Source organism: Bombyx mori, chromosome 22 (genome assembly GCF_030269925.1).
Source record: "Bombyx mori chromosome 22, ASM3026992v2".
Classification (NCBI taxonomy): domain Eukaryota; kingdom Metazoa; phylum Arthropoda; class Insecta; order Lepidoptera; family Bombycidae; genus Bombyx; species Bombyx mori.
The window spans coordinates 6,903,699-6,966,860 of record NC_085128.1 but is presented as its reverse complement, the minus strand read 5'-3'; the positions used below and the strand labels follow the sequence as shown (position 1 = coordinate 6,966,860).

Sequence of the window (63,162 nt, the reverse complement as noted above, 5' to 3'; positions counted from 1 at the left end):
TATCGTGCGAAGAGCCAGATTTTGCTGGACCTGTAACCTCGCCCGCATACCCTGCGGGATGAGGTGATACCAGGCCTCAGCTGCGTACGTGATACGGGAACGGACATACGTCTTATAAATGCCGAGCTTAGTCCTGACCGGCAACCTAGAGGCCAACACCGGCCGGAGGAGGAATCTCGCACAGCGAGCGGCCGCCAACGCCTTATTGGCGTGGGCGGTCATCCTCAAACTCCGGTCGATATCGACCCCCAAGTACCGGACGCTGGATCTAAACTCGACATTAGCGCCACGGAGACTGAGCTGTCCCGGGACGACTGTTGTGCGGACCGGACCGAAGAGGATAGCCGCAGTCTTCCCCACGTTGACCGCGACCCTCCATCGGTCCAGCCACTGGGGCAGTAAGTCCAAAAGCCTCTGCATCCTCAGAATGGCCGCAGAGGGGACGTTGGATGACGAGAAGTAGGCGCTGTCGTCGGCAAACAGCGCCAACTTCACGTCTACTTCCCACGCTTGGAGGTTACCCTCGAGCGTGGGAATGTCGTTGGTGTAGAGAGCGTAGAGGAATGGAGCCAGGACGCTTCCCTGAGGAACTCCGGCCGTGACTGGGCGCACCGACGACTTGGCGCCCTCGACCGCGACAAAGAAGGATCTTCCCTCCAGGTACGACCCCAGCAGTCGCACGTAGGCGTGCTGGAGGTCCGTGTTCTGCACCAGCTTGTGGATCAGTCCCGCATGCCAGACACGGTCGAAGGCTTTCTCGATATCGAGAAAGACTGCGGCCGTGTACTGGCGCGCGTTGGACCGATCCGCCAAGTGATGCATGACGCGGACCAATTGCAGCGTTGTCGAGTGACCGCTGCGAAACCCGAACTGCTCGGGTCTGGGAAGGATGTGCGGCGACACCCTTCTCAGCAGCAGCCTCTCGAACAACTTGCCCACATGCGACAGCAAGGTGATCGGACGGTAACTGGAGGGATTTCTCCTATCCTTGCCGGGTTTGGGCAAGGCGATAACCTTGCCCAATTTCCAAATTCCCGGGAAGTGTCCTGTGGACAGAATGGAATTGAACAGCCGTGTCATATATGACACGACCGTTTCAGGGAAGTGGAAGAATGCGAGGGAGGGAATACCGTCCTCACCCGGCGCCTTGCGCCTCTTCATCCGCTTGATGGAGAGGCGCAATTCACTGGGAGTGATGAAAGCATCAACTCCCAACGGAGGCACCGGGGAGGAGAGTAGGTTCACTACGCTCTCTTCCACCGATTGGTGGAATGCGGCCTCTGAGGGTGCAGAGTCATTCGGAACGAACTGCCGCTCCAGCATTGCGGCCAGGACATCGGCGCGGGCCTGAGCCGAGAAGCATCGGTTGCCCCTCTCGTCCACGAGTGGACAAGTCGGGGCAGGCCGATTTGAGAGCTGGCGGCAAAGTCGGTGGAGGGACACAGAAGAGGGGTCCTCACGGGCCTCCTCAATCCGTTCCTCCCACGCGTAGCCCCGGAAGGAGCTAATCTTCGCCGCCAACTCCGCTTCCAACTCATTAAGCTCGCGCTTGATCCTGGGACAACGAGTTGTCGCCCAGAGCCTCCTCAGGCCCCTCTTCCGGCGAATGATCGCCTTCAGATGGGCCGGGAGTCTACCTCTGGGCCCGCCGCTGGGCACAAGAGTCGTCGCCTGGTCGATCGCTCCCCTGATGGAGTCGACAAGGCGGACTGCCGCATCGTCGACCCCATCAGGGGTATTGGGGTCCTGAATCACGGGAAGGTCGACTAGTCGTCTCTTAAAGAGCTCCCAGTCGACCTTCGGTCGTAGGGGCGAAGTCGCAACCCGGGTAAGCCCCATTCCCAGTGTCACCAGGATAGGGAGATGGGGAGTACCCAGGTCGTACAGTGCCTCGATCGTTACGGGGCACCGTAGCCCCTTATGAACACACACGTCCAGCACATCGGGCTGATATCGCGCGGCGGTAGGGACGTGCGTGGGTTCATCAGGGCCGACCACAGAGTAGTCGCCCCTATCGGCATCTTCTAACAGCCGCCTGCCCACTGCTGTGTTAAGTCGGGAGCCCCACGCGACGTGCTTCGCGTTGAGGTCCCCGACCAGCAGAGCTGGGCGGCTGTCGTAATTCAGGGCCCGTCTTATATCCTCAGGGTGAAACTCAGGCCCCGGGGGTCTATACGCGGCATAAATCCGCATATCCCCCCCCGAGGTGTGTACCCTCACACCGACCGATCGTGTCGATGAGAAGGACAGCAAATCCAACTGATCATGCACCACGTCCCGCCTGACGAGGGCCGCAGTGCCCCTGAACGGCCGCCCGGCAGGGGTAAGCTCGTCACGTCGATACATGAAATAGTTGGGAATCCTGAACTCAACCTGAGGACTTAACATGGTCTCCCCCAGCAGTAAAACCTCAGGGTTGTACTCCCGGGCGAGGACCAATAGCTCGTTTTTCCGGGATCTTATCCCGTCGGGGTTCCAATAGATAACGCGAAGCTCTTGGCTAGCCATTGAGCCTCGCTATCAGCTGGTAGAACCCCGACAGGATAGCCCTGACAGGGCTAGCGCCCGAGGCGATCTCGCGGATCACTCCGGAGATCACCTCGGCCAAGTTCTCCCAGAGCGCCAGCAGCCATGCAGCAAAGCCGGCAGGCTGGGAGGCCTGTCGACCGCTGCGGCGCTCGCGCTGAGGGCGGGGGGGAGGGGGGGCTGAGATGTGCCCGAGATGGCTGGTTGGGCCTGAGGCAGTGGGGTCGTTTCCGGTATTGAAGCCGGTTGCGAAGGGTCGATGGGGGGGTTTATATCAACCTCCATTACTAAATTTGTTGACGGGGGAGCCGATGCAGTAGGAGCGTTCGCTACTGCGTCCCGTTGCGCTCTCTTCTTTAGTTTTTTTGTTTGTTTTTTAAGCCTGTTTTTATTTGTTTTAGGACCTGGTAATTGGGGGGTTTGTACTCCAGCACGGGCTGGAGCGCTGCGTTGTGAGAGGGGCGGTCTGCTTGCAGCGTTTAGACCACGAGGGGTAGGAATGGGCATACCCCGCCGCGGAGCGTTGGCTTCAGCCATCAGCGTTGCCGCTGATGGATTGGCCTCCACTGACACGGCAGGGTGGATGGATAAGGACGGGGGAGGGGGTTGGGGTTGGGAAGATTTCCCTTTCCCTTTCCCCTTCCCCTTCGGAATGGGAGCTACAGAAGGAGGAGCTGTGTTCCCGGATCGAGGCACCAACGGCGCAGGAGGAGGGACGGTTACTCCCATCATCCTGGCCCTCTTGCGGTAGACCGCGCACCGCCTGTCGACGGCAGCGTGATCTTTCCCGCAATTGGCGCAGGAGAATGGGCCGTCCCTCGGCCTCGGGCAGTCCGCTACGACATGCTCCCCGGCACATCGAACGCAGCGGACCGCTCGGTGACAATTATTGGAGGCGTGCCCGAAGGCCTGGCAGCGATGACACTGCGCAGGCCCGCGGGTTGGTCGCCATCTCTCAATCGTCACCCCCGGCAAGTACAGCAGTTCATTGACTGCGTACAGGCGGGCGAGGTCGTCCTTCGAGAGGTGGTCCAAGGCTACGTGAAACACGCAGCCCGGGCGCCCTCTCTGGGACCTGATGCACCTGGCGTGACGAGCCGGAAACCCCAGCTCCTTCAGGGCATCGGTTACTTCTGCCGCGTCAGTATCGGCAGGGAGGCCCCGGACAGCCACCTTAGTCGGAATCTCCCCTGTCAGGGCATAGCAGTACCATTTTATGGTACCATCCCTGGCAGAGGCCTCCGACAGGTAGGCCTGGACCGCCCTGTATTCCTCTACCGACGTCGGCAGGAATCTAAAGCCGGCGCCGAAGGGTCGCACCGAGGGGGCGCGACCGAGGCGCTCCCTAATGGCCGCCATGTGGCGGGACCAATTAGGGAGGGCCTCCACCATTATTGGCGGATGTCGGCGCAGCTCCTCTTGGGCACGACCCTTCGGCCTCGGGGGAGGGACATGAGAGGATTGGGATGTCCTCTGGGTGGAAGGAATACTCGGCCTAGCTGCCATGGCAGCATAGGAGGTAGAGGGAATGGGGTTAGGCTTAGGGGCGTGATGTGGTCTGGTGGACTCTAGGTCCATATACCTGGTAGAGTCCAGGTTACCCGCCGTGCCGCTTAGGGCGGGGGCACCTCGGGTAGAGTCCACCGGGATTGGGGACAAGATTGGGGAAGGAGAATGAGGAGGGGTTCTTAATTGCCTAGGAGCAGTCCCTGTCCTGGCGGGAGCCCTAGGCTTGGGTACGGGTTGATCTGGGATTGGACTCCCAGAGGGGGAAGCAGATCTAGATGAGGAAGGAGTTACAGACTCAGTAGAGGAGTGGTCTGTGGATGTGGTCACGCTTTCTTCTCCCTCCGACCTGGAGGAAGGGCCTATTCGCGGGCGCTTGTCTTGGTCACCCGATGAGCCTCGGTCAGACTCGGACCTGGCCTTCTTCCGCGGCCGAGAGGCCCCAGAGGGATCGGTCGACGGAGGAAAGATACTTTCCACCGGACCGATCCTCGGGGCCCCCTCGGCCGCAGCCGAAGACCCGGACGAATTGTCCAACCGAGGACCCATCGGGGCCATACGGATAGCAGGTATCGGTCTGGTACGTAAATCGGGCATCGCCTGACGTCCCCTATGAGACGGGCCGGGTGTGCTGGTATTTGGGGGTGAGTTCCCCCTCGACATGATCTTGCTGGTTTTTTATGGCTATGAGGTCATTGGTACCCCGTCTCAACGGTTGACTAAATGTTACTACCCTACTAGTTCACTGGTTCACTGGTTCCCCGGCCGACCAGCAATTACAGTCACTACTTACTACTTGACTATTACGGAACTATATTTAATAAAAAGAAACTAATTAGTCAAAGTCAGTACTAAAAGAAATTTACTAACGTAATAAATGTAAAATAAAAGAATTAAGTCAAAATAACAATAAACTACTACTACAGGGATCAATAATCAATTCAGCTTCAGCTGAAATCCCGTCAGCGACAGCAGAGCCGGTAGGTTCTTACTCCGGATTCTACTATTAACTGTATATAACTAATAAAAATTAAACTATAATTCCCTATAATTAATTAAAGAGTTTATGTAAGGTACTTACCCGTTATACTTGAGTCCCTTAACCAGTAAGACAATTACTGGTAGGGGAATCATGAACTCCAACCTATTATTAACTAATACTATAAAATAGAATGGAAATAAAATAAGAATAACAGTTATCAAGAATTTTAAACTAACTAATGAAATAAAGAAAACAAATAAACAAATGTGACGGGAACACCCCTCCAGACCCTACTATCGCTAACACAACTGAAGGAATGAAAAAGAATAATAAAAGTTAACTCAATCAATGTAACATAAATGGGTGACCACTTATGATAGTCGGCCGGAAGGCCAGAATAACAGAATTACGATGATTGTAATATTTGGTAAAATAAAATAAAATATAACACTTAAAGTGGGTAGAAATGAAAAAAGAATTTAATATTATATATAAAAAGAAACTACAGCAGCGCCACTAGTTTTAATTAATAACGGGTAGGTTAATATTTAATATGAAATAAAATGAATTAATTACTATTGTATTGTTAGAATTTAAATTTAAATTTACTACGTAATCAAGATAAAATAAACCAAAAGGACACTAACGCTACGACTAACTTAAACTAACTATCGGTAGGGGGTTCCAACGTCAATAACCCTGGACTACTTGGTAGTCCATTGGACCAGCTTATCGGGTTTAGCGACCGCCCCGCCTAGCCCCGAAGGGTAGGAGAGGACTGGGAATGACACAGGAGGGCCAGACTCGGTGGCGCTAACGTTCGCCGGTTTTATATTCAAATAAAACGGTAACGCAGCTTACACAGGCTGGTCGACACCTACCCGTATTAAACTAATCGTTTAAGGAAAGAAGTGTCGATCCACTTACCTGTTCCCGGGTCCTTCGTCTCACTGTTCGGGGCGTTTCCGCTCCGAGACAGCAACTCCAGATTAAACACGCACACACTTGGGCACACACAATTGTACAGCACTAAACAATCGGGGCCTCGTAGCACTGGTGTCCCGGGCATATCAATGATTCAGATCATCTTACTAAATTTATCGATCAACAATTTTAAATCTGTCCCATCACTATGGTTTGATGCATTATAAGTTTGTCCTTGAAATATCCAATCACAGCACACTTGACACGTCCCCGCCACTCATGCTTACCTTAACATTTGGTGAAGTCGAATTGAAACAAATGTTATATAATGCGGTATCTATTGGGGGTTATCTGCATGACCTACGAGTGAAAATTTCGGGAATTAACGAAGTGACACAACATTTCTATTTAAAAATGTATTTATTGCTTTTCGAAGTATTCTCTGCGAAATTTGACACATTTTTCCATACGATGGAACCAATCATTGAAGCAACCATTTCATTCGGAAGTTGGGGTCTCCAAAATGGCCGTTTTGTAGGCGTCCACAGCTTCTTCAGGTGATGAAAATCTCTGTCCACGCAATTTATTCTTTATTTTAGGGAAAGTATAGAATTCATTAGGGCTTAGGTCGGGGCTGTACGGCGGATGGTCTAATAATTCTATGTTTTCTTGCTCTAAAAACTCTTTTGTTCTGTGCGCGGTGTGAGAACTCGCATTGTCGTGATGGAGGATGATGCGGCGGTTGCAGTTCTCTTTACGGAGTTCAGAAACGACCTGTGGCAAACAAATGCTAGCATACCATTCTACATTAACCGTTCTTTGTCCCTCAAGAGGAATAGTCGTAACATGGCCGGTTTTGGAGACAAACGTGGCCACCATTTTTTTTGCAACACTCCGTGAACGAACAATTTTTGTTGGCTTTAACTCATTTTCGAACACCCAAACTCGTGACTGGTTTTTTGTTTCGGGTTCGTACGCGTATATCCAGGATTCGTCACCTGATACAATGTTGTATACAGCATTTGAGGATCCTGCGTGGAATCTTTCGAGAGTTCTGACGCACCAAGTAACGCGAGCCGCTTTTTGCTCTTCACAGAGCGAATGCGGTATCCATCGGGAAAACAACTTTTTTACACCTAATTGTTCATGCAAGATTATTTGTATTTGACTCATGCCAATGTCTAAAGTTTCCTGAATTTCGCGGTATGTCACATGTCGATCTTCCTCAATCAGCTTACGCACAGCATCATCGTTTTCTTGGGTGACTGCAGTTTTTGGACGACCTTGACGGGGATCATCACTGAGCTTGACACGTCCACGTTGAAACTCAGCAAACCAGCGATAAATTGTGGTTTTGGATGGCGCCTCATCACCAAATGCAGAAATCATCCGGTCAACACACTGTTTTTGTGTTAAACCACTTCAAAAGTCATAATAAATCATCGCTCTTGAATTTTCTTGAGTCAATTCCATTTTCTCAACGACTAAACAAGTTTGACAAAACCTCGTGACAAGACCGAGAATCTTTTTTTAAATAAATAAATGGTATTCGATTTTTAAAACCAAGGAGTTTTCAATTAAAAAGATTTTAATATGACAGGAACAGTGGAAATATTCCATTCCCGATACTTTTAGTGCAGCCTAGTATGCAAGTGTAGTGTTCGCTCACGCGGCCCGCACTCACTTAAAATCCTTCCAAATTATTCAATCCTGTTTTTGCAGGATAGCCGTTGGAGCCTCGTGGTTCGTCAGGAACGTCGACCTCCACGACGACCTGGACTTAGAGTCCATCAGTAAGTATCTACAGTCGGCGTCGATGCGCCACTTCGATAAAGCGGTACGACACGAGAACCCTCTCATCGTGGCCGCCGGTAACTACATTCCCGATCCTGCGGACAGAATGGAAAGCAGTCGACGTCGCCCAAAACACGTCATCTCAGATCCTCCCGATCCACTAACGGTGCTTTTAGGTACTTCAAGCACCGGTCACCGTTCTCATCGAACCCGTCGCTTGCGACGAAGGGCTCGACGAGTAAATTAACTCTCAGACACAGCCCACTGAGTTTCTCGCCGGATCTTCTCAGTGGGTCGCGTTTCCGATCCGGTGGTAGATTCTGCGAAGCACGGCTCTTGCTAGGGTTCGTGTTAGCATCGTCGTCAGGCTTGAGCCCCGTGAGCTCACCTACTAGCCACGGTTACGCTGGAATAGCCGCTCCAGGCTACCAGCTTAGGTAGGAAAAAGAAAAGGGTTATCTGTGGTCTTTATTAATTTTTTTTTATAGTGTAGCCTTGGCTAAAATTGTGATTATAGAAGTATAAAATAAAATCATAATAGTGTACAAACTTATTATACAATTCCAATTAATTATAGTCGAATTTCGACTACTGCGGGACCTCTAGTATTAATAATTTGGCGAGATCAAAAGCAGATGAGACCGCGGAACAATGTGCTTAGTGCGCGTTTAATATCGTTCTCGATAGCGTAACAGTTAATTCATTAAGTAGTTGGAACAGCGCCCCTAGCGGCAAACGTAGGCAAACGCTCCAAATTTATACACATTTGAATTAACTTTTACTCTATCGAGAACGTTAAAAAACTTGCACTAAGCTCACTGATCTGGTTATATTACTGAGACATAGCATCGATGTTTCGTTGTGTTTCGGTCACAGTTTGTCCTACATTTGAAATACAACTACAACTGAAACGCATAAATGCTAAAAGATTCCAAGTACCTGGCTAATGATAAAGTTAATTTAACCTGTGGATGCATTTTAATATCTTCAGTCTACAGTGCATTATTATAACTAGACGATGACCGAGCTTTGCTCTGTTTTTTTTTTTTTTTTTTTGATAACGCCCTCTTGTTGGTTCTTTAAAGCAGTTAGTTACTCTCAATTAAGAAAAATAGTATTTTTATTCGCCAATAGATGTCGGGAAGAGTCATAAAGTTCATTATCGATAAAGTTGATTATTGGAAACACGAACAAAACAACATATTCTGAAAATAAATTGTAGCTAGATCGATTTATCGCCCCCGAAATCCCCTGTATACTAAATTTTATAAAAATCGTTGGAGCCGTTTCCGAGATTTAGATTGTACTTTACTTGTATATATATATAAACAAAAATTGCTCGTTTAAAGGTATAAGATGAATTGTGAGTAAAAAATTCGGTTATACAATAAATGACACAATTCACACGCAGACAAGTTATTTTGCTTTGATACAATTGTGGGGATTTTAGCGACTAAACTTTTGATTTCAGAATCCTGTTTAGTTGTAAATGTCAATTTTTTTGTTCAGCAAATTCATTGTAAATTCATAAAAATGTGTTAATCTTTATAAATACCTAGCAAGGACAAAATAAACAATATGCTTACGATAAAAAATAAACAATATAGTGAATTTCTCGATGAAACTAACTATAAAATTGACTATTTACGTACTATTTACAATAATTACATAATTATGTATAACTATTTACAAATAAAAGGCTTTTCATATGCTTATTAAATTTGTACTTGAAACCATAACACGTTTTAATAAATTTGGTTTTTGTTTATTTGATTTGAAGTAGTTATTTATCGAGCGTTTCGTTTTTTTATTACAAATTGACCTTTTTTTTTGGCTTTTTTTATAAAATGTTTTATCTCCATGCAGAAAAAAAAATACAAAAAGTTACATAAATCATTATTCGAATTCGTTTATTATTCAAATCATATGAAAAATAAATATAAAAACTTAAGAATGAATATCCTTGTTGATAAAATTGATATGCATTTAATTTATAGTGTAGTAATAAAATGTGAGTTTACGCAATGCTTACATTTGTTGGCGTTGCATATCCTCTGTTTTTCACATTTGTGATGGTATAATTGAATTGGATGAATGTACAGCGGATACATCGGTCACGGGGAGCAGGCCTTGATTCTACTAGACCCGAGCCGAATTCACAACGTTAAGCTACGCAATAGATTTTCAAACATTGCTTATTGCATAGACGATATAATGGTACATACACTGCACACAATACATATTATTTCATTTTATTATCGCTTAAATAGCTTATGTTGTTAGCTTAACATACTTTAGAAAAATATGTATATAGTGGCGTACCTAATCGATGACAATAAAGTTATGAATATGAAATGTTTTCGATTCAAGTATTGTACAATAAAAAAAATTTTTTTTTTGAAGATTTATAATTTTTTTTTTATTTCCTAGGTATGTAGACGAGCTCACGGCCCATCTGCTGTTAAGTGGTTACTGGAACCCATAGACATCTACAACGTAAATGCGCCACACACCTTGAGATATATGTTCTAAGGTCTCAGTAAAGTTACGACGGCTGCCCCACCCTTCAAACCGAAACGCATTACTGCTTCACGGCAGAAATAGGTGGGGTGGTGGTACCTACCCGTGCGGACTCACAAGAGGTCCTACCACCAATAAATATAAAAATTCTAATTCTATAATCGATAATCGGTAATTAATTGGTATATAAATCGGTATAAATACGGTAGGCAGTGGCTTGGCTCTGCCCCTGGCATTGCTGAAGTCCATGGGCGACGGTAATCATTCATCATCAGGTGGGCCATATGCTCGTCTGCCTACAAGGACAATAAAAAAGATAAAAAAAATCAAATAAAGGTCACCTCTCATTTATTAAGTATCGAGATAGATATGGCGTCTAGATTTTCAAAATCTGTATCAAATCTGTATTTGTCTAATACCGAATCGTACCCCTTCTGAAATCTTAGCTGAGATGAGTGCATTTTATTATTTACCAAAGTTGTTCTATATATAAAAGTGATTGCGAGACCTCGTATTGCTTTAGTCTGTGCTTGTGGTCCCGCCGAACCGGTCGTAGACTGACCCTGCCTGTATTCTTCATTGTACACTCTTTCATAAGTAAGTTTTTTTTAATCAATACAATATTTTTTTGTAATTTACTTTTCGTTTTATTGTTGACATTTGATAGCAAAAATTTATTCGCTGAATAGAAAATTTATATTAATGTTTCCGATTACTTCCATCTCAAGATTTGACATTTTTTAAATAATAAATAATAGTTAAAAAAAACTAACAAAATACGCTTTAGAGAAAACCCAACTAACATATAGTTTTTTTTTTAATTTGAAATAAAAAGTGTAAAAAAAAATTATTTTATTGTAAAAAAAGCGTGGGGTGCATGGTATCAGTAGTTATAAATATTTTATGAACAGATATGAGTAGAAGGGTTATTTTGATAATATACTGAATACCCCACGTTTTCTTACAATAAAAATTTTTTAGTTGGATTTTCTATAAAAGCGTATTTTGTTAGTTTTTTTAAACTATTATTTCTTTTTCATTTTTTAGTTGAATTTCAATTTTTTTCTTTCTTTATTCTTTGTTGTACACACAGTTAATATTACAGTAATTGCGATAAGATATAAAAATGGCGAGCTTAACTCAACAATTTAATTTTCTACCAGCTAACCGTTCTTATCCAAGGAAAGCTTTAAATGAGTGGGTAGAAGAATACAATCTAATCAATTTACAATTTACAATCTAAACAATAACAATAATAAAAATAAAAACACTAATACATAATATATCAGACTACATATATGTATACATACACACATAAATAACGTAAACATATACATACACGTACATATATAATGAAATACATAAAATAAATACAAATAAGTAATACTAAATTGATAGATAGTGCTCCTTTAATGCCTTCCTGAATACTTCAAGCGAGGGACTAGCACGGATTGAGTTTCTCATTATTATTTTTTAAATATTGAATTGTCATCGGTTCTTAATAAGTATACCAAATTTCGAGTTAATCCAACGGTCTGAAGGGGGTCAAAATCATGTTCAAAGAAACCATTACTAACATACATACGTCTGAAGCTAAAAAGCGTATTAAAAATACACTTATTTTACTGATGTTTGTAGAGAGTAAAATATATTAATATGTAATAATAAGTGCATGATATAAGAAGTGAATCATATAATAACGCAATTAACAGATAACTTAATATTATAAAATATTCTGATAGCGGAAACAATGACAAATAAACAATTCTAGGTTAAAAAAACCATTTAACAGTCAATGTTAAAATTATTAACCTTGATTTTAATTAAAATGAATTCACAAATAATCATCGATATATTATGTATTCTAGCGGATATACAATGCATCGAAATAATGTAACAGGACGATTGTACTTGTAAATATAACGGAAGTGAATAGTTAAACCGGTTAGATTCATGTATTTGTATTGCTCTTATATAAAGTAAAATTGCAACTTACGACATTTGTGGGTAAATATATCAATCTGAATAACAAGAGTTATTGTTCGTAGGTCCATCTATATATTTTCCGATTTTATTCAGTAAGAAAAACACATAGTTTGTGCTTTCAATATTTTTTGGATTTTCTTTTACTGTTAGCTACGAAAGCGTTAATTATATCGGGAGCCCGCGCAGTTAGGTATGATAATGATGCCCGTTGTACCGCATGAGTGATTTACCAGCTGTTCTACCATACACTTGAGATTTCAACCTCACATCTTAAATCAGGTTGTGTCATTCAGTAGTTCCGGTAACTATTTAACGCTAGGGGGACAATGACTGCATCTACAAATAAATCGAAATAATAATAAAAAGTATGTACAAGAATTTTTTTCAGCTGTAGCAAATAAACAAAAGCATTACTAAGCGAAGCCTGTTTTTGTCATGTCTAGACTTCAGAGAACTTAAGAAATTCTTGTGTACCTAAACATGAATTACAATGTTTTTGACGTTTGTCATTTGTTAACTGCAAATAACGTCCTTATCGCTTGAAGACGAACTTTACGTGTTGATTTCCCGTAATCGAGAAATATCATTGGGTATTATTTGCACAAACACTGTCACTATCAAATCAAAGCAAATATTTGACCTTGGTAGGTTGTCGCAAAAACTAGTGACTTGCTAGTTTTGCTACATTCTCTTCACTTGCGTTACGTTGTATTCATTAAAATCATTCGGAAGTAATTTGAAAATCCGGTTGGAGCATCATAATTAGCTTGCCGTCACAACAATCGCACGTCAATGTACATTATGATAATCAACAAAAGCAAATGCACGTCTTTTAGTCATATTTACGTAACTTCGTCATAGTTCTCATGATGCCTGAATGCATAACCGGCTTGATCTACTCCGATAAGTTAGAAATGGTTGAAGTGCTTAACTTGTCGTTTCTCAATCAGATCATCGCTATCAACAAAAACGTGAAGCAGTTATTATTGTGCGATGCTCTGCTTCACAATTGTGGTATTGTTCTGTCATTATCATATTACCACATTTTACCTTTGAAATATTATGATGCACAGTATTTGGTGAAATAGTATCATAATCAATTGTTATTCACTTGTGACTGTTTAACAAAACTTATGCTCTTAAAATCTATCATATGTAGTGGGTATGTATTTGCGTAACAATATATTTTGGAATTTGTTACGAGTAACAAGAAATCGGTAAATAAAATATTTATTTTCGAAAATTAGCTTATATTGAGGGAGAACTATTTACTTATTGCCAAAGCTATCGCGCCATAAGGTTTTTAATTAAAGACAATTTGGACCCGTTCTTATTATTCAAAGGCCTTTAAAATCAAGCGCATCTTTTGTAAATTTTGAACAATTATTTTCTTTATATAATTTAAAAAAAATATTATGGGCTGGTAACGAGACCTTTATGTCAAGTCTTACTTCTTATATTCTGTTATATTAAAAAAGATATGAAGCGAAATGAGATGAACTTGATTCATTTCAAACTTTAATCAATTGCGATTAAATCAAAAGAAACGAAACGAGATGGAATGGGATGGAATAAAGTCTCGGTAAAATGGTAGTTATTTAATGAAACTTTTTCACTAGACTCTTTTGAAGAACCCGAGAAGTTACGTCCGGCGGCTTTGATTCATTCTCCCACACTTGTGCACTTTCACAGATGAAAAACAATCAATAAACTACCGTTATCATAACTATATATTTAAACCTAGAGAAACACAAAATTGATAAATAAAACCAATTCAGTTAAATTTTCTTGTCGTGTTCCCGCCAAAAGGACCACAATTATTTTAAACAAGGAATATATGAACGAATACGAATGTTTGTTGCAGACGATGAAACTACTGGCGTTTGCCATTGCTTTAGTAGTGGCATCATGTGAAGCTGCTACTCCACAGCTACGATTTGCTTGGAAAGAAGTAGATTACGAATGGAACACACCGGCTGAACGTGAGAATGCCATCAAAAGTGGTGACTTTGTACCAGCGAATAATTTGCCTTTGGGCTTAGGGCGATGGAAAAACAAATTGTTTGTAACGGTGCCCAAGTGGAAGAATGGTGTCGCTTCTTCGTTGAATTATGTTGATTTGAATGGTACCTCAGATCAACTTCTAAAGCCGTATCCATCGCTAAAAGACAACTTCATTCCGGATTCAGCAAAGGATTTGCCATCAAATAAAACTATTATTTCAGTGTTTAGAATTTACATTGACCCTTGTGACAGACTTTGGGTTATGGATACTGGTCTTGCTGATATTTGGGGTAAGTAAACATTTATTATTTTAATTTTCTTGAACTATGTCCAGCTGTGGACGTCTGTGGGTTCATAAGAATAAGAGTAATCGATCGTAATGCTATATTAATATAAATGATATAATGTTCATATTTAAAGAAAACCCAAACAACGAATATCCATAAACTTACAGATCTTAATTCGATAATACGTCATAGGTTTTTTTTAGGCCAGTCAACAATTCATGTTCGATGAAAGATCATTGCCATTTTGAAATTAAACATTGCTCTTTCATAATCGTATCAAAGCATACAAATTTATTTTTATTGCTTAGATGGGTGGGCGAGCTCACAGCTCACCTGGTGTTAAGTGGTTACTGGAGCCCATAGACATTTACAACGTAAATGCGCCACCCACCTTGAGATATAAGTTATAAGGTCTCAGTATAGTTACAACGGCTGCCCCACCCTTCAAGCCGAAACGCATTACTGCTTCACGGCAGAAATAGGCGCGGTGGTGGTACCTATACGTGCGGACTCACATGAGGTCCTACCACTAGTAACTATATCACGTTCAAAGTTTGAGAGCAATCCGAGCTTACATGTAATTCATACAATAAACATACGTAGGTATATACTCTGAGAACAAAACTTCCGTATTTCGTATCGCGAATCGTATGAAGTCTAAATTTTTGTAGAAAGTAAATGTAGGTACTTGTGCATATTATATACTAAGAGCTTCAGAGTTATCTTTAGAATATACTTTTAGTTGACTTGGAGATCCTCGAAAGCCACTTATTTTATAAATAGCGACAGAATCATGTGAATCTTTGCTAATGTATTCACGACCCCGATGAAAATCTTTGTAAAATCGTTTTTATGGAATAGGGATTAAAATACATAATAAACTTTCAACATTTGCATTTACCGTTATCCTTCTTGCAATTTATGGTTCCTAACAAGTTGAATTCCATTACTGTAAGATTAGCATGACAACAAGTTCAAATTACCGTTATTTCTATACGGATTATTGTAAATCGCAGCATTTGAACGTAGAAATCCAGTTTTATGTGAAAGGTATTAAACCTTTGGTTGTATTTCTAGGTGGTATTGTTAATAGTCACAAAGTAATGCTTGAAATATGTAGATTTTAATACACGCCCGTGTCTGGCTTTAGATTTTTGTTTTGTGGTACATTTTGATGTGGCATAAGCAATACTAACCTCAATTATTCTTTAATACCTGTTGCCTTTGGGATATGAGGTTCAAGTCTCCCTTGCCTTCTGTTTTACAAAGATAGGCTTCTCCTCAGTTTGACACTCTTGTTAATATCGTATATATAAGTATAAATTCATTTTCGGATACTAGTACATAGTTCTAGCGACGCATCAATATTATTTTGTTTCCAACCACTAATTAAACATCTTATTTATGTTAATAAAAATTGTGTTATTTAGTTAAATAATAAATAAATAAGAACAAATTAAATTGAATTAAAATATGAAAATAAATCTTTTTCTGCCTGAACGAGGTGTTATGCGTGCTTGAATCAATACTGGCGCCCGGTGGTTATTTGTATTTGCACTTGGTAGGAAAAAAAGTATTTGTATGTTTCATACTGGTATCATATTTGTAGGTTCTTATTGGTGGTAGGAACTCTTGTGAGTTTACTAGTGGTAGGACCTCTTGTGAGTCCGCACGGGTAAGTACCACCACCCCGCCTATTTCTGCCGTGTAACAGTAATGCGTTTCGGTTTGAAGGGTGAGGCAGCCGTTGTTACTATACTGAGACCTTAGAACTTATGTCTCAAGGTGGGAGGCGTATTAACGTTGTAGATGTCTATAGGCTCCAGTAACCACTTAACACCAGGTGGGCTGTGAGCTCGTCCAACCATCTAAGCAATAAAAAAAATCATGCTATTACTAATCCGGGTAGCTTAATAGCCTCTTAAGATACCAGCGATTAGATACGAAAAACAAAGATGCTGTTATTTTGATACATATCATAATCTATTAATCATTTAATCCTGTCTAATTTATATTATCCAATATAAATATTTAAAATAATCTTAATTACAGTAAGTAATTGTTGGGTCTTCTTGTCTAATAAAGGGTGTTTCTCATTTTTATTATTACAAAAAAATAAAATAAATGTAAATTATTTCTATATGAACGTACAATTAGTTACATTTGCTTTTATTCGTTAATTAATAGCAAAAAAATAAAATTGTAAATAAATGTTAAGATTAGCTTTAGATTCATAAACTTATCTTTATGAATGTAATTAATTTATGCATTTTGATAATTTTTGGTTCTATTATTTTTAAGGTGCAGGAAATCAAATTGTCAGACCATCTATCGTGATATTCGATTTGAAAACTGATCAACTGCTTCATAGATACTTCTTTAAGCTAGAGGACATGAAAGAGGATTCATTCTTTGCTAATATCGTAAGTATATATTGACCTTAATCTCAATATAAAATGTATGTATTATAACTATGAGATGAATTATTTGAGATGATTCCATCATCTCGTTTTTACTATCGCACCGCCTGCCACCGGAGTAGAGTTCATCCATACTACATGGAGCCACTGCGTTCATCCACAGTGCGTTTCTAGAGGTCTTTTTTGCCACGTACCATCCGGCTATGGAATGAACTCCCCTCCACGGTGTTTCCCGAGCGCTATGACATATCCTTCTTCAAACGAGGCTTGTGGAGTATTAAACGGTAAGCAGCGGCTTGGCTCTGCCCCTGGCATTGCTGAAGTCCGTGGGCGACGGTAACCACTCACCATTAGGTGGACCGTGTGCTCGTCTGCCTACAAGGGCAATAAAAAAAAAGTTAATATGTTCGGAAAGCAAAAATAGGGACACTCTCTTTCTGCGCCTATTCAGAAACGATAAATAAATAAGCAATGTTGCTTATATACCCCATTAAGTTACAAGATAAACGATTATAGTGTTAATAAAGGAGTTTATCTCATAAAATTCACACTTTAAAATAACGAGTTACAAACCAATGACAAAGTAAGTTTTTGCTCAATACAGAATTGCGTTTTACGTTTTCCTTTATAACAAACAAGCACCCTTGAACTTGGACTTCAATGACGCCATGACGTATCGTTCTAAAGAAAACGAGTTGCATCTATTGAAAGAATTGATTACCTTATTTTAGGTTCGTTCGAATAAATGCAAATAAATGAATGAATATCATGATGACTTTTATTATTTTAAATGTATGATTGTTTTTGTTAAGGTTGATAACTGAACGGTCTTATGACCACCCACTTGAATGGTCCTCTTCACAATGCTACAATGTCAAGTCTCCCTCTTAGTCTATGTCTCGTCATTGTAGGTCGTATGTCCTGCCAAAGAGGTTGGTTGCACGCCACAATAATAACAGATGACGCTCACGGTTCTGCCGATGCTTTGTTGTATAACGGCTATCTCACTCTTCAAGCCGAAACGATTGACTAATGTAATTAATGCAAAAAAAAACAGCACAGTAGTACATATCCGTGAAAAAACAAAACGCTCCTTCAGTAGTAGTACTAACTTAGTCAGATGCCTATTCTATTTCTAGTCTATTTACTAAAATGCATTCCGTATTTGTAGGTCGTCGATGTCGATCAAAACACTTGTGATGACGCGTTTGCGTATATCCCGGATCTAGGGGGCTATGGTGTGGTAGTGTACAGTTTAAAACAAAACGACTCTTGGAGAGTGGCTCATCATTTCTTCCACTTCGAACCGCTGGCTGGGTCGTATCGTGTGGGCGGCGTGGAATTCCACTGGACTGATGGAGTATTTGCATTAGCGCTATCTGAACCTCGAGAGAACGGGTAAGTGTGAACGATTTATAGTCAGGACTGCCTTTACATTAGTAAATGATGAAGTTAGATAAGCTGTATCGACATTCATGAGTTTTCATTTATAATATGTATTAGCGAGTGAACGTATTTTAATGTCTAACCCTGTTTGTTTTAAAAGAAAATGCAGTAATCATGCAATATAAATACTGTATCAATTGTTTGATAAAAAGTCATTTAAATCGTTTGAATGTATTTCATAGAACTATCTATCTTTTTATCCTTTTGTATATGGCGCAGAGTGTACAAGCCATTCGATTATGAAAATATGTTCAACTTTCAAAGTAAATTTCAAAGCTTAAATTTTGTAAATCTATTTAATTACTTGTGGTAAGGCGTATTGTAAGCACGAGCGGGCAGGTACAATCATCCCTCCTACCACCTGCCGCGGAGCAGGTACGTATTCCAGCTTAAAGTGCTGTCCAGCCGTTATAAAATATAATTGAGACTTCGATCTCATGTCTCAAGGTGTGTGGTGGTATTCAGTTGTGATGTCTGTGGGCTCCCATCAAATATTTAACAACAGGTGAATCGTAACATCTTTCACCCGCGCATGAAAAAAAAAGAAGGAAAATGCGGTAATGAAAATACAAATTTTCCATTACGTTTTTAGTCATCGCCTTATCCTTGTGTACAGGAATTAATTAGCTCTAGGTTCATTTATATTACTCCAATTTGTACAAAAAAATTTATGTTTACTAAATTATTATATCGTAGTCAGATAAAACAATACACCATTTTTTCTATAATTTTACCACACGTATGTATACGCACAGATCATACATACCTTATGAGCAATCAAATTTAATCAAAATCAGCAGTTTTTCAAACGCAACTAAGAACCAACTAGACCAGAAAAATATCATTTATATCGTATTTTCTAGTAAATAGTTTTGATATACAGACTCATCTCTATCATCTCTTACAATAATGTGTAGTGTTTCTAAGAATTCGATAAATGATAGATAAATGATAGCTGAAAATATTCTTTTGACGCATGACTTTATTTTACTCTGTTACTTTTGATCAACTTCCATTAGATCCAATTAATTTTCCAATTTATCGGAAGTTAAATACATGAAATAAATTTATGCTTAGTGAGATGTTACGTAACTACTTAGTATTTTTTTTACACCTTTGCAAAAGCCGAGAATAAGTGAACGTTTCACACGCTCATTCGGGCCTTGATTTATACACGTCGACTTTAATTAAGTCACGTTTCAATCACATATTAAGGTCCTAACACACTATTTAAACTCCATCTGCAATAGAATGAATTGATACATAAAATAAAGCTAGTTAAAAATAAATGAATAATAACGTTAAACTTAATCGACATAATTCTAGAACAAGCAATAAAAAACGTAAGCATTAAAAATGATTTCATATTTTACTGGAAAAGTTTAGAGCAAATTAATTTTTAAATTTCGAATTCTTTTAGTTTCTTCTTTTTAGAGTATTCAAATTGTAAGAAAAACAACACCATTACGATTTCGTCAACTGTATCTGTTTATTAAATCCGTTTACTATAGAATAGAATGTGCACGTTATGTTTGCATGTATGTATATGTACGTATATATACTATGTAGATTACAATTATGTGTGCTCAATGCTTTTGTATGCAAAGCTGTCCAAGTTAAGACAAATCCAAACTTAAGTTATTGGACATAAAAATCAAATACATATTGTATTCGATTCGAATGTTGTAAATCATAAAAGTATATTATTAAATATTAAGAAATATTAATACTTCATAATAATCTTCTATTCTTGTCTATGATTATTGTCTTGAATTTTTATTGAATTGCAGACGCTTAAACTTTCGTAATAGCTTCATACTAGCTTATGACAATGACCTGAAAACAAAAGCATGCTCGTACCGAGGTCGAAACTTGCGTCGAGCTGAAAATGCGAAACAATGACAAAATTAACCGTAGCGTTTACAATTATAATAAGGTTTAAAGGCTTTAAAAACAAAAAGTCGAGAATAGAGCGTAAAAGTAGTATTGATCTAATTTTGTTTAGTTATGTTTACTTCATTAGAATTATTTCATTTAATGCATTTTTACAGTATAACGTAAAAGAAAATAGTCATAGGATTGAAATTAATTCGTTGTTATAGTTGGTTGATCTTTTAAAAATGGTTTCAAAGGGCTTAGCATCACGCTATCTCTTTCACCCGGCCCTCTTTATGGTTTCATAGTTAAGCAATGTACATTTTTGTTGAACATCGCTTAGCAGATTTGAGAGAAAATCATTGTGATCTAAACGATAAGATGCCCGGCGAATACGTACAACAATGCAATGGTGTTCGAATCTCGTAGTCGGATACCAATTTTTCTAATGAAATAAATACTAAAATAAGTACTAAAGTGCCCTTGTAATCTGTATCCTTATTGTCGTGTTTCTTCCAACAGCTGTGTGTACAAAATATATTAAATAAAATAAATAAAATAAAATAAACAAATGTTTACTATTGATTACTGCGGTGAACCAACAATGTCGTGGAATACAAATCAAAACCCTTAAAATTACAATTTGCGTAATTACAGGTGGTAGGAAGTCTTGTGAATCCGCACAGCTAGGTACCGCCACCCTGCCTATTTCTGCCGTGAAGCAGTGATGTGTTTCGGTTTTTTTTATTGCCCTTGCCCTTAAAAACTACGACTTCAGAACTTATCTCTCAAGGTCGGTGGTGGTATTTATCCTGTTAATGTATATAGGCTTCGATAACCACTTAACACCAGGTGGGCCGTGAGCCCGTTCATGCAGATGCTAAGCAATAAAAAAAATGCTGAATGGCATTTAAGCGTCATTCCACTTAGGGTTGTGAATAATGTTGTTCTTATAGGTAATGATTGTAACATAAGGTCATTGAAGCTATTGCGTTAATATTTATTATTCTTATTACAGATTCCGAACAATGTTCTTCCATGCATTCTCAAGCACCAAAGAGTTTTGCGTTTCTACGGAGCTTCTACGCAATTACACACATATTGACAAACAAGAAGCGTTCCACGATTTCAAGGTACTCAATGCCTTTCGGTTTGATTGCATAATGTTTTAGTAAATGTATCGAGACTGACCAGATTGTAAATGTTTGCCATTAATAGGAATAGTTCACAAAGACAATCGCATTAGTAATAACTCTATAGGCACATAGATTGTACTATCTTTTTCTTTTTTTTTCTCCACCTTATCCCACTAGGTGGGATCGGCAGAGCTAATTTTTCTCTACCATTCTCTTCGATCAACCGTCATCTCAACACGCAGTCCTCTCTCTCTCTCATATCGTCATTCACACACTCCATTCATATCTTCTTTGGTCGACCTCTTCCCCCTCTACCTTGCACTACCATTTCCATACACCTCCTAGTCACATGCATCTTCTCTCTACGCATCACATGTCCATACCACGCTAACCGTCCGCTCTTTAATTTGTTGATTACCGGAGCTACTTTCACACTTCCTCTGATATACTTACTCATTCTACAATACTACATACTGAACAAAATTTAATTTTAACTATTCTTGTTTTGTTTGTTTAATTCTGAGGGTCTTACGGTATCATGCATCTTCTCTTATGTAATATTTCTCGTATGGTCATCACGTTGCTTATATAGAACATATATTTGAGATAATCTTGGCATTTTCACTCACTGTCAGACCTTACAGTTTGTTCAACAATCCTCGAGCCATACATTGGAGAACTTTAAGAGATTTGACTAATTATCAATTTTGATTCCGCAGCTTCTTGGAGACAGAGGACAAGGAACGCAGGCCTCGGCCAGTTTTTATGATCCCAATACTCAAGTGTTGTTCTATGGCCAGGTGAGTTGCAATAGAATATACATATATTGTTGTTTAAAGTTTTAAAGATTGGGTAGCTAACATTTCGTTCCTCAAGAAATTTGTTCGTGTCGTTTATTTTCGTATTACATATGTTTGATTGCCAGTTCTTTTCTTGGAAGTAAAACTAAATGCATATATTTCTTTTGTGCAAATATGCAGACGATGTTCACGACCACTGGAAACTGGGATATTGCATGCCTCTTCAATTGTTTACGAAGATACGTATTTCTGGGTTATGTTAAATATTTCCAACTTATCTAAAAATTCTTATAAATGATGAATAATACTGATTCCAAACAGAAAGAACAATAAATGAAGTTAATAAAACGCGGCAAAATAGAAATTAATGTATTGATGTAAATAACTCAATTGATACCACTCAGAAAATAAAACTGGTTTATCAGTTACATAACTTTAACCAAAAAACGGAAGTTACCAAAGCTTAGGGAAATACTTTCATATTTTAAAATAATCCTTCTTTATATATTTAGGTAAACCGGGATGGGGTGGGATGCTGGAATTCTAATAAACCTTACACTCCTGAGAACAACGTACTGATATTCAGTGATCCCAAACTTTACGAATTTCCAAACGACTTAAAGGTAAGACGATTAAGATTTTGAATTATGTAATACATATAACAAAGCACACTTTTTTATTGGCATAGATAGCTCGAGACCCAAATCGCTTTTACTGTAATAGCGCTGGCCTAGCTTTCAAAGTAAAATACTTAAATACATGGTGGCAGATATAGCAGACTGCTGATTACCGTAGGGCTTTTGAACATCCCTTACACAAGTACTAAGAGTAATAGTAGGATGATAAGTTAGGGATACTATAATACTAGTTAGAATAATGCATGTGGTATACCTACCCGAATCTTCTGAGCATTAGTGACACAGAATTATTTTCACGTGAACAGTCGAACTACTAATGGTGCTTTTAGGTCCCCCAAGCACCGGTCATCGTACTCGTCGAATCCGTTGCTTGCGACGAAGGGATCGGCGAGTAAATTAAACCATAGACACAGCTCGCTGAGTTTCTCACCGGATCTTCTCAGTGGGTCGCTTTTCCGATCCGGTGGTAGATTCTGCGAAGCACTGCTCTCGCTAAGGCTAGTGTTAGCAACATCGTCAGGCTTGAGCTCATCCACTAGTTAAGGTTACGCTGAAATAGTCTCCCAAGACCATCAACTTAGGTAGGAAAAAAAAGTGAACAGTTTTTACCTAACTGAACACTCTTACGCATTGTAGATTGATGACGAAGGCTTAATGTGGATCCTGGTCGACAAACTCCCACGGTTCCTGTACAAGACCCTCGATCCCAATGAAGTGAACTATAGCATTTACAGTATTAGTGCAAAAGATGCAATTGCAGGAACAGCATGCGAATAAATACTGTATACATACATATTAGTTTTGTATAATACTTATTAGTTTCGTTCAGTTTTTATTTAAAACTAACAGTAATCCGACACATACGTTGGTGATTTGTGTTTTTTTTTAGATCTGTTCTCAAGTTTGGTAACTAACATAGATGGTAAATTCCTTAATGTCCTCGTACAGAATTAATAAAATCTCAAATGGCCGTTTGGAGCAATTTAGCAACAAAAATGAAAACCACTTAAAATTGTAAACTTCCAATTAACTTTGTTCAATTTTCGTTTGATTGTATTTTTAGAGAGTAGTAGTAAATTATTATGAGTTATAGATTTTTTATGGCAAAAATAACTGTAATCTTTTTCCATTTTGATTATTTTTTACTTACTGTGTTGGTTTGAGGTTTGTTAGTAGCTGTCAAGATTGTCATTATTTTGATTATTTTTTTGTAAAATTGTAAAGTCTAGTTGCTTTAACCAGTGAGTGGAAGGAAATTGTTTTATTGTTATAATTATCGTAAAATTTGTCTCAATTATTGTAAATATATAAAATAATTGTTTTCATCGTGAACTTTCTATATATTATTAGAATTAGAATAGTAAGAGACTTATTAAGCACTTCACGTCTTAAGTATAAAAAAATGGTACATATATGTTTTTTTTATTTATTTCCCTCATTACCAAGACGTTAAAGACTACCTATTAAGACTACTACGCTTCCCTGTATCCTCGGCTGAACATCCGACACAGAGCCCGGGAAAGAGAGGATGGGTTATCGCGATCATCACAACAGGTTTCGCTGACCCCTTACACTGACACACTTACTGGTGGTAGGACCTTTTGAGTCCGCACGGGTAGGTACCACCGCCCTACCTATTTCTGCCATGAAGCAGTGATGCCTTTCGGTTTGAAGGATGGGCCGTTGTAACTATACTGAGACCTTAGAACTTATATCTCAAGGTGGGTGGTGCATTTGCGTGGTAGATGTCTATGGGCTCCAGTAACCAATTAACACCAGGTGGGCTGTGAGCTCGTCCGCCCATTTAAGCAATAAAAGTAAAATAAAAAATGACATGTCCTTATTCAAACGTGGCTTGTGAAGAGTAGTAAGCGATAGGCAGCGGTTTGGCTCTGCCCCTGGGATTGCTGAAGTCCATGGGCGGCGGTAATCACTCGCCATCAAGAGGGCCGTATGCTCGTCTGGCTACAAGGGCAATAAAAAAAAATATTACTTTTTGGATGTCTATGTGCTTCGGTAACTACTTCGCCCTGCGAGTCGGGGCCTTATTCAGCCGCCTAAGCAGAAAAAAGGGTTCAAATTCACTAAAAATTTCAGATGTTATGTAAAATGTACTCTTTCATTCACACAGCGCCGTGCTTAAGTTGTCTTACATGCAACATGATTTTTAGTTGGTTATACTTTTTCTAATTATGAGATCATAGCCGTCATTAATAAAAAAATGAGTACACTCATAGAAGTAAACTTGTTTTCTGACATTTAAACCAAAAGATCAGCTATGTTTTACAAATGACTTTCCTTAAACAACACTACAATAGATATTTAACTTCAGGGTTGTGACACAGTTTTTTTTTATATTTTGAGGACATTTTTACTAAACATTTTACTCATTTTCAAGTATTGAAAGTGTGTACAGATGCTAAAGAAAGTGCATCGAATACTTTAGGCTCGTTTAAATCTGGTAGATTTGAACGAATTTCAACGATTTACATTATTAATCTAGTTACGGGTTGGCTCTGTGTCAAATCGGATTTAATAATTAGTTAATAACAGGTGGTCAAATGACTTCCAAGATGCTAATCATAAATTGTGTCATAAGATTTACCCTGGAAATACCATCGTCCTGCATTTTTGTTAAGTTTGAGTTATTACTGGTGGCCCGGAGGCCTTTCCAGTTTTACCAGGGCAGGTGGGCGAGCTAGGGCTCAGTCAGGAGGGCTGGGATTTGCTAACAGCTACCCGTGCGCCTCCAAAGGAGACCTAACAACTCAAGAGTATCTACTACTAACTAACTACCGGATCGAAATCGCGACCCACTGAGAAGATCCGGCAAGAAACTCAGCGGGCTGATGTTTAGGTTTGGTTGCATGTCGAACTCTTTGCCGAGCTCGACGAGTACGGTAACCGGGGTCCCTGCTCCTAGTGTTAGAGCCAAAGGTGTCTAATGCAAGGGTTATTGGATCTGATGGATCTGTAAGGACGTGTCTAGGGCGTCGACGGCGACTGGCTCCTGCGTGATCAGGATTCGGGGAGTAGTCAGCGGCGGCAACGATAAGGCGATTATTATGACGCATCCTGCATTTTCTATCTCCATTTTGGCTGTTTTTACCGAGAAGCACTCATTTTCTGGAATAGCTGTCAAACAACACAACTGACACCTTAACTATCTCAATGTGGGTGGCAGTATTCGCGTTTTTTTCTCTGTGAGTTCAAGTACTAGTTAACATAATAATAGTCGATAACCCACTCACCTACATCTACTTCAAAATAATAAGTAAAATAAATCTTTTTTTCACGTAATTTTTTTGTATGATTGAATGTATCTATATCTGAGAGTGTAAGTTTATATGGTGAGTAGTAGAAATAAATAAATGTTATTAAGATGCATGTAAATAAAGAAACAATTTTCCTTCCTTTCTAAATGTTAAGCGGGCATTTGGCGTCTTTGTAGAAGGCAGCCTTGTATCGTTAGCGATAACTAGTTTGTCGCGTTCATAATATTTTGCTTCATATCTGGCGTGAAGTGGGCTTCATTCACGAGAGGTTTGTCGTGCGGTACGGTCGCATCTACAGTAATCATGGCATCTAAATTCAAGTCGGAAAAGATCGGGATCGTTGGAAGGTGAGGAAAATTTAAGTTTCGTAATTCAAAATTGGAAATATCCAGTTGGGTAAACTTCACAGCTTCAGGTCTATTTAGCCGTCACATATCACGTCACATATTACTTTTTTTCACGTTAACATTTGTATTAAGATTCTGTGGATAGAAAACAGAACCCTTAATATTTCATCTGGTCCGTTTGCTCGTATGTCACACTCATATAATTCGGAGAAGAAGCGTCGCGTCGGTAGGCTAAAGGGAAAGAAGCATGCTTGTTTATATCGAACGATACAACTATAGCTGGCTGTAAATCTCGCAGGCAGGTATAATGTTTTCTATGATAATTCGTACCCGTTAGGTATATATAGAATGCAATTGAGACTTCAATCTCTAGTACGTCTAAAGGTTAGGTAATATTCAAATTGTGACGCGTATGGTTTACAGTAACTACCTTATACAAGATGACCCGGCAGATCATTCACCCATCTAAAGGAATAAGATGGACTATATTTATTAACAGATTAAATATATTTATAGTTTAATAATGTTATTAATACCAAGTGGATGAATTTTGAAAGGTTTGCTTAAACTACAGGGTGAGGACGACGATATCACCATAAATCGAAACTCGTATTTGGTGTAATATTCCCAGGACGCACAGAAAAAAAAAACCATACGTACATCTATAATTAACTGTTTAAACACAGTATCAATTTTCAGCCATAGTGTAGGCTTAGGCGAGTTCAGTGACCTATTGTTATGAAAATATGTAAATAGTAACCTATTGTTATGAAAACAATACTATAAATATTTTAAAAATATAAAGAAAATATATTAAACTTTTTTAAGTATGTATTGCAACAGAGAAAGAACATATACATATATTAAATAGACAATAATCACTCAGGCAAAGAGTAAGCAAACCTGTTCATCACACCAATGTTTGCCTGGTGTGGGAATCGAACCCACAATCTTGAGGGGTGCTAAACACTACACCACTGAGTCAATCAAAGTCAATTATTATTTAATCCCGTAATTATTTACTTGTAAAAATTGACCTTAAATTTCATACCAACTACTTCAGTACTAAGATTCATTCTAAGAATGATTCGACATGGTATTTTTCATTTTATATTTTTAAGTTTTTTTAGTCCGAGTTACTTTCGAAGCATGTCAACGCCTTGTTAAATATTGTAATTTTACAATAAATCATATTGTTCTTATTGTTATGGAGATTTCGGTAAAGTGCTATGCATACTTATAGGTAAATATAACACACCTGTACATTGAAATATACATAAGTATATACGCAAGTTACGGCTAGTCCTCACGTACCTATTGGTGGAACCAATATTTTATTTTGTTGCCATCACAGAATTAAATAATTCCGATTTTGTAGTATTATATTATTACGAGAGGTCAATCAAACTTTCGATGATGATAACCAACAACATAAATTCGTATCTTTTAACGAGAGGTCATTAGTTCAGAATAAACATTTTGATAGATAAAACAAATTGAAAGAATCCAACTATTGTTTAAAAAATATTGTTGCCAGTTATCAGATGAAATGCATAAAATAATTTAGCAACATGTAGGTACTTGTGACGCGAGATGGAAAAATATCAAAAGACGTTAGAGTAAAAAAAAACGCCAAACTGCATTAGTTTGAAGCTTTTAGTAAACTGGGGAGAGTGACAATAATGTTTGAGTTTTTAGTAGCGGTTCATCTATATGTATAATGTATTTTAGTTTTGTGTGGTTTAATAATCATCTTATTATATATTTAAGTACATTACTGTACTCGACCTGTAGAGTACTAAAAGAAATTTTATTGAAATTTAAAAACTAAAGTACTACAGCGCGACATTATCAAGTATGGAATTCAATGGAGTTTAAATTTAATATAATACTGTTTTTTGATTTTCAGTGGTTTAATCGGGAGATCATGGGCGATGTTGTTTGCCTCAGTTGGTTATCAGGTTACTGTATATGATGTAGTCGCAAAACAGATTACCGATGCCATTGAGGACATCAAATACCAATTGCATACCCTTGAAAACGATGGTCTGTTACGAGGCGAGCTCAAAGCTAGCGAACAATTTCAATGTATAAAAGGTGAGTGCCTTCAAAAACCCTAGAAATAAATACAGCCCCCCGAGTTTCTCGACGGATCTTCTCAGCGGGTCGCGATTCCGATCCGGTAGTAGATGTATTCGTGAAGCAGACGCTCTTGAGCTGTTACGTCTTCTTCGGAGGCGCTCGGACACCTGCTAGTAAATTCCGCCCCTCCTGGTTGAGCCTGTGCTTCCTTCTTAATAAAAGTCTGAAAATTATTTCAGTATATGTATACCTACGCTGTTAAGACTTGGTTTATGTGCATTGCATCATACCTACGTGTCTTGAGAAATTAGGTATTTCCTTTGAATGAAAACTAGTTTTCGATGAAAGAGGTCAACCGGTTTTTAAATTCAAAATTACTTTATCCGTCAATTATAATTTTTTTCACTCCGTAAATAAAAAATACACTACTATATTGATCTAAATTGAAACGTTTGCTTTCGGGAAAGGATGATGTACTTTCCCATTTCACTCTTCGACCATGACTGATTTCTTTGATATATTTTTTGTCTTATTGAATCGACTGCAATTACAATAATCAATACCTAATCGAATTCAATACCTATACGATATACTTCAAGGTTTCTTTCGTACACCTTGACTTTTAGCTACTTTGTTTAATGTTTAACAACTGCCTGCCACTGTTAATACAGTGCACATAATTTCGTTTATATTTTTTTACTATAACGGACAAGTTTCGATATCAGTGTTTTGTTATTTGCTTCCATGTTACCATTAAGATAACAATTGTTAACTGTCGTTGATAATATCGAATGTTTTCGTTTTATTAGTGTCACGACAGCTGTAAACTAATTATGTATTATCTTAGTAAGATTTGGTCACGATTTACCCGATTTTAGTGGTTATCGATTATATACAATTGAGACGCGAAAAATAATACACACAGTTAATTATGAAAATATAGATTTATGTATAAAAACGAAATACCACTCACTCGAGAAAAGATCGAAACTATCCATCCGATAGACTTTAAATATGGTTATAGGTACTCGTTTTGCAATTTAGGCTTCCCTTAAGAGCGCATTTTATGGAAATCCTATCCGGAACGAATTTCAATAGGTTTTATTTAATTTGTGATTTTTGGTCGTGTGTTTTTAGGCCAAATGTTGCAAGCTAAATTAGGACCACTTCTTCTTATCCTACAGAATTGAATTTCTCATCTACCATGCACATGCATAATAACAACATATACGCATAGCCAAAGCTGGCATCGTAACGTTGTTATAGTACAATTAATGTATGGACCAGTGAGTGAGTTAAGAAACTTTTTACCTTGGCATAAAAAAAAAAAACAGGTTTGATAGCAAAGTAAATGTAAGTAAGGAAAGGAACAGGGTGCTTTTTTCAAGTAATGTATATTTAACTAGGGTAACTTGGTATTAGTTCTTTTTATGGGCAAAGGTTGTTGAACCAATATTCAAATGTCGACGAATACCTAACACCTTAAAGTCGGTGAAAATGAAATTGTCAAGTGTTAAAAAATTCGCAAATAAAATAGGCGAGATTACATAGTAAAAATTAGTTTAATTATAAATTTAAAATACAATTACTTACCTAAGCTTAAATAATAAAGTTCAGCTTTAAATTTTTTGTTAATACATATTTGTTTTTAAAATATGAAGAATGTTGAAAATTTCACAGGAAAAACATTGTAATAGTTATGGAACAATGCCTAAGAGTTATACTTACATTGAACACGGCATTGAATAAATTTTCTAAATACTAAGAATCTAAACAAAACGGTTAAACGAAGGATTAATGGTCTGGAATAACGTTGCTCTCTTTCCTTGCTTAGGATCTGTCTCAACAGGAATTGTATTTCAACCATTTGGTGCAGTCCGACACCACTCCACAGTTCTCAAGGCATCGCATCCAGAATCAGATAAAGGAACCTCTTAAAATTACAATACTGAGTGTGAATCGCAATGTAAATTAGTTCTTTATTCGTTCGTTATCTATAATAGATAAATTGTTTGCGCGATGTATGTATGTACATATTATACAATATGAATGGTTGTTTTTAAACTTCCTTCTTTTTATTTGAAGTTAGTTATGAATAGTTGAATAAAGTAAAGAATCTTGGAATTAAATACTAAGAATTTTTAAGCATATCCACAGCTCAATGCCTTAATATAACTTTAATAAATTATAGGCAGCATGTTTTGAATGCCACTCCTTACCCTAAAACAAGAGGTAGATTTTAATTACCTCATAACTACTTCTACCCGAAATCGGAACGTATGATTACTCAGCTACTGAAAAATGATGGTATTAAGCCGTGCGGACTTGGTTGCAGAACCCAGCACAAGAATGATAATAGTCTGATCAGCTAGCAAGCTGTTATGAATGATCCTATGATTGCAAATGGTAATTATAGTTGATCTTTAGCTTATAGCTTCCAAGATCAGGCTTGTTAATAAGGCTGCATTGTACCTCTAACTGACAACCGTTATATTCTGAAGGTGTGACAAAGTCATTCAAATAAATATGAGCAGCGTGGAATGATAAAGAATATTTGCAATAGCAATAGTGTCAAATGGTGCAGATGCTTGAAATACGTAAGAGCACTGAGACTAGACCGGTCGGCCTAGTAGTCTGGGTCAGGTGTGTAATTTGATGCGGCACGTTAAGAAGGCTATTGTGTCGCGCCGCTTTCTTTATGAAGCGTTCTGACGCTGTCTTCAGATATTACTTATAGGTTCTAATTCTAAATCGTCTTAAACATCTACATTCCTCACATACCACGGTACTCTGTGGGTCTTTATATGTATCATATTGTATCATCAATAGGAAGATCGTCATCGCCAAAACTCGTTGCAAACAACCACAAAATAGCTTAAGGATTTCTGCTCTAAAACGTTAACACAAATACTTCTGATCGATGTATTTAGCTGTTTTTACTGTTTTGTAAGAACATACTTCATACACAAACTATAGGCTTGTTTGTAAGCCTATAGTTTGTGTATGAAGTATGTTCTTGAGAAACTGAACTCCATATTAGAAAATATTGAAATTAACAAAGAAACCTTAATTTTTGTTTAAATCTTCGATTAATTCCAGGGTCTACGGATCTGGAAACCGCAGTTAAAGGAGCTATATTTGTTCAGGAATGTGTTCCAGAGAATCTTGACCTTAAAAAAAAGGTGTTCCAGAATCTCGACAGCGTAGTTGACGATAACACGATATTATCAAGTTCAACAAGTACTACTTTGCCATCATTATTCTCTGAAGGATTGAAACATAAGTCTCAGGTGAAGCTCGTCGCCTTTAGATTTTAAATATTGTTTAATAAAACTGTTTATGTATAGTGACGTAGTCGTGAAATTCAATAGTAAAGTCATGACGATTTCAAATAACTTGATTTTGATTAGTTTACAAAATTTACTATCATTACTTAAAAGATTTTAATAATGTAACAGGCAAATTTGTATGGATTCAACACGATTACATTCCATAAAGATGTCTTCTAGCGAACAACAATCATGATAGCTGACAGTGAATTTATGGACTAATAGATACATTATTTTACTATTGGTCGTAAGGTTACTTGACAGCCCGCATGGGTAAAGCACCGCAAGATACCACGATCCTGTCTATTTTTACTGTGAAGCAGTAATACATGTTGGCCTTAAGGGCGGGGCAGCCGTTATACTGTAAAAGCTGAGACTTAGAACTCATGTCTCAAGGTCAGTTGCGGCATTCACGTTGTAGATGTCTATGGGCTCCAAACCACTTAACACCAGGTGGGTCGTGAGCTCATGCATCCATCGAAGCAATAAAAAAAAAATATAATAATAATATCTATGTCACCATTTGATGTTAAAAATCTGCCCGCGCCCGGTATTTAGACTATTAGTGTTCCTTTTTCCCCTTTTTATTTACGAATTATCATTTATTATATTACCCCATCCCCCACCCCCTTGCAGTATATAAGTTGTTGAAGTCTATGGGTTCCTGTATCCACTTAACACAAGCGGGCCATGAGGTTGTCAACCCATCGAGGCACTAAAAAAAAACTCAAATAATTTCAGGTCATTGTTTCTCATCCGGTGAATCCACCTTATTACGTACCCCTTGTTGAAATTGTCCCAGCACCCTGGACTAAGCCTGAAGTTGCTAAGAAAACCAGGGAAATTATGGAAGAGATCGGACAGCAGCCAGTTTCTTTGACCAGGGAAATAGACGGATTTGTTTTGAATCGAATTCAGTGAGTATTTTTTGTATTTTATTTGTAAAATTTAGAAGGATTATTATCATCATTTGATTGATGGACAGCTCTGTTCTAATTCAATTTAGTTTACTAGTTTTTTTATTCATTTCCTGTGGACTTTCCCTGCTTAGGAGGTGCCACACAATACCGTTGCAGTGCTTACATTGGCTTAGGGCTAGTGCGCCATGGTTATTATTTTTAATCCGTATGAGAAGGTTTACTGTGACTTGTCAAACGACACTTAATCTAGATGGATGCTCTGATACCTAAATTTGGCTTGATACCTAAAATTATTTAAGCTTTCTGTAGCGTTTATTAGAAGTGTGTATATTGTGTATCTTGTAGAGCTTGGAGTGTATGGCTTCTTACGTTTTTGTGGCTTCGAAGCAATGTGAACGTTGAGCATTACTTTTCTGGCATATTTAATAATCTTTACAAAATCTCTCAAATTTAAGAATGATTTAGGACGAGGGCGTTTCTAATCGGAGTGCGTATTTTAGAATATATGTTCGGTGAAGCTAGTATACCCCCTCGAGGTCAATAGCTTACGTAGAGGGAAAAAAAATTATTATAAGACTGTAATAGTTTTTCTGATTCAGATACGCAATCCTTGATGAAGTTTGGCGTCTCGTTGACGACAAAGTTGTTGATGTAGCGGATATTGATAAAGTTATGTCGGAAGGACTTGGAATGAGATATGCATTTTTGGGTGCTCTAGAAACAGCCCATTTGAATGCTGAAGGCATGCAAAGTTATATTGATAGGTAAGTTGTGTGTATTTAGTGGTCCGTTTTACGGGCCTTACGTTTTCAAAAAAACGGGAGAGGCGAATGCGAGCTATTTTCTTGATAAGTATAGTAGCTTAAGTAACATGCTTTTGCTCAATATAACAATTAGTATTTACACTCAGCTTAGTAAATGAACTTCTTTTTTTTCGTTTTCCTTGGACTAGTTGTTAATTAGTTATTGGTTTTTGGCTTCAATATGTGTTTCAGTACACGCTGTGCTTAATTTTTTTTTTATTCACAATAGATACGGAGAGACAATTTATCGTGTCAGCAATGAAATGGGACCGGCTCCGCGTATGACGACAAATAAAAGCAGAAACTCGGTGTGCGAACAATTGGAGAAGTTAGTACCGATTGAAAAACTTCAAGATCGTCGTAATTGGCGCGATCTTTGTTTAATGCGTCTGTCACTCCTCAAGAAAGAAATGAACAAGAAATACCAGAGTTCGTGATGTGTATTTCATGACAACGCATTTAAAAACATTTTTATAGTTTGAAATATACTTTTCCAGTGTTAAATCATTTTTTATTATTGTAGATGGTTTCATGAGCCATCTAGTACTAAGCAGTAGAAGAGAGCTCAAAGAAACACAATCTGAATGTCGTCTCTCACTTTGAAACATGAGGACGATGTTTTTTCATTAGTCACAACCCACCAGCTATTAAGTGGTAACCGTGTATCGTCTCAAACGCATTCTGTGACTCTTGTCTTACTCTTCGAATCTAAATATCTGATTGTTTCACGGTAAAAATAGAATGGTGACGCCTTATATGTGCGGTGTCATGATACTTCCTACCATTAGCAACAAAGCTATGTGAAGGATTTAAACGTATAACGGCAGTGGCTTATTATCCGTTATGAAACTATGAAATTGCAAAAGTGTAAGAAAATAAAATAAAGTCCCTAGACGTAGGTCCTCAGATTTTTTTAAACTGCACGTGAAGTTTCAGTAAATTCTAACTAATTACTGACACTAGGTATTTAATTTTATTTTATTTCGTAAAGCATCAACATTCATTGAATTAAATGTACTTCACCTTATTTTGATCCACAACATTTCTCATTTCTGAATATGTAACTAATAGGTTGGGGGAAAAAGTCTTTTCGCATTATAGTATGGAATGGAAGGGTATTATTCACGGAGTATTATTCATTATGAGCTGTTACCGCCAGGCAGAATCATCGATTTTAAACTCCACTGCGAACAACTGATGAGCTTAAAGCAAGAAGTTGAGAGAAAGCGGCATTAATCAACAGGAGAGGTGTGGTTTTTTATCATGATAACGCTAGACCTCACACATCTTTAGCCACTCAGCAAAAATTAAGAGAGCTTGGCTGGGAGGTGTTAATGCAACCGCCGTATAGTCCTGACCTTGCACCTTCACATTTTCCATCTGTTTCGGTCTCTTCAGAATTCTTTAGGCAGTGTCAGGTTAACATCACGAGAGGACTTCCAAAACCAATTGTCGCGGTATTTTGATCAGAAGCCCCAAAATTTCTATAGCAATGGGATCATGTCCCTACCTACAAGATGGCAAAAAGCTATCGAACAAAATGGTACCTACATAATATTTTAGTTAAATGTAAATAAACTATATTAAAAAATGTTGTGAATTTTCTTTTAAAAAATGCGAAGAAACTTTTTCTTCAACCTATTATATACCTATATATTTTTAATACTCAAGCCTGGCTTTACTGTTTGATCTTTTGATTTGAATTTGATTAAACCGCTACTAAACTTCACAGTGCAACTTATCCACTCCCCAGTGTCATGTCAAATCTCATTTATTAGATACCACTTAATATATAAGGCCACCCGCTAGGCCCCTTTGGAAATTTTCTGAAAATTTCATCAATATAGAGCTTCGACTTTTATAATTATAGATAATAAATAATTAGGTAAGTACTCCACAGTTTCCACGGTCACGAATGATAGAAGTCTGTATTCGTGTAAAAGTAGTTTTAATTTATTTAGGTATTTGTATTTATTTAATACATTGCAATTGCATGTAATATTCATAATACATAATGCCTAAGGCAATCTCTACCAGTCAACCAAAGGTAATGCAGAGTAAAATTTAATGGTAGGCGCAATGAAATATAAATTAAATTACAAATAGATACAGACACTAAAATAGAAACATACCAAATGTGAATATTATGTAAATATATACTTATGCATACACACAAATAGATATACATACATATATAAATATATAGTTTATACAATATTCAAAGGAATATTTTAACAGAAACTTATTTAGTTCTCATGGCTGGAGTGAAGATATTGAAAATAGGGTACTAGTAGAACAAGACGATTAAGCTTATTACGAAGGTCTGTATTGAGGTCAAAATAACACACACCACCGCAATAAATTAAAAGGAAGATCACTGTACTGTTTAGAAAATTCAGTCAGCTTCAGCCGCTATCTGATGCGGTAGTAGGTGCATTTGTGGCGCTCGGAGAGTTTTTAGCAAATTTCACCCGTCCTGGCTGAGCCCGTGTTCACCTACCTGTCTTGCTAAAGCTCGAAGTACCTCCAGGTCCCCAGCTATTCCTCCATCTCATTATGATTATGATAATTATATTACACGTACTTGCAATCTTTTTCTTCTTCTGCGATGCCACTGCGAGGTGGGATGAAATTAAATAAGATCCCATTGTATTGGTGTATTTGTACTTCGATGGATGTTTTTCGGACAACTCGAGAAGCGTCGTCGTCTAGTGAATTAAATTCTTTTTCTAATGTTTGTGATTTTTACAAATCCCAGTAAGCTTCTATTTATTATTTATAATACATAATATAATGCAAAATCTATTTACAGTTATTAAATTACAACGAGGATCATTTTATTAAGCACTTTATGTAGTCTGTGTCGGAGGCTAAAACATCGAGAAGCTAATGGTTGTATAAAAAATAAAAAATTTGAAATTGAGTTTGGTTGAACAGTTTTGACTATGAGTAATCTGACTGAGAAAATTTATTTACCAGTGTAAATGTGAAGCAATTTATTTTCAAAGTAAATTGAAATTAGTAAAATTTTATTGCGTGTGTTATGTACATAGTTCTTAAATGCAATTTTTGTTTGTTATGTGTTTATGATCTCATGACAGAAGGCCTTGCAATACGCATAGATTTACAGAAAAAAATAATACAAATGTGTTGTTTTGATAGATAATGGATCCAAGAATGTGTAGGAAAATCAGTAGTAGTGAAAGTCTTCCAGATGGTGATAATGTGGAGTATGAGATATCAAACGTCATTGCAGCGCAAGAGAGCGACGATAACTTTATGCTGGATGGAAGTCCGGAACTCCATTCCGTGACATGGCTGGACGATGAGCAGATAGAAGATTTAGATCTTAATTTAGAGCAAACCAACTTGTGCTTTCATAGAGTCGATAGTGCTGATATTATATACAGAAGCAGAAAGAAAAAATGTAAAATGGTTGGAAAGTATGTCATGGGTGATGTTTTAGGAGAAGGTTCATACGGAAAAGTCAAAGAAATGTTAGACTCGCAATCTTTATGTAGGCGAGCCGTAAAAATTCTTAAAAAGAGGAAATTAAGAAGAATACCAAATGGTGAACAAAATGTACAGAGAGAGATACAATTACTAAGAATCCTTAGACATAAAAATGTGATAGAACTAGTCGATGTTATCTATAATGATGAGAAACAAAAGATGTATCTTGTTATGGAATTCTGTGTTGGAGTATTACAGGTAATTTTGATAAACATACAATTGAACATTTTTTCTGTAGTTAGGCAGATTAGGTCACAAACCACTGAGTAGCATCTACAGTCTATAGGTGTCATAATTTGAATGCTGCTACCTACATTAAGACAGATGGTTGGTTGTATAATGGATGTCCTTCCCTTCAATCTAGAACAGCCAGCTGCTTATCTGCATGAATAATAATAAAAAATACCCTACCATCAAAATGCATCATATAAATTCATTTTACAATTTTTGTAATGGTTCTCATTGAAACACTGGAGCATAGGGTGTATAGTATGTATTTCCTAAGCAGAAAGAAAAGGTAATAACTAAAAATTGTTCAGTAATAAACCTAACGAATTAGGAGATTTTATAATGATTTACAAAGCAAAGTCCTTTATTTATTTATCCATTCGTCATACACAAAAAGGAATGGCTACAAATATCAGTCCCATTACATAGTTGTCATAATAGTACAAAAAATTCTTTTTGGCAATTTTTATTTATTATATATTTTCGGAACTACTACTACGTTTACTACCTACAGTGTTTTTAGTTTAAGAAAAAAAGGGTTATTTTAATGTTTTTGATATTACAAATAAGTATCTACTAGTTTTACAATATGCTGAAATTCATATCATATGTAAAGCCAAAGAAGTTGTGAAATTTTGCAGTTTTGAAATACATGTCATCATCATCCTAGTGTCCCAATCAACATGGAAATGAAATTTTTTATTGTGTTAATTTGTGAATCAGCTCACTCTCCACCTGGTCACAAAGTGGTCACCAGAGTTCATCGACATCACATTGTGAATGATGTCACAACTTGAGACATGAGGTCGCTACTTAAATTGTAACTTTTTATTTGAATTATTGATTTTTCATTGTGTTTGTGTGTGTGTGTGTGTGTGTGTGTGTGTGCCTTTTGTACCTACACTATGTATTTTAATCTTGTTTAACTAAATAAACAGATTATATTTTAGGACATGCTGGAGTCAAGTCCCGGTAAAAAGTTTCCTCAAAGACAAGCTCATGATTACTTTCTACAGCTGCTGGACGGATTAGATTACTTACATGGGCAGGGTGTTGTACATAAAGATATTAAACCAGGAAATTTACTTCTGACACTGGATCAAACTCTCAAAATCACAGATTTTGGTGTTGCTGAGGTATGTTTGTTACATGCCCAACAATCTTGATAACTTAACTAACTAATGATTTCTTCATAGTGCGGAAACTATTTTGATACATTTGTTTATTTTGATAGGCAATTCAAACACTTAATTGCTTAAACATTAACAAATTAAATACAACATTAATAGGTTGCCAACTGTCAACTAATGCTGGGATATCCCTAACATCATACTACATCAGAAAACTGAAAATGAAGTTGGTCATACCCAATTTTGTGATGTGCCCAATCAATTAATTATACTGATGGGTTAGAAATACAATAAGCTTCTATGAGGCTTTGTAATGTACGTACGAACACAACATATTCTCAAATAAATTTGCCATGTTTCCAGGAAACTTAACACACTTTAAAAGTTGGTAAATTTTTCCAAGGTTTTACTTGATTACTCTGGTCCGATGAGTATGTAATGTACTACATATTGCTGAGTTTACAGGATAGTAGGGAAATATCATAAAGGTTCTCAGTAGGTGATAGTTATGACCATCAATACAAGGATTGCAAATTATGAACGAGGACATACATATGATTATTATTCACAAGAATGTTAAAATAAACAGACATTGAAATAACTATAAAGTGTTTGACCTACACTAGTCTAGGTTGTGAACAATAAAGTGTAAATAATAAAATGTAAAACATCTTTAATTGTTGTTGGTCAAGGACCTCTACAATAACAAATATAACTAAGACCAGCCTTTAATAATCACGTTTACTGAATACTACTGTTAACAATATATACTGAGTTTTTTTAAGGTTTATGTTTTCTTAATACAATTATTATTGATTGAGCCATTTTCGTCATTGTTTTTTGATGCTTAAAAGATGAAAAGAAAATGTGGGGATTTTGAAAATTGGAGCTACCACTTTGAAGTGGATTATAGTATCCATGTTGTGATGTCTATATTCTCAATGGACCACTTTACACACGGCGGACTGAGAGCTTGTTCACCAATCAATATAATAAATAAATAAAAACTTTGTCACAGTGTTGATTAACTTTTTTTTTATTGCTGAGGTGAGTGGACGAGCTCACGGCCCACCTGGTTTTAAGTGGTTATCGGAGCTCATATACATCTACAACGTAAATGCCGCCACCTACCTTAAGATATAAGTTCTAAGGTTTCAGTATAGTTATAATGGCTGCCCCACCCTTCAAACTGAAACGCATTACTACTTCACGGCAGAAATAGGCAGGGCGGTGGTACATACCCATGCGGACTCACAAGAGGTCCTACCACCAGTAATCACGCAAATTTTAATTTTGCGGATTTTATTTTTATACATGATGCTATTCCTTCAATGTGGAAGTCAATCGTGAATATTTGTTAACTACGTACTTCATTAGAAAAAATGGTACTTGCTGGCGGTATTTTAAGCATCTTATCCTTTAGACCACGACGACTATTCCATTATGCATAAATATTGATTTAAATTATATTCAAATGTGTTTCATTTTAAAGAAAATTTGTATTATTCAATTTAAATTGTTAGTGTATACAATAATATGTTTTGTAAACAATGTAGGAAATTATAAATCTCATAGACAATCTACAAGAATCAATTAGACTAGCTGAAAATTCTAAATCATCAATTCTGACAGTACAGAATTAGTATAAAAGTTTCTCTTAATGTTATTTAAAACTAAATTAATCTTAAAGTTTTACCTGATAATTATATATAAAAAAATATATTCTTTCAGGCATTAGACATGTTTTCACAGGAGGATATATGTTACACAGGACAGGGCTCACCTGCATTCCAGCCTCCAGAGATAGCCAATGGTGCTGAACAATTTTCTGGAACTAAAGTTGATATATGGAGCAGTGGAGTTACATTGTAAGTTGACTTATATCCTTAGTGGCAAATACCCTTAAAAAATTGATATGAAATAGTTTTAAGTCCTGTGGTTATGTTATGGTTTCGATCCTGGGTCAGATATCAATGTTACTATGTAAAATAAGTCCCTTACAAATGTTGATGAACAAGTTTCATGATGTGTTATCTGGTGGTATTATATCCTGTATTGTATTTGTAACATAAATATTGTTATTTTACGTCATGTCTCACAGGTCAAAGCTTATAATGTATTGAATTATGGTTATCCTGTCAGATTCAGGATAGGATTCAGAATAACTAAGCATTCAGAATAACTATTCTACACTAAATAGTGGAATCTCTTCATGCAATATATATCAACTATTATACTTACAAATTGATTTCCTCAACTTGCAGTACATACATGACTCACATAAAACATAGTATGACTAATAATAAAGGAAAATTTACATTTCATGTGGGAACTGACCTGAATCTATTTAAATACAATTAAATACTGGTATTAATTAATTGAAACGAATGTAAATATTTGCCAAAATCTAAAATAAACAATTATACCTATTTGAACTAATAATGTCATTATGATGCTCTATCAGTTTTTATTATTATTAATATTGTGATGGAATCCCTAATTTTCATTAATAAGGTGTGCTATAGGGTTGATATGTAAGAGAATTACTCAATAGACTTGCAAAAACAGCTTTACCATATTCAAATCGGATTGCCTGACTGCTTTGTGTGCTAACTTGTTTTTTGTTTTATATTTGTTTGTTGTTGAGTAAGATAATGGCCGCCGGGCATTCAGTGGACACAGACAGTGAACATTTCACAACTCACCTTGTGATATGACTTCTAAGTATCATTTCTATAATAAAACGACTACCCCATCCTTCATTTTTTTTATGTTTGAGAGATTACTGTTGGCCCGGAGGCCTTTCCAGATTTACCAGGGCAGGTGGTGCCACCCATTACTGCTTCACGGCATAAGCCCGTGGTGGTACCTGCACGTGCTTAATAAGGCCCCACCAACAGTATACCGTGAGGACCTCCTGCCTAGCCGTTTTACTGTTAATAAACATTTTTGATAAACTTATTTTTTTTTATTGCTTAGGTGAGTGGACGAGCTCACGGCCCACCTGGTTTTAAGCGGTTACCGGAGCTCATAGACATCTACAACGTAAATGCGCCACCCACCTTGAGATATAAGTTCTAAGGTCTCAAGTATAGTTACAACGGCTGCCCCACCCTTCAAACCGAAACGCATTACTGCTTCACGGCAAAAATAGGCGTTATTTTTGATTCGAGCGAAAAAATCAAAGTGTCGATCTTTAGTTGATAGAGTGTACTAGATGTGCGATATTAAATTGTATAGGTACAACATGACAACAGGGAGGTATCCGTTCGAGGGTGACAACGTGTACCGATTGCTGGAGGCGATAAGCCGGGGTCCCCCCGCGCCCCCGCCCGCGAGCGTGGGCCCCGCTCTCAGCGCTCTGCTCGTGCACATGCTCAACCGAGACCCTACACTAAGACCCACCGTCCACGAGATCAGGAGACACGCGTACGTATCATCCACTGTATTTTTTGTTATGTAACATCTACTATTTTTCTTAATTACCAAGTCTGGTTAAATTCCATGACGTGTTCACGTTACGTCATTTATTGCATCATAATATGAATGATATATCTTTTTTCACCATAGTGACAGTTTTTTGTCTGTTTTATGTTAATTAATATGGAAGCAAACGTATCCTATTTGAATTTTCAATCAATTTACACAGACCACATGCTTGAAATATGTATGTTTTAGATTCTGTTTATAAATACGAAATAACAAGATATTCTTGTATCTGTGTTTTCTAGTGCAGTCTGTGTAACCGCATGAATGATATGTTTTTGAAATAAAATCGGTTAAATTCCCTATTTCGTCCAGTATTTCGTATTATAATTGTCTGCGGGTCCGACGAGTCCCACAATTAATCAGAATCAGAAAATTTCGGTTCTACATTCCAAAATTTCATTCTCTGCAACCTGTAGCTGCAGCTGTTTGCAGATCGCCATCAATGGGGTAGTGATGTAACCAAGAAAAAAAGGATTCTTCGGTGGACATAATTAATCGCGATTTTTTATTAAAATCGTTACAATTAATGCTTCACTATGTTAGTTGTTACGATTTGCGTTTTTGAAGTCTTACATAATATGATCCCGTCGTAATGTATAATTATTAAACATAAAATAGAACATTTTGAAATTTTTGCAAATGACTCTCATCGGTCCAATAAAAGGTTTATTTTATTGGTTATACATGATAATATATAATACTCATTTAAAATCGTACGCGAAGCTACTTTTATTCGATTCTAAATTATATTTGTTATGTAAAAACTCCCCTCATCAACAAACTCGTAACGTAAATTGAGTAGTAAAGAACAGAAATGTGTGTGAATTCCTAACGCAACAAAACGCTGCTATGATTTCATTTACTGCAATAAAACGGTAGGAATAATAATAATAATGTACATTGAACACGCTGCAAATGATGACATAATTTCAAGGATATTCCGTAATGTAAATATTATTCTATGTTAACAAACCGAACACACATTTTAATGCACGACGATAGGTACCTACTTGAAATTCGTAAATTAATGTTTGTTCGTGGATCACATTGCGATCGACTTGAATCGTTTCGAGAAGAAAATGTGTTTGGACATTAGAATAACAAAGTTTAACAATTATGTTTGGTTAAGCATTTGATTATTGCTTTGTACATACTCGTACAATCTTGTAATGTTAAAAAATTAATCAGCGTGTTGTTTTTTTTGTTTTTTTGTTTGTGCTACATCCGTTTGAGCGTCATTTATATATAAATGAGTCGGAACTTTGTACAGTTGGTTCGCATTTCACAGAAGTTGGCATGTCTTTGTTTTTTTTTTCTATAACGTAAATGTCGCCACTCAATTTTAACACATGAGTTCTAAGTTTCTACAGTACAACGGCTTCAAAACAAAACGCATTAGTGCTTCATGGCCGAAATAGGCTGGGTGGTATTTGTTATCTAACTCGTGCGGACTCACAAGAAGTCCTACCACCACTAGAAATAGCTCTTATTTGCGCGTGAATCGTTTCAATAAATGTGTGAAGAAATCGAAGCGTGACCGATGTTAATTAATACCGAATACGGTCTAACTGAAACGTAATCAGTTACAGCTTACAACTCAATATATTTATCTCTTATCAAAATTTTTAGGAAATTATAGAAGCAAAATAAATACCATTACGTATCAATTTCGCGTTTCCTATATTTTCTTTTTGTTATTTCCGACGTGTCGGTTATTTTACAGTTTACGTGATCACGGACTATTGAGGTGTTGTTCGTCGACATTTGAATACTGTTTATATATTATGTACTTATGTCAAATGTAAAATATGGTAAACACTATATTAAGATCGTAAATGTAGTCTTATGTATTCGACTCGCGACAACCAAAGAAAATATAAAACTATAGAAGTAATGCATTAGATCTGTGTGCTTAGTGCGAGTTTATTAATGTTCTCTATAGCGTAAAAGGTATCCCAATTTTCTACCTATGCAGTTGAAACAGCGCCCCTAACGGCAAACGTCGGCAAACTATCCCATTCCATACAAATATGAGCTAACTTTTACGCTATCGAGAACGTTATAAAACTCGCATTAAGCACACAGATTGTCTTCGATTGGGTGTCGTTCACGTTCGATGTTACGGATACAATTAAAAACCGTCGGAATTGGATAGTATGTAACAATAAAATTGTAACAATAAACTGTGTGTTTGTGTTCTTGACGCTATACAATGTAAATATACAAAGAATATCTGTGAAGAACGTTTTTTGTTGTCTGTTACAGAAAAAAAAAACTGCTTATGAAATTAAATTAAAATTATAAAATCGATTATTTCAAAAATCAGTCATAATAATATGTACCTCATAGAATAGAATCATTGAAATACATCACGTAAATCTTGATCAAATTCGAATTATGACAGCACATCACGTAAAACTTGAAGCGAAACGACTCCCGTTAATAATGATGATAAGAAATTTTATGATTTAACACGTTGACCGCACTGAAGTAATTATATCGATTTCTCTCTTCGATTATCTTACTAAGGCGCGGAACATCTAGTACACTATGCGAAAGACGAATCTGAAGATAATGAGAATGAATTTATTTCTAAGAGATTTAAAATACTAAAATATGCATTAACAAACAAAAAAACTTAGTAACAGAAAATCGATATAATTACTTCAGGGCGCCGTGTAGGACACCGGTGACCTACATGGCCTGGTCAACGTGTTAAAAAAAAACATTTCGACATAAATTCCTCAGATGGGTGCAGGCAACACCGCCCTTCGAACCGGGCGAGAAACTAGTGAATCCGAGATCTCGACGTTCCGACGAGCTTCACACTTCGACTGTAATACCGTATCTCGTCGAGAGGCATTACGCTTCTGCGCAGGAATACTTCACCGAAAGGGACCTGCGGCAAGGTTGGTTTACACTAATCTGTGAATTAATACTTAGCAAAACTTTTTACGAAAATTGCGCGGGCTAAGGAGTATGAAATTTCCTACACTTATAGATAATATAGAGGAGTGCAGAATGCTAATTTTTTTTTAAATTATTCCCAAAAAATACTTTAAATCAATAAAAAATATATATTATACACACATGTATTTGACACACACACACACACACACACACGCATATATAAACACACACATATTGTTGTAAAATTTTTGTTATTGCTTAAATTCTGGTCAAATTGAGAATAGATTAATATTGTTTATCTTTAATATTATTTTTCTATAGTGTATGTAGTCTTGGCGAAATTTGTGATTATAGAAATATATTTTCTTTGTCTTTGACAATAGAACCATAATAATGTTCAAACTTATAATTTCAATTAATTAAAGTTGAATTTCGACTACTGCGGGACTACTAGTAAAAAGATATTTGTCGAGTTGACATATTAAAAAAAAACTTCAATGCCGCCATTTTTAATCCGATTTCAAATCAACAATGGAAATCATAAACCCCGGTTTATTTAACTAAATGTTCAACCTATTGTCTTACTAAATAATGATAATTGCTGCAAAAGTTAAAAAAAAATTCGTTAATAATGTCAATTTCTTGCACTTTCTTTCGACTGTGTAAAGTCTACGCAACGAAATGTTCACGGAAGCCATAGCAAATTCACTGTTTCACATAATACCGATATAGTCGTTATAGAATACCGATATAGACCTATCGTTATTACATAATATATCTGAGATGTGATAATATTAGGACGTGACTAAAATACATGTATTGATTATTTATGAACTCAGCGATTTAAATCAATTACGTAATTTTGCGTAAATGGCAAATTTTTAAATACGATAAATAACCATCAATAATCACGAACAAAATAAAATTCACAGAAGTGTTATTTATTAGACTTCTCTTACTGTTAGCTGTAGCTAGTTAGCTGTAGTCGTTAGCGGAACCTACCGTACAACACAAGATATTTGATAGATTCCTGAATCTCCCTAACAATATTTTCAAAATAAGTCTTCATATATAGTTCCGAAGAACCACATTCGAACGGCCTGTCTACACCCTCCGAAGCAAGGCTCTTGCTAGGGTTCTTGTTAGCAACGTCGTCAGGTTTGAGCTCCGTGAGCTCACCTACTGGTTAAAGTTACGCTGAATACTGGTAGGACCTCTTGTGAGTCCGCACAGGTAGGTACCACCGCCCCGCCTATTTCTGCCGTAAAGCAGTAATGCGTTTCGGTTTGAAGGGTGGGGTAGCCGTTGTGACTATACTGAGACCTTAGAACTATATCTCAAGGTGTGTGGCGCATTTACGTTGTAGATGTCTATGGGCTCCAGTAACCATTTAACACCAGGTGGGCTGTGAGCTCCACTAATCTAAGCAATAAAAAAAAAACGGTTAAGGTAGGAAAAAAGGCCTGTCTACCAAGCAATTTGAACCGCTCGGTAGAAGATCTTCCTTTTGTCGTTCCTCCTCCTTGCGTCGATAATCCTAAATGCTGATGGTCGTAGGCTCCTTTAATAACTTTCTCCTGGATTATCCTGCGCCAGACCTTCCTATCCTTGGCCGAGCGGATGGCATAATGAACTGAAGTATTGAGAGTAGAGTTTATCTGGTCCGACCAATGCATTGGGCTTCTGCCTTTGGGCCTTCTTCCGCATACCTAGCCTGTTACCGGCTTCTTTAAATTGTCATCTGGCTTTTTGGCAACGTGTCCAATGTGTCGTTAAACCTCGTAAACTGTACATCCCATAAGTAAATGTAGCTTAGGATCGTGACCTACTTACCGAATAAACTGTGGGCAACTACAGTGATTTGTGATCCTTTTTCATTATTTTTATTATGTATATCTTTTTATTATTGATATGTTAAGTAGTTACCGGAGACACACTTTGAAACATTATTCTCTAATTTGGCTCTCGCACCCTTTGAATTGAATCGGATCTCTGCTTTGTGGCAGTAGTAGGTAGGTATTATGGTACTTGCTCATGTCGGTTCACAATACGCCCTATTATCACTAATAACACAAATAATATTTGTTGCGGATTTGATTTATCCTTCCTTCATTGTGTAAGTCATTTGTGAACATTGGATTAAGTACGTATTTCATTGAAAAAAAATCGTAAATCGTTCAACACGAGTAGGTACATCAGTGTGCTTTTAAAAAACTCGCACTAAGCACGCAGGCGTCTAATAATTTAGGCCTTACAATGAACTTAATTTTATTTTATGCTATCGTCACAAAAATCTTGATGAAACTTTTTATCGCGTGTAACGTCCATTATCGAAATGTAAATAATAGATTTTGTTTGACCAGGAAGGTTTATGTGTATTATAAATTTACAAATCCTTCGTTTTAATCATTCACTTTATTCACGCATGTTTGCTTTATTTGTTCACGATTAAATTACTCTCATTTTATAAACTGAGAAGAATTGACAGCGCGCTGATTTTCACAAAATTGGAGATACAAACAACTCGGAATTTGCCAAAAAAATAATCAAATTGCTAGTTCAAGATATTAATGCGTAATTAACTAATATCGTTGCTCAGGATTAAAATATCAAATATTTTTTTTAATAATTTATATAGTTTATAATTTTAATAAAATGTATGATTCTCCTCTGAAATTAGAGAATTGTAACAATATATTTACAAAATTACTAATATAACAATGTTTAACACTATCCACAAAGAAATGTAATAACATTAAATCTGATGAGACAAAGTAGGCGACCATGAACTTATTTATCCTTTTTTTTTAACGCTGGAGAATCTATTTACGGACCGGGCTATGTCCGACTCCGGCGCCTCCAGAGAGAAAGAGGGAGACGAGGAGGGCTAAGGTCGTCCACCTCCCCCAATTCCCAAATTAAGTGAAGATAAACTTATCTACCCTAATCAATGTATGTAGCGTGGAGTCTCCGCTTCATTAAATTTGCGATACTAGCGCCACAGCCGGCCACTCCTTTTAATTGAATATGCAATTTCGAAAAAGGCACATGTCGCATATTTTGTCAAATACTTTTTTTCATATACATGTAGTTTTGAGGCTTACCTACACCCATTTTATAATAATTCTAGTAATTTTCAATTGCTAATTAACACTAAAATATATCTCAAAAGTTAATATTTTAAATTTTACACTGCTTTAGAAAATAATCAGTTTTTTTTTTCATTTCCTGAACATTTTACTTTTTCAGAGATGTGCCCTTTTCGATATTGCATATTCAATTAGTCTCTAACAGTATTTTTATATCTTTGTTTCGTAATAATGTACAGTTGTTTAAGCATACATTATTATGATTAAAATATTACAAAAACTAACATAATATTTTTTGAAAAATGAAATTGTTGATATTGCAGAGAGCGATGGGTTGCGCGTTTCCGGAACAGTCCGAGCACGCGTTTGTTCTCTCAGTTAGGTTCGTTGCATGAAGAGTGATATACTACAATCGCCCGAAATATTACAATAACAAATAATAATAAAATAACATTTATGAAAAAAAACTGTAATGCTTGCATATCGTAGAAGTGTCAGAAACATCCCAAGACAAGTAAATAAACACTAATATCTTGTTTAATCGTGTTATTAAATCCAAATAGAGTTTATTAACAAAGAGCCCGCTACTGAAAAAAATCGCTTTCATAAAACCTTTTTTTATACTATGCTGAATATGTACATAGTTTCTCGAATACAAGCGACGAATCCGCGATATACTAGGCGATCTCCTACCACTGATTGCGTTATAATAAAAAAAACGTCTTAAACGCATGTATTCGAAAAACTCTCCCATAGAAAACTCAAGTCCGCCGTGAGATTAATAAAAAAAAAGATAATGTCTATACATACATAAGTGCATTGTGAGATTATCGATCACCGTCGCCGAACCCGTCTCTTCTGACGAAGGGCTCGACGAGTAAATTAACCCATAGGCACAGTCCACTGAGTTGCTCGCCGGATCTTCTCAGTGGGTTGCGTTTCCGATCCGGTGATAGATTCTGCGAAGCACTGCTCTTGCTAGGGCCAGTGTTAGCAACATTCCCGGCTTGAGCCCCGTGAGATCACCTACACGTTAGAGTTACGCTGACAGCCTCTCAAGGCTATCAGATAAGGTACGAAAAAAAAAGTGTATGTATGTATCCAGTAGTAAGAGTCAATTTTTTTTTCTTCTATAGTATTAAATAGTGACTCAAATTTAAATCGCTAAATCTTTGTATAATCTTTGCTTGAGCCCCGTGAGCTCAGCTACTAGCTCGGTGAATCTAGAATAACTCCTCGAGGTTACTAGAGAATAGGTAGAAAAAAAAGGTGAGATTGATTCTTAATTTTTTTTATCGTTTGTTTAATCGTTTCCAGGGCTGGGTGACGGCGGCTCCCGGACGATGTCGACTGCGGAATTGTCTGACGGAGGATCGGGGCAGCACAAGAGGCGATGGCACTCGTCGTGCGGCCGGCTGCCCTCGTGCCGGCTCACGTGATGGACGCGTGACGCAGCAGATAAACTGCCTCCATAAAAGCATCGGATCAGATCTTGAGCGTCCGACGAAATAATATCGGGGATCGGTTACAAAAAAAGAATAATAATAATAATAACAGCACCGGCTCGGATCTTGAGCGTCTGGCGAAATAATATCGGGATCGGTTACAAAAAAATAATAATAATAACAGCACCGGCTCGGATCTTGAGCGTTCGGCGAAATAATATTGGGGATCGGTTACAAAAATAATAATAATAATAAAAGCACGGAAAGGATCTTGAGCGTTCGGCGAAATAGTATCGGGAATCGGTTAAAATAATAATAATAATAATAAGTAATAAAATAATAATAATAATAATAATAATGTAATAATAGCGCCAAGGTCATGCACAACAGTGGGGTGTGCAGTCTCAGGAAATATTTCCTATCGAGGGCTGACAGTGTGATGCACAGAGAGGTCATGGAGTGCGACAAAGGACTGACCCCGCTAGCCCTGGCCAGAGACGGGTGGCAATCACCGGCGGTACTCAGTACCTCTGACCGTGAGGCCATATGGAAAGGGAAAGAGCTGCACGGACGCTTCTTTCAGGCACTGCATGAGCCCCACGTGGACAAAGAAGCCTCCGTGCACTGGCTGCGATTCGGTGACCTCTTTGGGGAAACCGAGGGTTTTGTCTGTGCAATACAGGATCAGGTTATCAGGACGAACAACTATAGGAAGCACATTCTGAGGGATGGGACAGCTGACATCTGTCGATTATGCCGCCGACCGGGTGAATCCCTCAGACATGTCACCTCTGGTTGTTCTATGCTTGCTAACACTGAGTACTTGCACAGACATAACCAAGCAGCCAGAATCCTCCACCAAGAGCTCGCCCTTAAGTATGGCCTCATCGAACAGAGGCTACCGTATTATAAGTACCAGCCGGACGCTGTACTCGAAAACGACCGTGCCAAGCTCTACTGGGACCGGCCCATCATTACGGACAGGACTATTCTTGCGAATAAGCCTGATATCGTGCTGATGGACCAGACGGAGTCTCGGGTATTTCTGGTGGATATCACCATCCCCTACGACGAGAACCTCGTGCGGGCCGAGGCAGATAAAAAGACCAAATATTTGGACCTGGCGCACGAGGTGACCGATATGTGGAGGGTGGTATCTACAGAAATAATCCCGGTAGTTGTGTCGGTGAATGGTTTGGTCCCTAAAAGTCTCTCAAAACATCTCGAGAGGCTTGGTCTCAATAAAAAGTCGGTGGTGGCCCAAATGCAAAAAGCAGTCTTGCTCGACAATGCCCGTATAGTTCGCCGGTTTCTCTCCCAATAGTCCCTAACGCTCCGGCCGATTGTTGCCCACCTCGCCGGAGTGTGTCCTGCCGTCTTCCCAGGCGTGGCAGTGTTTAATACACTATAATAATAATAACAACAGCACCGGCTCGGATCTTGAGCGTTCGACGAAATAATATCGGGGATCGGTTACAAAAAAAAAAAAAATAATAAAAGCACCGGCTCGAATCTTGAACAGCTCTTTAAATAAATAAAAAATTAGTAACGGTGTAATATTTCTATACAAGGTCTCATGTATATTATTTTACTGGTGGTAGTCTTGAGTTCGTACGGGTAGGTACCGCCACCCCGCCTATTTCTGCCGTGAAGCAGTAATGCGTTTCGATTTGAAGGATGGGGCAGCCGTTGTAACTATACTTGAGACCTTAGAACTTATATCTCAAAGGTGGGTGGCGGCATTTATGTTGTGGATGTCTATGGGCTCCAGTAACCACTTAACACCAGGTGGGCTGTGAGCTCGTCCAACCATCTAAGCAATAAATAAAAAAAAGATGTCTATGGGCTCCGGTAACCACTTAACATCAGGTGGGCTGTGAGCTCGTCCACCCATCTAAGCAATAAAAAAATTGTATAGTATGAAATCTGGACTATACAATGTTGCACTGAATTGTTTGTATGCTTGTTACCGCCCGTAGAATGAACCGTGAAGCTACCTTGAATAAGCATAGTTGCTTGGCGGGTGTGGGCAGGACAGATGCACAGTTCGCGACAGAAGGCAGTTTCCTTATCAAATTGGATACGGGTCGTTGTTGGTGCAGCTGTCCATGAACGCACGGACGCGCTTGCAAGAACTACCCGTAACTGGTTTTTTAAAGAGGTTGAACTCCAATTATTCTGATAAACACACATTAAGGATGTTTCAACTTTAGCTTCTGTACATACTAATTGAGATCTTACATAAATATATTTATTAATTATTATTTAGAAAAGAAGCTATTGTTTAATTTAAAAAAAAACCCTAAACAAAGAGCTGATATGTTATTTTTCTATAAAAGATATTAAAAATATTTTCTGATCTGTCGATACGATCATAACACGTCCTGTCCAAAAATGTAAATCGATGCAAACAAGAATGAATCGTCCCGATATCGTGTTCGTCTTCATGTAACCAAACAGCTATAAAATTCCCTACGCACCGATGACAACAAACGCTCAAGATCCGACCCGATTATTACACTTTACGACTTATTTACTTGACACATGATCCAAATCACCAAAACTCAAACCTCCAAGACGACTATTAAAATAATCGAATAAAATTGTACTGCCAACTGAAGAAATAAAGTGCCTGATTCTAAAATAGTACATCTCGTTTGGTCTCGTTACGTTGAATTGTTGAAATATATATATAATTATAATACTCTGTATTTATCCCACCGTAACTGCATTTTTCATTTGCAGATTATGTATTAGAACAAGTTAAGTAAATGTAATGAGTAATTGAAAATGGCTTTTACGTGTCGAGAAATAACGTAACGATACTTTAGAAATGTGCTAAAGAAATATTAAAACAATATTGTAATGTAAAATAAATTTGTTGATATTACTGAAAATATGTAAAATTTGTTAAATCCTTTCGACATAATATGATAAATATGCCTCTTGGAAGAACTGTGTTCTAGTAATTAAGTCGTAAAACTTTAATTGAATAGAATATTTGTTTACGTAAACAAAACTGTTTTCGACTTTAGAAATACAGCAAAGTTATGTTCAGTGTTGCTTTTGTTAAAATATATTCCGGATTGTTAGTGTTGCCAACTTTCTCTGCTGTTTGTTGTTTAAACATTCGATTTCATAGTATTTACGACGTATGTTTGCACGCGGTGTCGTTTATCTGTGAACTTACATTACAGAATCTATTTTAACTTAATGATGAGTTAAAGAGTTCGTCTACGGTATGAATACTTAATGGTATTAGTTTGAATTTGTTTGTAAAACATTATTTTGTATCGCGGTATATCATATGATTTAGTATATACATACATACCACTAGTATTCATTTCTGAATGTCGTTTTGTTTGTTAATGTACGTTTTTTTTTATAAGTCATTTTTATATGTATAGAGATTTTGTTGCACCCTTAATATAGTGCGTTAGTTACAATTGACATATACATTTGTAAAGTAGTACCTGTTTTAAACTATTGTTGGCGCGTTTGTATAAGATTAGAGCGTTTTTTAGCGTAATTGAGTAGATCTCAAATTACAGTGGCAATAAAGAGATATAAATATTTTTATACTTACATAGGACTTAGTTTGTCACTTGCCGAACATTGAGGATCACGTTAATTCATATTAGTTACATATTAAATCGATGCGTGAATTAATTTGCGAATACATATCTGAAATATATACCTAAAATTTATTAAGTATTATTGTTTGTTCGACTGCACTTTGAATGTTTTGCATAATGCCGACCGCTCAGTACTAAAGTCGGTTAATAAATGACGTTATTTTGATATGCAAATTTACGGGCATCGTATTGTTCGATTATTTATTAAAATCGAGCTACATCTTGCAAAAAACGCAAAAAAAGTATTTACATTGGCGAACCGATACGAATTATTTATCCTTTTTTTTTTTTAATTGTAACGAAAAGTACAAATTTGTGTGAGTGTTTTTTAATTAACTAAACGATAAAGTACTGAGTGGCTCATAATAAATAGGGCAACGTCGTTCAATGAATTACAGTATTATGAGTTCAGAAATACGGAGCTAATATATACTAAATCAGCAATAATTTTGAATCGATTGACTGAATTCATCACGAAAGTTCATTGACCTCACTTTTTAACCGTCGCTTTAGATTATATCATAATAATATATCTAGTGTGATAATTATTGAAAAAAAAAAACCTATATTTTTCGAATAATGGATTATATGTTTAGTAACTAACTGCTTAGTTAATTTTTGAGCAGTGCGTAGTTTTTGCTTCATAAGAGCTTTGGTGGAATATCAAAAGGATCGTCGTGTCTGTGTATCGTGCTGTGTGTGCAATTTTAGATGAAAAGGTTTCGCTCTTGATTAGGTTAGGTTAGCCATATTATAATGAGATTATCGATTTGCTGTTATGATCTCTGATCGCCAAAGGCGTAAAGAAGAGTATTTTAGATTCAATATGTTTTATGTATTTACCTCATCACTAGTAATAATATAGTTTTTAAAAAGTGAGGTCACTGACTTTTCGATTAGGTGCATACCTATAATTGAGCATACCTATAAATGGAGTGGATGTTTATTTAGTGCCTGAACAACAAAAACAAAATTTAAAAAAAAGAAGAATATTAATATATTGTAAATAAAAAGTGAAAGTAAAATTTAATGTTTGTTTTTATTTGTTTCTTAATTTCCCAATCAGTATCTGCTAGCGGAGTAATATGTCCCTTCAAATAGACTTCCTCCAAATTTTACCATTTTGCTTTTCTAGAGTAACCGTTGGAATGCGGTAGTAGTAAATATAGATCTTCGTAACGTTTTAGGTCTTTAACCCATTTGTAAATACATGAAGTGAGCACTACTTAGCGACATGATAACCTCCTTAACAAGGTCGTTTGGCTAACTAATCATAGTTCGAACCCTAACAGTAAACCAAGCACATGTCACCCTACTCTTCGAAGAGCTTAATGACAGTTTATACTATCGGCCCACTGAGTTTTTTGCCAGATCTTAGACGGAGATGCACTGGTTGTTATTCTTTGGGCGTTCGAACAGTTAATTTATCTTCAACATTCCACTTTTACATGATTGGTCCTGTTGTTAGTTGTTAACAAGGCTGTGTCTACGCCCACCCACCCTGGTGAACCTGGAAATCCTGGAATAATTTACCTACATTTTACAACTTTACATTTAAATTTTACTATCAAAGAAATTTTTAATGCGTCTACTACTCAAAAGATACAACCATCACAATATATATAAAGCTTTGTAGTGGCACCAAAATACAAATAACTAACGTAGATACGCATCATGTCATGTCTTATCCCAATTGAAATAGCATAGACATCGATTAGTTACGGCATATTGATGTAATTAAAACCATAAATAATGAAGATCGAAGCTGGATTTTCGTAACTTTGTCTCTTACATCTAGCACACGAGCAGAATTTATTCAATTATTTATTTATTCATCACAACATGCAATTAGGTTCATTGCATTAACACTTCGCATAACAGTTCCAGTTTTTGTTTAGTTATACGGTTATATTATTGGGTTATAGTTTGATATACTACATAAGAAGAGATCGTGCGTTACAGATGAAATTATAGTCGTGTCAAATTAGACATTGTCTCAAGGTCGGCGAAGGTATTGGGCTATGGTGTTTATGGACTACGATAACCGATAACTACGTTAACTTGTGGTTTCCGATCGCAATGAGTTTACATTTTTAATAAACTTCAAAGAGAAGAGCAATGAATTCGACATTTTAATATTTTTTTAAAATTAAATTAATAACGAACATTTCCGTATTATAGTACCTACTGTTTGTCGCGTTCTTGGCCTCGGAGTACTTGCGCCTTTCGCGAGAAGTCGACAGGTTCGAGTTGCACAAATCCATAATGTACCTACGTAATTTCTAAGCGTTTAACAAGGCCTGGCTTTTCATATGGGAAACTTCATGGTTGCTATAATATTTGTTAGGATAAGCTTATTGAAAACAATTTGAAATATAACACAAATAATAATCGAAAAAACCTGCGAAACCTGGGGGCAGCCTGATGTGTGCAATCGGTATCCGCTAAAAACTTCTCGACGCTGCAAATCCTGATGTCGAGATAGTTCCAGTGAAGGGGACCTTACTAGTGGTAGGACCTCTTGTGAGTCCGCACAGGTAGGTACCACCGCCTTGCCTATTTCTGCGGTGAAGCAGTAATGCGTTTCGGTTTCAAGGGCCGGGCAGCCGTTGTAACTTTACTGAGACCTTAGAACTTATGGCTCAAACTGTATGGCTACATTTACGTTATAGATGCCTATGGGCTTTGGTAATCATTTAACACCACTGGGATCTCGTCCACTTATCTACGCAATAATAAAAGCTGTGGAAACAGTTCAGAACACAAAATACTAATTATTAAAAAAAAAATTCACTTATCATGAAACTGTGCCATCAATAAACATTACAAGCTGAAGTGAAGGGTTAGCGCATCATATTGTTCTTATTGTCTGGTCATTTACGTTTAAAGTTCAAGGTTCAGAAATTCACAGACTAAGTGGACGTGTCATTTTGATCGTCAAGCAAAGAAATATGAGTTGTACAAGATAAATTCTAGTGAACTAGGTCATTTAACATGACCTAATTTCATTTATTTGCCTCATTTCATTCAGATTTATGCATTTAGTATCTATGGGTTCCATTGATCATTTACATCAGGCGAGCTGTTTGAATTTTGTTTTAAAGCCGTTCAAGCTTCTTTTTTTTTTTTTTTTATTGCTTAGATGAGTGGACGAGCTCACAGCCCACCTGATGTTAAGTGGTTACTGGAGCCCATAGACATCTACAACGTAAATGCGCCACCCACCTTGAGATATAAGTTGTAAGGTCTCAAGTATAGTTACAACGGCTGCCCCACCCTTCAAACCGCAACGCATTACTGCTTCACGGCAGAAATAGGCAGGGTGGTAGTACCTACCCGTGCGGACTCACAAGAGGTCCTACCACCAGTAAAAAATCTTATCAAGACGAGTGACGTCGTCGGTGACTGATGGCTACTATCGCTTGTGGACATCAGCAATAATTAGGGTACGGCCAAGCCACTGCTTGCCGCTGTGTAGATACTGTCGTAAAACCTCATTTGAAAAAGTATATATCAAAGCGCTTAGGGAACACCGTGGAAGAAAGTTTATTGGAAAAGCAGATGGCACGTGCCAAAAATGATCTCCGGGAATGAGCGCAGTGGCTCTTGGTGGTAGATAAAATCGTCTCGAGTGGCAGGCTGTGTGGTGGTAAAAATTACATGACAGGCTCACGACTCACAAAAACAAATTTCTCAGAGCGCTCACAGTGGAACAAATGATATAAAACACAGAGAGAACTGGAATCTCCACGTAATCTCTAATTGGTCAAATATCCGAGAGAACGCGATAATCGACAATTTAAAACGTCCATCTTCTGTTTTATTGTGGATCTCCTGATGCATACACTACAAACACACAGATTTTTTAAATTATGTCTATGTTTTTATTACTGACAAAATTTAATCTAATTTTAGTTATAAGATCATTTTATGCAATGCTATGGGTACCAGAGACTGATAAACAAACTTACATAATAATATGTTTAAATAAATATAGATAATTAAACCCAGAAAAGAGAAAACAAATCTACTCATCATAAAAAATTGCCCAATGTGGGAATCGAATCCATGACCAAGTAATAAAACGATAAACGCGATCCCGCGAAACCTATCGCTTAATGCTATTGAAATTACAAAGAAGCAAAATAAACACATCCAACAATCAGTTGCATATTCATTATACCTAAAATAGTCACGTCTTTATAACTTTGTAATCACATACAAGAAAAAATACTAACGCTGCTGATAGCAATCTACCTCGCGATAATCATGGACACGTTTTCGTTTACTAATGCTTTTATTACTGCTTCTGTAAAATAGGAAAACATGATAGTCGTTTCAGTGTTCAAAGAATTAACATTACTTAGCAATATTTTAACTAAAACAGCCCTTAAGTGTATTTTATCTATGCACAGCACCCCAATCAACAAAACATTTAATTGCGCTTCGAAACTCAAGCATTTCTATTGTAATATTTATTTATTTATTTATATCTTGTTCTTTTTCTTCACCTTATCCTATTTATCATTCTTTTCTATCAGCCGTCATCTCAACACTCGCTTTTCTCTCTCTCATATCGTCATTCACAAACTCGGTCTTTTTCGGTCGACCTCTTCTCTCTTTACCTTGCACTACCATTTTCCTACATATCCCTACGCATCACATGCTCATACCACGCTAACTGTCCGCTCTTTAATTTGTTGATTCTGAGGCTACTTTCACACTTCCTCTGATATACTCATTCTTTATCTTGTCCATTCTTGTCATTACACGCATCCATGCTTTACTTTCGTCGCCCAGCATTCAGATCCATACAGCACGACAGGTCTAATGATCGTTTTGTAAATTTTGCCCTTGAGCTGAAGGGGCATTCCGCGATCGCATGCTATTGCAGAGACCTGTAGCCATTTTACCCAACCAGCGTTTAGTGGGTTTGCTACGTTCCGGTCTATGTTGTATATATATTATAGAGCTGAGGAACTTGAAGTCGGAGCAGACTGGCAGGGATACACCATCTAAGGCGATTGGCGTGAAGTCTAAAGAACCACCAAAATCACAAAGCATGTGCTCGGTTTTTGTCTAAATATTTATTTAGTTATATATTTATGTATATACTTTATTAACAGATAACATTGCAATCTCATCGATTATATATTATACAGCTTAAATATAGTAAAATATAATTTACACCAGTTAGTACATTTCAAAATCTTAAACGTGAATTTCTAAACTAGTTTAAGAGTTTATATTATTTTAGTATCGTCATCGTAACGAAACTGGATGGATTGGAGCATTGAGTAATATTTCGCTCAGATCTGTGTAAATTCTGACATAGTTCACGTTCTCTCTATAAGCCATATTTGCATAAACTGCATAGATCTGGCCTCAGTAAGGCATCTTTATTACCGTGGCTTCCTCTCGAATGTATCAAACATGAACGGCGCGGTCTTTGATTTAAAATTAATAGGATGAACGTTGCTTTACAACGCATAAATACTTCGAATACAGTTAAAGTTAAGTAATTTTCGTTTGATCTTACAAGTATTATAATATGTTTATAAGGAGGAAACAATTCCTTACCCCATAACTGTAGACATTTCATTCTGACAAATCCACCGATTCCTTAAATGTTTTGAAGTCATTGGAATTGAATCTCAACCTGGATGTTTACATTATTTAAACCTTTTCAGTCAATTTAGATTACTTTTTTACATTGAATAAAAATCTCTTTAGTGCTGTCTCTGAGAAAAATAGTTTCAATGCGAATTTAGTTGGCGAGTCATACAATAATAATAATAATATGTCGTTACAATCCCGATTAGTTAAATACCGAAAGTTTCCCAGAAAGCACGAAAAGTGATTTCCTCAATTACTGTAAACAAGTTCAACAAGCCAGAACACCATTGCAATCATGCAAGGAGGTGGCAATAGGTTAAACAACACACGATTTTTCGATTCTCACACACGTCAGTTGATCTGTTGCTGATTTCGTGTTGATGAATGACGCCTGAAGCTGACGCAACCTAAAATTGTTTCAAGTGTAAATTAAATTAAATTGGCTTGTGTTAGAGAAATAATCAAGTCAAATTTGTTGTCATTATCATAAAATTTAATTTAAAAATAAATAATTTAAAGCTAGTTATCAGCGCACAGCTACGCCTTCGTTGCCTAAATTTTAAACCCGTGCTCAGCCGAATGATGAAAGATTATTTTCCAGGCTTCAAACTATTTCTATACTGAATTTCATCGTGATGAAAACGTAAAATATAGAGCCACTTTTGTATTTTTAATACTATTAGATATTTGAAACGTCAGAGAATTTTTGCAAATCCAATTTTAATAAAAAACCATATTATTTTCTCTACTCTAGTCTACTTAATAAAACAATATAAAAAAAAGAAAATAATAAAAGGCATATCCGTGAATAAGCAAACTGACAGGCAGAAAAAAAGTTCTTTGTGTTCTGTTTATCTAATTTATTACCCCTTTTAACATCATTATTACTTTTTAAAATGTACAGACACACCGCATTCTATTGATTTGTTAAATTGATAAACTAAATTAATAGATTAACATTTTCTTGTTACTTACTGAAGATGAACAAATGAGTCGCGTTCGAGAATATGAGAATTGCAATGAGGTCAAACACGCATTATTTATCGATGGCTGCTGTAGAGTGAGCCTAAAGCACGTAAATGAATGAATGATTGAATGAATGAGTGATGAATGGTTTATTTTATTTCAGACAACAACAACAAGTCCAAATGTGTACATAGTACCATTGAATCATACTTAAAATTATCAAAACTAATCAAATAAAAAATACATTTAAAATATTCCATTCAACTGATACTTACTTCGAACCAACATATTATTATTATTTTTATTTAGTCCGCAAGTGAACCATCACACAATGGTTCAAGTACCGATAAATATATAAGTATGTAAATATAATATAAAATATAAGTAAATGCCGCCACTCTTCTTGAGACGAGTTCTAAATCGCAGAATTTTACAGTACAAGTGCTGCTCCACCCTTCAAACCGAAACGGTTTATTGCTTCACGGTAGAAATAGGCCGGGTGGCGGTACCTACCTGTGAGGTTTCACAAGACAACCTACCACCAGTACAGGTTTTACAGGTGAATCATTATTATTACTCGTAGTGTGGGCACAATTGTTTTCTCTCAGGCGTAAGGGGAATTGATGTCAAAGAGGTTGAGAAAGAACGACCAATCAACGATTGTACAATGTGTAACGTAGGTACAACCAACGTAAGGATTTTCTAAATGAATTAATAGCACAGTTGAGAAACAAATTTGAAAAATGAAGACCTCCGTAAATGCCATTTTCTCATAATATTTAATTGCCAAAGTCGGAAGAACAATAGCGTGCCGATGATACGGTAACCAATCTTATATCTCTCAAATCAATCAGAGTCACAATAGAATTGCGCGACTGCTTTCACTGCGCCCGCGATAACTCGTCATAATATCATACTATTCATCGGACACGACCTATGCACCGTAAAAATACGACCTGCATGCTCTGTTCTTTTACAAATTTTAACAGTGGGATCTGAATTCTTTCGGTCTCTTTAATTTAAGAGAGACTTTTAATAAAGATTTTTTTATGGATATCGTATCTTTTTTACCTATAAAAAAGAAAATTCTTTAGGCGCATCGGTAATGACCTAACACTAGGCAAAGAACTCGTCCGTTCGTCTGAGCAATAAAAAAAAGGAAAAAAAAATCCTTCAGCACTAATAAATTAACAATGTCCACTATTTTATAATTTGTTCTATTTTGTCATGACCAAGAACGAATGAAAAATGAAAATACAAATGTGCAACACACAATATGAAACAGAACCTATTTATTACAATTTTAAGCAGTGTAATATTTTTATAGACAAAATGGGATTACGCAATAAATTACAATTAATTACTTAATTTGTAGGCTTATACCATTGAACCAACAGTCATTTATGTCCTTTTTTTATTACCGAATCCCCATTATTCACAGTTTGTGTTTACATTCTTTCAATAAAATCACCAATAATGGCAACGATTATTCCGCCATGTTGCTGGCATTTACCTGACCTCCGGACCACATGAGAATGAATACTATTTACTTGAACGATAATACAACACCATAATACAATATTTATTTTTTAAGTATCTCTCTTATGATGAAAAATTCTAATTTTTATTATCAATCAACGCAACGTTTATCAACGCAATCATTTTAACGGCAGGCAGCGGCTTGGTTCTGCCCCTAGCATTGCTGAAGTCCATGAGCGACGGTTACCACTCACCATCAGGTGGACCGTATGCTCCTTTGTCCACAAGGGCAATAAAAAAAATACAAAACCATAGACTCTTAAAGCACGTAAAACTCTTAAACACTGCGTTTTATGTTGTTATCAAAATATATGTACGTTCTTACTTTCCTTGCCATTAGGAATGTTTTCTTATTTGTTGAAGTATCCTACTACCATCCTACTACTCATTACTTTGATTTGACACTACTGACGCTTGACGCTTGACTATTGACGTTATGACGCTATTTGAATACGTAAATGAGTATATCGTATGGATATTTGTTGAAAAAATTACAATAAAACAAAGTACGAAGAACCTTATTGACTCTAATAGTGGAGGTTACGAATAATGTGTGGTAAATGAGATAATACTTTATATCATTGACATCACGAGATTTACTTAACTCAAGAATGGCTTGAGTACATGTTTTATCAAGGACTAAAGTCGTTTGAAGATGTAGGTATGTTAGATTATTCAAGAGCTTCCTTTCACGACACGACCAGCACAGCTTCGGCTTGTGTAAATTATAGCGTTCACTACTAACGAAGTATAACCTTAATGTCTATAATGAATCTGTTGCAATCACAAAAATAAGAAATAGCGTTTAAAATCAAAGTGATTAAAGGGACGTTAGAGAGAGTAAACAAGCGCTTGAAAACAAATGTTTGTCAAACGCATGCTTAAAACTGTTTCCTATAAAGATACTGAACATTTATTTACTGTGGATGCGCAAACAAGCTTCCATCTTTGGACCGGGGCGATCAAATACCAGCCACTTCCATTTTACTCCAAACAGAACAGAGCCGTGCATTGTCAACAGTCCCATTCTCGATCTTTGGAATCTCCGTGTGTGTACACGGAGTATACTTCAGTTCTCTCAGGTTTTTATGGGATGTAGGGATGTCTTTGGGCCTTAACGCCTTTCAAGCTTAACCGCCCAGGAGAGAGTCTCTTTTTGTTTTATACCGTATGTGATGGAAGTGCTCTGAGGAATTGTCTGAGATAATTCTGTCATCATCAAAGTTGGGCGGCATGTTTGTCTGCGTAGATACGCAATAAAAATGCAGTTGATTATTAATGGCCACCTTTGAAAAAAACTGGAATTGATAATAGGCACACTTTTGGGTTTTCTTTTTGGATCAAACACGCAAAATCCAACTACTTCCACGAATTCATGCAATCTCATGTTACAACCACTTAAACAATTTTAACCACATTAGTTCCCTGCACGTTCGATATACTCGCTTAAAATGGAACTAATAAACTCAATGATAACCGATCACGACTCCGCAAGTACCTTGATTCGGATGACTCAACCAACGGCTGTAATGAGGAACTAATTTGGATTTAATAAATTTGATATTCCCTTCTGTTTTTTTCTAATAGTCGACAAGGTAGATCTCGGTTTTATAATTAAATACATGAAAATACTCTCGAATCAACTAAAAATGGAATTTGTTATTCGAATTAAGATTATTGTATTAGATTTGACCTCAATAAAGCTGAGCTAATTTACCAAATTACTAGATACATATTTGCAAATGGTAAACGTTTTGTTATATCATAAACCTCCAAACAGATGTTTATAGACACAATACCGAGAGAAACCCCCACGTAAACGTGTCCTGTTTTTGAACATCGCGCTATTTAACAAAATCAATCCCTTCGAACGAATAAAATATATTAAATTTAAAAAAAAACACGACCTCTATTTGTACAGAGCATACAAACACGCAATGCTTATTTCGAAACGATTTATGCTGAACCCGTTGCCGGCACATCTAAAACGGCAACTTCTTGA

General features: G+C 37.1%; 4 protein-coding genes, 3 long non-coding RNA genes and 1 other non-coding gene across 10 annotated transcripts; 5 read left to right on the top strand and 3 right to left on the bottom strand.

Annotated features, from left to right (window-relative positions):
* The first annotated feature begins 10,794 nt into the window (after nt 1-10,794).
* On the top strand, nt 10,795-24,255 carry Y-c (yellow-c). Its single transcript, NM_001043961.1, is given in 8 exon segments — nt 10,795-10,849; nt 14,103-14,532; nt 16,831-16,952; nt 18,121-18,347; nt 21,289-21,403; nt 22,126-22,206; nt 22,719-22,829; nt 23,481-24,255. Coding segments are annotated over 7 exon segments (1,224 nt in total). The 5' UTR covers nt 10,795-10,849; nt 14,103-14,105; the 3' UTR covers nt 23,622-24,255.
* Nucleotides 19,498-23,481, bottom strand: LOC134200967 (uncharacterized). Of its 2 annotated transcripts, none has more exons than XR_009976099.1 (3): nt 23,102-23,481; nt 20,126-20,277; nt 19,498-19,636 (listed from the first exon to the last, which is right to left on the bottom strand). It is a non-coding gene; the product is annotated as an uncharacterized LOC134200967 (long non-coding RNA). The 2 variants fall into 2 exon arrangements; XR_009976100.1 differs by having other exon boundaries at nt 20,126-20,231.
* A 2,038-nt stretch (nt 24,256-26,293) lies between the features above and the next one.
* LOC101740023 (lambda-crystallin) lies at nt 26,294-34,104 on the top strand. The gene is made up of 6 exons (XM_004931884.4): nt 26,294-26,466; nt 28,376-28,563; nt 31,648-31,838; nt 32,619-32,794; nt 33,397-33,561; nt 33,830-34,104. The coding sequence occupies exons 1-6, from the start codon at nt 26,423-26,425 to the stop codon at nt 34,035-34,037; spliced, it is 972 nt and encodes a 323-aa protein (XP_004931941.1). The 5' UTR covers nt 26,294-26,422; the 3' UTR covers nt 34,038-34,104.
* Mir3371 (microRNA mir-3371) lies at nt 29,732-29,848 on the top strand. The gene has a single exon (NR_107650.1). It is a non-coding gene; the product is annotated as a microRNA mir-3371 (primary transcript).
* Nucleotides 34,105-36,081: 1,977 nt separating the features above from the next.
* Lkb1 (serine/threonine kinase LKB1) lies at nt 36,082-54,069 on the top strand. 2 transcript variants are annotated; one of them, XM_012695235.4, is made up of 6 exons: nt 36,082-37,311; nt 38,292-38,477; nt 40,203-40,339; nt 41,712-41,900; nt 44,709-44,869; nt 49,277-54,069. In XM_012695235.4, the coding sequence occupies exons 1-6, from the start codon at nt 36,766-36,768 to the stop codon at nt 49,396-49,398; spliced, it is 1,341 nt and encodes a 446-aa protein (XP_012550689.1). In that variant the 5' UTR covers nt 36,082-36,765; the 3' UTR covers nt 49,399-54,069.
* LOC134200965 (uncharacterized) lies at nt 39,951-40,736 on the bottom strand. Its single transcript, XR_009976097.1, has 2 exons — nt 40,473-40,736; nt 39,951-40,372 (listed from the first exon to the last, which is right to left on the bottom strand). It is a non-coding gene; the product is annotated as an uncharacterized LOC134200965 (long non-coding RNA).
* On the top strand, nt 49,784-54,069 carry LOC134200964 (uncharacterized). The gene has a single exon (XM_062674897.1). The coding sequence runs from the start codon at nt 49,784-49,786 to the stop codon at nt 50,726-50,728; it is 945 nt and encodes a 314-aa protein (XP_062530881.1). The 3' UTR covers nt 50,729-54,069.
* Nucleotides 54,070-58,106: 4,037 nt separating this feature from the next.
* On the bottom strand, nt 58,107-59,728 carry LOC134200966 (uncharacterized). Its single transcript, XR_009976098.1, has 2 exons — nt 59,631-59,728; nt 58,107-59,062 (listed from the first exon to the last, which is right to left on the bottom strand). It is a non-coding gene; the product is annotated as an uncharacterized LOC134200966 (long non-coding RNA).
* Nucleotides 59,729-63,162: the final 3,434 nt, after the last annotated feature.

Bases quoted from the DNA above. Each gene is read 5' to 3' on its own strand.
- LOC101740023 (XM_004931884.4), top strand. From the start codon at position 26,423: ATGGCATCTAAATTCAAGTCGGAAAAGATCGGGATCGTTGGAAG. The intron at 26,467-28,375 runs GTGAGGAAAATT...TTTGATTTTCAG, and splicing joins AAGATCGGGATCGTTGGAAG to TGGTTTAATCGGGAGATCAT. The intron at 31,839-32,618 runs GTGAAGCTCGTC...AAATAATTTCAG, and splicing joins GATTGAAACATAAGTCTCAG to GTCATTGTTTCTCATCCGGT.
- Lkb1 (XM_012695235.4), top strand. From the start codon at position 36,766: ATGGATCCAAGAATGTGTAGGAAAATCAGTAGTAGTGAAAGTCTTCCA. The intron at 41,901-44,708 runs GTACGTATCATC...TAAATTCCTCAG, and splicing joins CACGAGATCAGGAGACACGC to ATGGGTGCAGGCAACACCGC. The intron at 44,870-49,276 runs GTTGGTTTACAC...AATCGTTTCCAG, and splicing joins CGAAAGGGACCTGCGGCAAG to GGCTGGGTGACGGCGGCTCC.
- LOC134200964 (XM_062674897.1), top strand. From the start codon at position 49,784: ATGCACAACAGTGGGGTGTGCAGTCTCAGGAAATATTTCCTATCGAGG.